The 72,089-nt window shown below is 42.6% G+C and overlaps 1 protein-coding gene across 1 annotated transcript; it reads right to left on the bottom strand.

Moving 5' to 3' along the window:
• Positions 1 to 14,144: 14,144 nt before the first annotated feature.
• Positions 14,145 to 70,923, bottom strand: LOC124002018 (leucine-rich repeat and fibronectin type-III domain-containing protein 5-like). Its single transcript, XM_046309231.1, has 3 exons — positions 70,765 to 70,923; positions 20,547 to 21,954; positions 14,145 to 15,777 (listed from the first exon to the last, which is right to left on the bottom strand). Exons 2-3 carry the CDS (start codon positions 21,932 to 21,934, stop codon positions 14,784 to 14,786), a joined length of 2,382 nt encoding a protein of 793 aa, XP_046165187.1. The 5' UTR covers positions 21,935 to 21,954; positions 70,765 to 70,923; the 3' UTR covers positions 14,145 to 14,783.
• Positions 70,924 to 72,089: the final 1,166 nt, after the last annotated feature.

The following is a 72,089-nucleotide window of genomic DNA, read 5'->3' as shown; positions in this document are numbered from 1 at the left end:
GAGTGCAAACCGCAGGGAACATAACGAAGGGGAGGGATGTTCAGAGATGGCGCTGGAGGAGATAGCTACTGCTTAACGGGCTCCTAACCAATTGTGCTATTGTGCGTGTTTTTCTGCGTTATTTGTAACATATTTTGTACGTAATGTTCTGTCACCGTCTCTTATGACTGAAAAGAGCTTCTGGATATTAGGACAGCGATTACTCACCTTGTACTGGACGAAGATTTTTCTTTAACGAGTAGGACGCGAAGACACCTGACAAGGCCCAAGTCCTGGTCATTCGCATAAAGAAGAGATGGCGATATCGAGGACGTAGGTTGTGATGTAAGGATCGGACGGTGAGTGCGTAATCCGCCTCTACCATCAGTCCTATTAGCCAACGTGCAATCATTGGATTAAAAATAAATGGATGAGCTCCGATCAAGACTATGTTACCAACGGGACATTAAAAACTGTAATATCTTATGTTTCACTGAGTCGTGGCTGAACGATGACATGGTTAACAAACAGCTGGGTGGGTTTTCCGTGCATTGGAAAGATAGAACAGCTGCCTTCGGTAAGACAAGGGGTGGTGGTCTGTGTCTATTTGTAAATAACAGCTGGTGCACAAAATCTAATATTAAGGAAGTCTTGAGGTTTTGCTCACCTGAGGTAGAGTATCTCATGATAAGCTGTAGACCCCACTATTTACCAACAGAGTTTTCATCTATGTTTTTCGTAGCTGTCTATTTACCACCACAACCCGATGCTGGCACTAAGACCACACTCACTCGTTTTCATCACATCATTTATTGTTTTGTATTTCAGTGTTCAGTTCGTTTTTAATAAATCGTCATGAACACTTACCACGCTGCATCTTGGTCCGATCCTTACTCCTTAACAAGAAATTTCTCATCCAGAGGCGGCCCTCCTCGTGGCCGGGGACTTTAATGCAGGTAAAGTTAAATCCGTTTTACAGGTCAAATATTTGGGGAAGCCTGGCTCCCCTTGGCATCCACGAATAAACGCCACAGTATATAACTTGAAACATTTAATAGGGAGACTAGTCAGGATCGAGGGAAAGATGAACGGAGCAAAGTACAGCAATATCCTTGATGAAAACCTGCTCCAGAGCACTCAGTACCTCAGACTGGGGTGAAGGTTTACCTTCCAACAGGACACAAACCCTAAGCAGACAGCCAAGACAAACCAGGAGTGGCTTCGGGAAAAGTCTCTTAATGTCCTTGACTGGCCTAGCCAGAGCCCGGACTTGAACCTGATAGAATATCTCTGGAGAGACCTGAAAATAGAGCTTGAGAGGATCTGCACAGATGAATGGGAGAAACTCCCCAAATACAGGTGTGCCAAGCTTGAGCTTCATACCCAAGACGACTGTAGGCTGTAATCGCTGCCAAAGGTGTTTCAACAAAGTACCTAAAGGGTCTGAATACTTTAGTAAATGTAATATTTGTTTTTTATTTGTAATTCATTTATTTTAAATTCTAACAACCTGGTTTTGCTTTATCATTATGGGTTATTGTGTGTAGAGTGGGTGGAAAACAACTATTGAGTCAATTTTATAATACTGCTGCAATGTAACAAAATGTGTAACAAGTCAAGGGATCTGAATACTTTCCTGAAGCACTATAAGTTGTGATATGGCTTTTTTACTGGCTTGGCTTTCCCACTGATTTTCCCCACATACTGCTACTGGTTCTGTATTGGTCTAGGAGAGTAGAATGAAAACGGACTTTGAATTCCACACCCCTGGTCTAGAGGGGCTGCTATAGCCCCCGTAGATCCATTAATCAACCATTGCTGTACTTTGTTGGAACACTAATTGCCTATGTATCAGAACTGCATTGACTGTTTTACTCAAAATAACAGTTATCATGAATTTGCTACACATTTGGCAGAAATTATGTTTCCTATTCTAGTCCATATGCCTGTAGCTTTGCACTGGCAGTATCACATGCAAAACATGTAGCATATATTTTTTTATTATATACTGAATAAAAATATAAATGCAACATGTAAAGTGTTGGTTCCATGTTTCATGAGCTGATATAAAAGTTCACATAATTATTATTTTTTTTCTTAAAAAGCATATTTCTCTCAAATTGTGTAAAGAAATGTGTTTATGTAACAGTCTTGAAATAGCTAGCTAGTTAGCGGTGGGGCGCGGCCCTTGTAGAGCAAGGGGAACCACTACTTCAAGGTCTCAGAGCAAGTGACGTCACCGATTGAAACGCCACTAGCGTGCCCCACCGCTAACTATCTAGCCATTTCACATCCGTTACACTCACCTTTTGACCTCCTCCTTTTCCGCAGCAACCAGTGATCCGGGTCAACAGCATCGATGTAACAGTATAGACTTTTACGTCCGTCCCCTCACCCCGACCTGGGCGCGAACCAGGGATGCTCTGCACACGTCAACAGTCACCCTCGAAGCATCGCTACCCATCGCTCCACAAAAGCCGTGGCCCTTGCAGAGCAAGGGGAACCACCTCTTCAAGGTCTTAGAGCAAGTGATGGTCCTTCTGTAGCTCAGTTGGTAGAGCATGGCGCTTGTAACGCCAGGGTAGTGGGTTCGATCCCCGGGACCACCCATACGTAGAATGTATGCACACATGACTGTAAGTCGCTTTGGATAAAAGTGTCTGCTAAATGGCATATATTATTATATATTATTATTATAAGTGATGTCACCGATTGAAACGCCACTAGCACGCACCATAAATATAAATATATATAAATAAATATATGCCATTTAGCAGACGCTTTTATCCAAAGCGTCTGCACCACCGCTAACTAGCTAGCCATTTCACATCGGCTACATTTACATCCCTGTTAGTGAGCATTTGCAAAGATAGTCCATCCACCTGACAGGTGTGGCAAAACAAGAAGCTGATTAAACAGCATAATCATTACAGGGGTGCACCTTGTACTCAAGACAATAAAAGGCCACCCTAAAGTGCTCAGTTTTATCACACAACACATTGCCACAGATGTCTCAAGTTTTGAGGGAGTGTGCAATTGGCATGGTGACTGCAGGAATGTCCACAGAGCTGTTGCCAGAGAATTACATGTTCATTTCTCTACCATAAGCCGCCTCCAATGTCATTTTAGAGATTTTGGCAGTACGTCTGAGACCAACCACCTTGACAGCTAATGAAACTGAGGGGTATTTGTGTCTGTAATAAACCCCTTTTGTGGGGAAAAACAAATTCTGATGGTCTTGACCTGGCTCACTTGTGGGTAGGCCAAGCTAGATGACTGCTGTCAGTACTGTGCTTGATTCTTTTAACAGATTTGTTTATCTTAGAATTTTTAATAGACTCGTATATATTCGTCAATATGCGATATGCACCCCCATCCCCCTTTAACACTAGAACCACTAATTATTTATTTATATTACTCCCCTTTCATCCTTAACTTTTCCGAAATAAGTCTATATATCACGCTGTCGATGTTAGAATCTTAATATCACACACAGAACTAGAGAGATAAAAATTGATAGAAAGAAATCCCCTGGCCCTGATGATCTAGACCCCCTCCTACACCTAGCTGCATACATCATTGCTCCCCCTTAACATGTATTTTTAACCTCACGCTTGATGTTAATTTAAAACTTCTTAGGAGTAGGCGTCCCGTCAGCGGGACAACTGTCAACAATTTCCGGGTGAAATTGGAGGGCGCGCAATTCAAATAAATAATGGTAAAAATTATGGATATTAACCATCGAGGTACATACATTAAATTAGTGTTAATCGAACTGCATTGTCCTATTTACAATAGGCTTTACAGCGAAAGCATGCCATGTGATTGTTTGAGGACGGCGCCCCACATCAACATATTTTTCAACCAGCACAGGCTTCATAAAATCACAAATAGCGATTAAATAATCACTTACTTTTTGAAAATCTCACTCTGATTTGCAATCCAAAGGGTCCCAGTGTAACGGATGTGAAACGGCTAGCTTAGTTAGCGGTGGTGCGCACTAAATAGCGTTTCAATCGGTGACGTCACTTGCTCTGAGACCTTGAAGTAGTAGTTCCCCTTGCTCTGCAAGGGCTGCGGCTTTTGTGGAGCGACGGGTAATGATGCTTCGTGGGTGACTGTTGTTGATGTGTGCAGAGGTTCCCTGGTTCGCGCCCGGGTATGGGCGAAGGGGCAGTCTAAAGTTATACTGTTACACCAGCTACAACATGCATGGTCGTTTTGTTAGATAAAATCCTTCTTTATATCCCAAAAAGTCAGTTTAGTTGGGACCACCGATTTGAGTTCAACATGCAGACAAAGGAATCCAAAAAGCTAAGGCTAAACCTTGTTAAAACAAGTCAAACTACGTTGCTATTTAATCTTCGGGTACCCTAAAATGTAATTAAACTATAATATTTCATACGGAAAGAAGTATGTTCAATAGAAAAGTTGACATCTAGTGGAAACCATAGGAATTGCATAGGACCTATAGCTTTCCATAGAGCATGGGGTCTCCAAAAAAAATTCTGGTTGCTTTTTCTTTGGATTATCTCCTACCATATCAATTGTGTTACAGTCTCATACATTATTTTAACATTTCTACAAACTTCAACGTGTTTTCTATCCAATGGCACCAATTATATACAAATCCTGGGTACCAATTATATGCATATCCTGGCTTCTGGTCCTGAGTAACAGGCAGTTTACTTTGGGCACGTATGTCAGGCGGAAATTCTGAAAAAAGTGCCCTAGCCCTAAGAAATTTTAAGGGAACCCCAACGTTTTGGAAATCTGCTTTTGTACTGCCTCTTGAAAGGATTGAGATCCTTCACTACTTGACAACTATCGACCCATATCAAAATTGTCTATACTGTCTAAGGTACTGGAGTCCTTAGTTAGTAGGCAGCTGATGGCTTACCTTAAAGAAAATATCTTAAATGGAACGCAATCAGGTTTTAGGTCTGGCCACAGCACTGTTTCAGCAACATTTAAGTTTTTAAATGACATCCACTGTGTTCTTGACAAGAAGTTACATTGCGTGTCTGTCTGTCGAAGGCATTTGACACCGTGGACCATGCTGTGTTGGTGCAAAGGTTAAAATGTTGTGGAATTACTGGTCATGCTATAGGTTGGTTTATAAATGACCTACCAAATCGTACTCAATGTGTAATGGCAGATAGTTGTAAATCGTAGTCCATAGAGGTGTGCTCAGGTGTTCCACAATGTTCTATTTTGGACCCACTGTTGTTCATTTTGTGTATCAACAACATTGGTGATCATATTGAATCAGCAGATGTTCATTTCTTTCAGATGATACTGTTCTTTATTCAAGTGCTTGTAGTTTATCTTGAGCTTTTGAAAATGCCCAAAGATCATTTAACACCATACAACAGAATCTGTATGATTTGAAGCTGGTTCTGAATTCGGGTTAAACTAAATGACTGGTATTTTCAAATGCCAGGCATGTAACTAATCATGTCATTGCTACATTGGATGGACATACTATAGAGCAAGCCAAAGTGTACAAATATTTGGGTGGATGACAATCTGAGCTTCACTGTTCATGTGGAGAACGTGATAAGGAAGCTCAAGCTAAAAATAGTTTTTCATTACCGGCATAAGGCTTGTTTTTCTCTGGAGGCCAGGAAGGAGCTGGTACGATGTACATTACTGGCGGCTTTAGATTTTAGTGATGTTATATATATATATATATATATATATATATATATATTCAGGTCTAAACCATTACCCTGAGAGCAATTGATTCAGTTTATCATGTGTCCCTCAGGTTCATTCCCAATCAAAAATGTCAAATACATCATTGCGATCTGTAAAGCGACATTGGCTGGTCAAATCAAATTTAATTGGCCACATACGTGTTTAGCAGATGTTATTGGGGCTGTAGAGAAATGCTTGTGCTTGTAACTTTGACAGTGTAGTAATATCTAACAAGTAATATCTAACAATTACACAACATATACCCAATACACACAAATCTAGTAAAGGAATGGAATTAAGAATATAAAAAGGTCATCAATGGTTGTCATTGACCTTGAGTCAGCTTAAACACTGGTATACACTGATTTATAAGATCATATTGGGTAAAATGCCACTATCTCTGTTCCTTTTTAATCAGGTCAGTGTAACGGTATTCGTTGTCTGAAGAAGAGGAATCATCGGACCAAAGCGCAGGGTGGTAAGTGTTCATTCTTGTTTTATTAAAACTGAACACTATAATGAAAATCAACAAGCTGTAACGGTTCTCTTCTATATCCTCCTCTGACGAAGAGGTGGAACAAGGATCGGACCAAAATGCAGCGTGATGATGATTCATGATATTTTAATGAAGGAAAACTATACATGAAGAAACTACAAAATAATGAAATGTGAAAACCGAAACAGCCCTATCTGGTGCAAACACAAAGACAGGAACAATCACCCACAAAACACTTAAAGAATATGGCTGCCTAAATATGGTTCCCAATCAGACACAACGATACACACCTGCCTCTGATTGAGAACCACTCCAGACAGCCATAGACTTTGCTAGATAACCCCACTAAGCCACACATCCAACACCCCACAAAACCCCTTGACAAAACACACCACAATAAACCCATGTCACACCCTGGCCTGACCAAATAAATGAAGACAAACACAATATATTACGACCAGGGCGTGACAGAAACCTCCCCCCCCCCCCTAAGGTGCGGACTCCCGGACGCACAGCAAAACAATAGGGGAGGGTCCGGGTGGGCGTCTGTCCATGGTGGCGGCTCCGGCGCGGGACGTGGACCCCACTCTATTAATGTCTTAATCCCTCCTCCTCGCGTCCTATGATAGTCCACCCTCGCCGCCGACCATGGCCTAGTAGTCCTCACCCAGAACCCCACTGGACTGAGGGGCAGCTCGGGACTGACGGGCAGCTCGGGATTGAGGGGAAGCTCGGGACTGAGGGGAAGCTCGGGACTGAGGGGAAGCTCGGGACTGAGGGGAAGCTCGGGACTGAGGGGAAGCTCGGCACTGAGAGGAAGCTCAGCACTGAGAGGAAGCTCAGGCAGGTAGTTGGATCTGGCAGATCCTGGCTGGCTGGCAGTTCTGGCAGATCCTGGCTAACTGGCGGATCTGGAAGAGTCTGGCTGACTGGCGGATCTGGAAGAGTCTGGCTGACTGGCGGATCTGGAAGAATCTGGCTGACTGGCGGATCTGGAAGAATCTGGCTGACTGGCGGATCTAGAAGAGTCTGGCTGACTGGCGGATCTAGAAGAGTCTGGCTGACTGGCGGATCTGGAAGAGTCTGGTTGACTGGAAGATCTGGAAGAGTCTGGCTGACTGGAAGATCTGGAAGAGTCTGGCTGACTGGCGGATCCTGGCAGACTGACGGATCTGGCTGCTCCATACTGACTGGCGGCTCTGGCTGCTCCATGCTGACTGGCGGCTCTGGCTGCTCCATGTAGGCTGACAGCTCTGGCGGCTTCTTACAGACTGGCAACTCTGGCGGCTCCGTGCAGACTGGCAGCTCCTTGTAGACTGGCAGCTCCTTGCAGACTGGCAGCTCCTTGCAGACTGGCAGCTCCGTGCAGACTGGCAGCTCCTTGCAGACTGGCAGCTCTGGCAGCTCCATGCAGACTAGCAGCTCTCGCTGCTCCATGCAGACTGGCAGCTCTGGCTGCTCCATTTAGACTGGCAGCTCTGGCTGCTCCATGCAGCCTGGCAGCTCTGGCTGCTTGGCAGCTCTGGCTGCTCCATGCAGACTGGCAGCTCTGGCTGCTCCATGCAGACTGGCAGCTCTGGCTGCTCCATGCAGACTGGCAGCTCTGGCTGCTCCATGCAGGCTGGCAGCTCTGGCTGCTCCATGCAGGCTGGCAGCTCTGGCTGCGCTGAACAGGCGGGAGACTCCAGCAGCGCTGTAGAGGAGGAAGGCTCTGGCAGCGCTGAACAGGCGGGAGACTCCAGCAGCGCTGTAGAGGAGGAAAGCTCTGGCTGCGCTGAACAGGCGGGAGACTCCGGCAGCGCTGGAGATGAGGAAAGCTCTGGCAGCACTAGATAGACGGGAGACTCCGGCAGCGCTGTAGAGGAGGAAGGCTCTGGCTGCGCTGAACAGGTGGGAGACTCCGGCAGCTCTGGAGAGGCGAGGCGCACTGTAGGCCTGATGCGTGGTGCTGGCACTGGTGGGACTGGACCAAGAACACGCACAGGAAGCCTGGTGCGGGGAGCTGCCACCGGAGGGCTGGTGTGTGAAGGTGGTACTGGATAGACCGGACCGTGCAGGCGCACTGGAGCTCTTGAGTACCGAGCCTGCCCTGGCTCGATGCCCACTCTAGCCCGGCCGATACGAGGAGCTGGAATGTACCGCACCGGGCTATGCACCCGCATTGGGGACACCGTATGCTCCAAAGCATAACACGGTGCCTGACCGGTCTCACTAGCCCCCCGGTAAGCACAGGGAGTTTGCGCAGGTCTCCTACCTGGCGTAGCCCTACTCCCTGTGAACCACCCCCCCAAGAAATGTTTGGGGCTGACTCTCGGGCTTCCGTCCGCGCCGCCGTGCTTGCTTTGCCAACTCCATTATCCGATAACCTTATGCGCACTGCTCCATCGAATCCCAGGCGGGCTCCGGCACTCTCCCTGGGTCGACCGCCCAACTGTCTATCTCCTCCCAAGAAGTATAGTCCATACTCTTGTAGTCCAACCCGTACTCCTCTTTGGGCTGCTCCTGTTGCCTCTTCTCCTGCTGCACCTTGGGGCGGCTACACTCCCCTGGTTTAGCCCAGGGTCCTCTCCCGTCGAGGATTTCCTCCCATGTCCAGAATTCCTTATTACGTATCTCCTGCTGCCGCTGTTGCTTCACCTGCTGCTCCTGCCTGTTGACACGCCGCTTGGTCCAGTAGTGGTGGGTGATTCTGTAACGGTTCTCTTCTATCTCCTCCTCTGACGAAGAGGTGGAACAAGGATCGGACCAAAATGCAGCGTGATGATGATTCATGATATTTTAATGAAGGAAAAAACTATACATGAAGAAACTACAAAATAATGAAACATGAAAACCGAAACAGCCCTATCTGGTGCAAACACAAAGATAGGAACAATCACCCACAAAACACTCAAAGAATATGGCTGCCTAATTATTGTTCCCAATCAGAGACAACGATACACACCTGCCTCTGATTGAGAACCACTCCAGACAGCCATAGACTTTGCTAGATAACCCCACTAAGCCACACACCCAACACCCCACAAAACCCCAAGACAAAACACACCACAATAAACCCATGTCACACCCTGGCCAGACCAAATAAATGAAGACAAACACAATATATTACGACCATGGCGTGACACAAGCGAATAACGAAACAGTCCTGTAAGGTGAAAACACTAAACAGAAATTAACTACACACAAAACCCTGTGGGAAAAAGCTACCTAAGTATGGTTCCCAATCAGAGACAACGATAGACAGCTGTCCCTGCTTGAGAACCATACCCGGCCAAAACAAAGAAATACAGAAACATAGAAAAGGGAACATAGAATGCCCACCCAAATCACACCTTGACCAAACCAAAATAGAGATATAAAAAGCTCTAAGGTCAGGGCGTGACAGTCAGTAAATAAATATAAATTATGGTCCTATTCTCATTTGCTTTTAACAGTACCTAGAATTAGAACAGGTCATGGTAGAAATAGTTTTAGTTACTCAGCTCCGTGGTCCTGGAATTCTCTTCTGAACATTTTAAAATGTGATGATCTATTCACATTGGTGGAGTTTAAACACTTGATTGATGTAAATATCATAGAAGAGTGTAATTGTCTTTAGGACAGCTGTTTTTTAGTTATGACATTTGTGTTTCTTTACATAATATATCATTGTTGTACTGTATGTGTGTCTATAGTTTTGTTCAATGTTGTGTTAGTGTATGTAAGTTGTTTTGTCTGAAACTTTGTTCCCCCTGCTGTCATATCAACACTTATATTTACTATAATGGCATTATTGCTTTTGAGTTTCACTATTAATCAAGGCCACTTGGCGCTTATAATGATATTTAGGCTACTGATGTTTTCATCATTTGACCGCGTATCTTGGTGGTTGTGGTATGTTTTATGTATTAAGTCCTTATAATATTTAGCTGTTATTGTGTTCCAAGACATACTGTATGCTTTCTGTTTCACAGTTGTAAAAAGTCACTCCACAAATAAAATGGATTGAACACTTGAAATGTTATGTTTTTAATTTTTATAGTTTTTACATATAGCCTACAGTTACAAGAACTAATGGAAATGCTATTGTTTTATTTAAAATAAAATAAAAAATAGGCCTTCGTGAACACAACCAAATTATACTTTGTTCTATATCATATATGAGATGAGTTAATTACGCTTTTAGGGGGGTCTGTCGAGGCCCAGTGGGTCTAGTGATAATAGCTGTGATAGGAGAAAAGTGAGGACAGATCAACAACATTGTAGTTACTCCACAATACAAACCTCATTGACAGAGGGAAAAGAAGGAAGCCTGTACATAATAAAAAAAGATTCCAAAACATGCATCCTGTTTGCAACAAGGAGTAGCTGAGTAGCTGAGTTACAGATGTGACTTGAAAATCTATTTGAAAATGTGTTTTTTGTATTTATCATGGATCCCCATTGGCTGCTGCAAAGGCAGCAGCTACTCTTCCTTGGGTCCAGCAAAATTAAGTCAGTTTATACAATTTTAAAAGATTACAATACATTCACAGATTGCACAACACACTGTGTGCCCTCAGCTTCCTACTCCACCACTGCCACAAAATATACAGTACTAAATCCATGTGTATGTGTGTGTATAGTGCATATGTTATTGTGTATGCATGTGTCTGTACCGATGTTTGTGTTGATTCACAGTCCCCGCTGTTCCATAAGGTGTCTTTTTATCTGTTTTTTTAAAGCTAATTGTATTGCTTGCATCAGTTACTTGATGTGGAATAGAGTTCCATGTAGTCTTGGCTCTATGTAGTACTGTGCGCCTCCCATAGTCTGTTCTGGACTTGGGGACCTGAAAATTGTTGTCTAGCAATGATCAACAACCAATTTGACAGAGCTTGAAGAATTTTGAAAAGAATAATGGGCAATTCAGGTAATGCACTATTCAGGTGTGGAAAGCTCTTAGAGACTTACCCAGTAAGACTCGTAGGTGTAATCGCTGCCAAAGGTGCTTCTACAAAGTATTGACTAAGGGGTGTGAATACGTATGTACAGTGCCTTGCGAAAGTATTCGGCCCCCTTGAACTTTGCGACCTTTTGCCACATTTCAGGCTGCAAACATAAAGATATACAACTGTATTTTTTTGTGAAGAATCAACAACAAGTGGGACACAGTCATGAAGTGGAACGACATTTATTGGATATTTCAAACTTTTTTAACAATTCAAAACCTGAAAAATTGGGCGTGCAAAATTATTCAGCCCCTTTACTTTCAGTGCAGCAAACTCTCTCCAGAAGTTCAGTGAGGATCTCTGAATGATCCAATGTTGACCTAAATGACTAATGATGATAAATACAATCCACCTGTGTGTAATCAAGTCTCCGTATTAATGCACCTGCACTGTGATAGTCTCAGAGGTCCGTTAAAAGCGCAGAGAGTATCATGAAGAACAAGGAACACACCAGGCAGGTCCGAGATATTGTTGTGAAGGAGTTTAAAGCCGGATTTGGATACAAAAAGATTTCCCAAGCTTTAAATATCCCAAGGAGCACTGTGCAAGAGATAATATTGAAATGGAAGGAGTATCAGACCACTGCAAATCTACCAAGACCTGGCCGTCCCACTAAACTTTCAGCTCATACAAGGAGAAGACTGATCAGAGATGCAGCCAAGAGGCCCATGATCACTCTGGATGAACTGCAGAGATCTACAGCTGAGGTGGGAGACTCTGTCCATAGGACAACAATCTGTCCTTTATGGAAGAGTGGCAAGAAGAAAGCCATTTCTTAAAGATATCCATAAAAAGTGTCGTTTAAAGTTTGCCACAAGCCACCTGGGAGACACACCAAACATGTGGAAGAAGGTGCTCTGGTCAGATGAAACCAAAATTGAACTTTTTGGCAACAATGCAAAACGTTATGTTTGGCGTAAAAGCAACACAGTGCATCACCCTGAACACACCATCCCCACTGTCAAACATGGTGGTGGCAGCATCATGGTTTGTGCCTGCTTTTCTTCAGCAGGGACAGGGAAGATGGTTAAAATTGATGGGAAGATGGATGGAGCCAAATACAGGACCATTCTGGAAGAAAACCTGATGGAGTCTGCAAAATACCTGAGACTGGGACGGAGATTTGTCTTCCAACAAGACAATGATCCAAAACATAAAGCAAAATCTACAATGGAATGGTTCAAAAATAAACATATCCAGGTGTTAGAATGGCCAAGTCAAAGTCCAGACCTGAATCCAATCGAGAATCTGTGGAAAGAACTGAAAACTGCTGTTCACAAATGCTCTCCATCCAACCTCACTGAGCTCGAGCTGTTTTGCAAGGAGGAATGGTAAAAAAATTCAGTCTCTCGATGTGCAAAACTGATAGAGACATACCCCAAGCGACTTACAGCTGGGGGGGGGGCTGAATAATTTTGCACGGCCAATTTTTCAGTTTTTGATTTGTCAAAAAAGTTTGAAATATCCAATAAATGACGTTCCACTTCATGATTGTGTCCCACTTGTTGTTGATTCTTCACAAAAAAAATACAGTTTTATATCTTTATGTTTGAAGCCTGAAATGTGGCAAAAGGTCGCAAAGTTCAAGGGGGCCGAATACTTTCGCAAGGAACTGTATAAGTGAGATATTTCTGTATTTAATTTTCAATAAATTTGTCAACATTTCTAAAAACATGTTTTCACTTTGTCAATATGGAATATTGTGTGTAGATCGATGTGAGAAAAAAAAACATTTAATCAATTTTGAATTCAGGCTGTAACACAACTAAATGTGGAACAAGTCAAGGGATATGAATACTTTCTGAAGGCACTTTATCTGTTGTTTTTCCCGTATACTATCACCTCACTTCTGTGTACCTGCTGACATTTATAGGCATGGTTTGCAATTGCATTATATAGCTATAGCCCAGTAGAATGAAATATTTAAAGATTTTGCAAAAAAATGTACCCAGAGTTCACTCACCTTTCAAGTCTTTGAGTCAACATACACTACTGCTTTGACGTAAGAAAGAGAAGACCAATGCAGAAAACGTAGTGAATTGATACACATGGGAGCATGTAAGAAACCTGACATTACACTCATCCCAGCAGGCAAATCTGGTTGAAATGAAATAATTAAAACAAATTGATTATTATATAGTTGTAATGACTTAATTTCATCAAGTATTCATTCAACAACACCAATAAGTATGACATAGGTAACATGCAATGTATGTATAATGTTGAGTGTGCAATGTGCTGTGCTTATTTTGTATACAACAGTACTGTGTCTAAGACAATTTCCCCTCGGGATATTAAAGTGATTTATATTCTTCCTATCCTATGTCACTGAGCACATTATGAGTTCAGTAGCATTGTGCACCCGGCCCAAGCTCAGGTATCTGGGTTTCGTGTGGAATCATTTATTAACCCCTTCCTGAATTGTACTAAAACATGTAAATCCTTTTTCTACTGGTACAGTACATGGCAGGCTTCATGTATCTGGCATCAGATTGATTAAAATCTCCTGAGGTGGAGTCCTTAGGTACCGTGAGTGAGAAACATCAACCTGCACGTCAGTTTCCATGCTACATGAATGTAAGCGGTATCTAATCAAATGGATTGGCTACTGAAACATTGACTTGAGTCCCCATACATCAGTAGGTATTTTCTATCAGCCTTCATAACTTCTGATACTGTAGTATCATGTTGCAATAAGTGCAATTGTCTTATCTTGGTATAGATAACTCTAGGGCTTTTAGGGCTGTGGCTAAAGACTACAGATTGAGTCTTAAGAAATTTGCTTGGTTTATCTGGTAGGTCAGAGGAACATTTTGACAAGCTTTGGGAACACAAAAAAGTTTGGGGTTGGTTAGGTTACATTGAACATTATTGAATTGTGTAGGTATGGTAGGGCTTGTCTAAAAATATACCAGTCTGGGATGAAGAGATTAGAAATGTATTTACCAACACAAAACCAACAAAACATACTTGTTTCATTTTTATTTTATTTTACACAACATAACAACACAGCAGATGTTGTTTCTCTGTACAGGGATTTTTTTGTGCCTTAAAACAAAGGCAATATCAATGTCACTGAAAAGAAAGCTTGAATTGTTCTTTAAAAAATATCAATTTATTAAGAGGTCCAGTAACAAGGCTTTTGATAGTTGTTTTTGTGTTGTCTCTATATGCAGGTAATTATTTCCCTGTAATAGAAAGGCTTTTTGTGAAATCCCTCATGTTCCTCTCGATCCCCAAATCCCCTATCAGGGACAACTGAAATCCTATTGGTGCTCCTTGCAAGAGGAAAACTGTAATGCAGAGGAAGGTACCAATGCTTTTCTCTTGCCACAACGACAACACTGGGTGTATGTACTGTATAACTGGGTGGGTGTGTTGGATTTATTTGTCTCAATTTTTTGTATGGGTATGAAAACACTGCATGGACTGCCGAGCACTGGGCTCCGAGCTGCTGGAGATTCTCCACATCAGAGGAGAACATTGATGAAATTCTGATTACTACAAGGCAAGCATCCGTTTTTACTATTGGTTTTAGAAAAAGAAAAGTAAACTGAAACGCAAAAAAAATCTAAAGAATCAAAAACAGATGTCCCCACACACACATTCAATCCCACACATACATACAAACAGAAAAGTCACACAGTACTTTCTAGAATCCACTCTGAACTGGAAATGGTGGCCTTGCCACTGTCTATATTTTCCTGTTGAAGTAGCATCCCATTCATGGACTTACTCCGCTTAGACCACATATTCCCAAGTTTTGTTACCCCAATGTAGCAGTGGTGCTTGGACGAGTCCTCGTTTAGAGAGTACCTACGTTTGGCCCTCACCCCTTCCACCGGTAAGGTCAGGTACTTGGAGATTGGTCTGGGGTGTGCGCGTCTTAATATGGGCGTGTCCTTGATGCGTGAGTAGGGCAGGGGGGAGTGAAATACCGGGGAAGGGGGATGCTGCAGAGCCGTGGAGTTGTTGCGGTTGGTGTTCTGGGTCTCAGCGTTGGGGAGGGCCTCTATCTTGGGCTCAGGGGTGACAGAAGCAGTAGCGGAGGGCTTTGGCGCAGGCTTGCGCTTTGGCTTCAGAGACCCTGAGGAGCCAGGCGTGTTCCAGCTCTGGCTCACCAGAGAAGTAGCAGTGGAGCAGTCTTGGAGAGAGGTCTCAGATGAGTCCGTCAGAGTGTCTGGCGCGTGCCCAGCGGCCTTTATAGACCCTCCTCCCCCTCCCTCTGACCCTGACCCTCCCATGGCCTGTTTGGACACAGAGGGATTGACGGTGCACCCTTGAGACTGCGCCCCATTGGTCTGGGAGTGGACGTTGGTGACCAATGTGCCTTTGCCCGAGTCACTGGTGTTGCAGACCTTATAGCGGATCATGAGGATGATGATGAAGACGAGGACGGAGGCCACGATGATGCCGCCGATGATGATGATCATGGTGCCTCCCAGGAACTGGGACTGCATGAAGTGACAGCGCAGGTACTCAGACTCGGTGGTGAACTGGACGCAGCCCACCACGCGGGTGGCGGTGAGTGAGGTGATACCGTCGTCGTATATGGCCAGAACACACAGGTCATACGACGTTCCAGCAGCCAGGTTATTGACTAGGAAGTTTTTGCTTGTGGGGGGAATCATTCTGAGAGGAGAGAAGGACAAAGGAAAGATATCAATGTGGATTAAAATAAAATTTGTTATAAGGACAGCTCATGTCATTCATGCATGATATTTTCTTACCAATTGTTCCAAATGTGCTTCTGCTGATGAGAAGCATTTTCCTATATTCTTAAAACAATCCTAGTTGCTGCATTTAAAATGACAATGCTGTGTTTCATGAAATTAATCTATTTTTGGAGAGTAATAAATCCTAAAATGAACAACGTAACTTGTTATACCATGTCTGTGTGCAATATGCCTGTATAACATTAGACAGCATACATTGACTGGGTGAATGCGAATGTCATTCATACTTCTGAACATCGTTTGGCTTCTAATGTACCAACCCCATGGTACTTGCCTACAGAGCAGCAAGAGGAACTGCCCTTCCCTACCTCCAGGCTATTTTCAAACCCTACACCCCAACCTGAATACCCCGTTCTGCGACCTCTGGTTTCTTGGCCCTCCCATGCCTATGGGAGGGCAGCTCCCACTCAGCCCAGTCAAAGCTCTTCTCTGTCATGGTCACCCCAATGGTGACCCGGATGCTGGTACAGCTGAGTCCCTGCCCATCTCCTGAAAACATCTGAAACCCTACCTCTTCAAAGAGAACACTACATGACCAAAAGTATGCATAAGGGAGGTCGGGCACTAATGTTGGGTGATTAGGCCTGGTTCGCAGTCAGCGTTCCAATTCATCCCAAAGTTGTTCGATGGAGTTGAGGTCAGGGTTCTGTGCAGGCTAGTCAAGTTCTTCCACACCGATCTCAACAAACCATTTCTATATGGACCTCGCTTTGTGCACTGGGGTGTTGTCAAACTGTTGCCACAAAGTTGGAAGCACAGAATCGTCTACAATGTCATTGTATACTGTAGTGTTAAGATTTCCCTTCACTGGAACAAAGAGGCCTAGCCCGAACCATGAAAAACAGCCCCAGACCATTATTCCTCCTCCACCAAACTTTAAATTTGGCACTATGCATTGGAGCAGGTAGCGTTCTCCTGGCATCCGCCAAATCCAGATTCACCCGTCAGACTGCCAGATAGTGAAGCGTGATTCATCACTCCAGACAATGCATTTCCACTGCTGCTGAGTCCAATGGCAGCAAGCTTTACACCACTCCAGCCGACACTTGCGTATGGTGATGTTAGGTTTGTGTCTGGCTGCTCGGCCACGGAAACTCATTTCATGAACTCCTGACGAACAGTTGTTGTGCTGACGTTGCTTCCAGAGGCAGTTTGGAACTCAGTAGTGAGTGCTCTACCTGATGACAGATTGTTTTTTTGCGTCATGTGCTTCTGCACTCGGTATTCCCATACTGTGAGCTTGTGTGGCCTACCACTTCGGGGCCGAGCTGTTGTTACTCCTAGATTTTTCCACTTCACAATAACAACACTTACAGTTGCCCGGGGCAGCTCTAGCAGGGCAGAAATTTAATGAACTGACTGGTTGGAAAGGTGGCATTCTATGACGGTGCCACGTTGAAAGTCACTGAGCTCTTCAGTAAGGCCATTCGATTTCTAATGTCTGTCTATGGAGATTGCATGGCTGTGTGCACTATGTTATACACCTGACAGCAACAGGTGTGGCTGAAACAGCCAAATCCACTCATTTGAAGGGGTGAATACCGGTAACTACTGTATCCTTTTTCTTTGTTGATTATGATTTTGCTACACTCAAACCCATGTGGAACTGATTGCATTGCCAAAGCAATGAAATTAATTGAATCATAGACCATAGCAGACACTGATTATACAAAACTTTAAGAACACCTGCTCTTTTCATGATATAGACTGACCAGGTGAATCCAGGTGAAAGCTATGATCCCTTATTGATGTCACTTATTAAATCCACTTCAATCAGTGTAGATGAAGCGGAGTAGACAGGTTAAATAAGGATTTTCAAGCTTTTATTTTTATTACCTTTATTAGGCAAGTCAGTTAAGAACAAATTCTTATTTTCAATGATGGCCTAGGAACAGTGGGTTAACTGCCTGTTCAGGGGCAGAACGACAGATTTGTATCTTGTCAGCGCAGTGGTTTGAACTTGCAACCTTCCACTTACTAGTACAACAACGCTCTAACCACTTGGCTACCCTGCCGCCCCATGGACATGGATTGTGTATGTGTGCCATTCAGAGGGTGAATGGGCAAGACAAAATATTTAAGTGCCTTTGAATGGGGTATGGTAGTAGGTGCAAGGCGCACAGTTTTGTGTCAAGAACTGCAATGCTGCTGGGTTTGTCACGCTCAACAGTTTCCTGTGTGTATCAAGATTGATCCACCACCCAAAGGACATCCAGACAACTTGACAAAACTGTGGGAAGCATTGGAGTCAACTTTGGCCAACATTCCTTTCGAATGCTTTCGCTACCTTGTAGAGCCCATGCCCCGACGAATTTAGTTTGTTCTGAGGGCAAAAGGGGAAGGGGGAGTATATATTAGGAATGCGTTCTTAATGTTTGGTATACTCAGTGTACATTGTCAAGAAAATGCGTTAAACTCTTAAAATGTAAAAGATAAAAACAACAGCACCCAAAAAGTAAACAACACTTCCACTGATGTATTTACCATTAACATGTACTGAGCTCAAACCAAGATAACTTCATGTAGGGTGACTTCACATGGAGGTTGACCTCCCTGACATTCACCAACAGGCAATAGTAAAGTGCCCTACTAATAGTTTTGAAAGCCATGGCACTGTGGAAAATAGCACAGCACAGCACAGTCATCGTAAATCCATCCCGCCATGTCATCGAAAAACTAATGGAATATCTGTATTCTTTTAGTTTGAACCCATTTACAATCACGTGAGAGACAGACAACGTAAAATGTCAACAATATTGTTATGTTACCCGGCGTGTGTTTATTAGATATGCAATGGAAATTGGAACCATATCATTTGAATAAAGTGGTTTATTTTATACCTTAAGCAGATCTGAGCCAGGTATTACCTGTTCCACAGGGCCTTTTGCTGGCACAAGTTGGAGTGCTTTAAAAGAGGCTCATTCTCCTGATTTGTTTGCACATAAAACTTGTCACACAATTTGTTTGATGCCCAGATTTTTTTTTTTATCACATCCTCTTTGAGTAATGCATAATGTTGAAAGGGAAATGAATGTGTGCAGGTGAAACAACAATGGAAAACACTACAATAAAAACGAAAAAGGTCTGTGCTTGTAGGATATATTGACAGGAGATATGCTATTCAAAAGGTCAAGGTACTCCAGAGACCTATGGTGATCCTCAATATCAACACAGTGTTTAGCTTATAAAAAAAAACATTTTTTATTGGACACCAGCAGCATATCCACCTGCATCCCACTGCTGGCTTAACTCTGAAGCTAAACAGGGTTGGTACTGGTTGGACCCTGCATGGGAAACCAGATTCTGCTGTAAGTTGTGTTGGAGGGCCAATAGGAGGCACGTTTTCCTCTGTTCTAAAAAATATCCCAATGCCCCAGGGCTGTGATTGGGAACATTGCTCTGTTTAGGGTGCTGCCTTTCCTGACTCTCTGTGGTCACTAAAGATCCCAAGACACTGATTGTAAGAGTCGGGGTGTCAACCCCGGTATCTTGGCTAAATTCCTCATCTGGCCCTCATACCATCATGGCCACCTAATCATTCTCAGCTTCCAATTGGCTCATTCATCCACCCTCCTCTCCAGTGAAACTATTCCCCAGGTCATTGCTGTAAATGATAGTGTTCTCAGTCAATTTACCTGTTAAAATAAGGGTAAACAATGTATTGTAATAGTGTTCAGATTAAGCAATGCACAACCTGAAGATGATGTTAGAAACTCCTTTAAAAGAAGCCTGGTGTTCAGCACTCTCTACTCTCTAAGGATAGATGCTGCTCAGTGACATAGGTTGATCCTTCTCTATTAGATCAACACAAAAAAGTGACAGATGTACAGTATTTGTTAATGAACCGAAGACCGTTTGCTCCTGCCCATTGGAGTTACAGCTAATTGTTTGTTATTGAGACCGAATCAATTTGTGTCCATTACAGTGCCAGTTAATTGTAGTTCAGACTGAATTAGATTGTGTTGAACTGACTAAAATGGGCCATTTCACTGACGACCTCGTTGAAATCTAATAACCTCCTATTCACATCACAGAGAATACATGGCAGTTATGTTCATCTCTGATGCTTTACAATGCAGAGTTCATCTCATCTTAATCAATATGAGATCATGATCCCTCTGTCACACGGCCCGCCCGAGTCCATTTGGGGGTTTTGCTTTGCGGGTGTTTTACTAATACATTTTCAAGGATTACAGATTATCTAAAAAAAAAAAACTAATGGAATACCATTGGGATTTTATATAAATTATCTTTTTGTTTTTTAAATACATTTATAAATGTATTTCGTTGTTTTTGTAAAACGCTCCACAATTAAGAATCAGCTACTAGCTAAACATCTTTTAAATCTCATATCGTGGCTACTGTAATTGCTTAGCAATTGAAACTTGTTTTGGTTGTTTAGTTTATAGCCTTGATTCGTTAGGATGGTTAGGATGATTTTACAAACAAGTGGCTGAAAGCCTATAAAACATACTTTTGTGTTTGCATAGTGTGTGAACGTAATTGAGATGAATCTCCATCTAAAAAATACAAAACATCTCTGAACCTATACTACAAGTGTACTTGATGATTGAAATTAAATCCATTAGGGCCATTACGCATTTCACCACACATTTCAAACACAAATCATGCACAAATCATTTGAAGGGATTGAATGGAACCTACCTGTACACAAGAGAGTCATCATAACTGCCATTGTACTGAATCTGGAACATGCGGATCCCAGGTATATTCCTCTGGAAGTTGAACTTGATGAGTGCTGTGGAGGATGTGGCCTCAGCGATGACCACTCTCTTATCCGGACTCGTTTTGGTGTCTCCAGTGTGGTTGCTGCCATTTGCCCCAGCCCTGGTGGACGTGGAGATGTCTGAAGAGCCAGGGTCAGGCTCCTGGATGTTGTTGGTGCTGTTGGAGATGTGTGGGAGTTTGATAATCAGCAGCTCAACAGTCTGATGTGCCTCACCAGCTGGGTTGGACGAGATGCAGGTGAAGGATCCTGTGTCCTTCACAGTGCTGATCAAAATGTCCAGGGTTCCATTCGTGTAGACCAACGTCCGGGAGGAGTTCGACACCAGCTTCCCCTCTGGAGAGATCCAGTGTATGGCAGGCTCAGGGTCCCCCCTGGCCTTGCACCTCAGGGCCACCCTCTGGCCCTCCAGCACCCTCATCTCATGGGAGTACCGGGTGATGAGAGGAGGTTCACACAGGAACTCCTCCTCTGGGATGGACCAGAAATAGCGTCCAGAGAGGTGCTGCGGCGATGCGCATGTCTCCAGATCATCCTCTCGACTCAGGCGCCTCAGCCACAGCAACTCACAGTTGCAGTGCAGTGGGTTCCCGCCGAAGCTCAGTGCGAACGAGGAAGGGTTCATGATCCCAGACGTGGCCAAAACCTGGGCCCGCTGGAACAGAGGATCTGGAGGAAGCTTCTGTAACTTATTTGAGGTTACGTCCAAGCGGTTGAGCTTTTGCAGAAGAGAAAAGGTCTCCTCAGGAATGTAGTCGATCATGTTGTGGTCCAGGCTAAGGGTGTGGAGGCTCGTCATCCTCTGGATAGCCTCCCAGGGGATGGACTCCAAGTTGTTGTAGGACAGGTCGAGCTCCTCCAGGGCCAGCAGATCATTGAAAGCCCCCAGGTGGATCAACATCAGCTGGTTGTTGTTGAGGATCAGGTGGTGCAGCTTGGACATGCCGCTAAAGGTGTCATTGGATATCCGGGTCAGTCGGTTGCTGTTCACGTGCAAGGCGCGGAGGTTCTCCAGGTCAGAAAACGCGTGTGGCGTGATGAAGCTAATGGTATTCCTTGACAGGGTGAGGTCCTGCAACCTGGTCATGTTGGCAAAGTCTTTCCTCTTGATGCTGGTGACGAAGTTGTCTGCCAGCCGTAGCTCCACGGTGTGCCTGTCAATGTTCGGGGGGACAAAGAGGAGACCTTTTTTGGCACAGAGGGTTGCAAGATTGGGAGATAGTATTTGACAGACACAGCGCTTCGGACAGATCTGGGCCTTCACTGCCATTCCAATAACCAACAGACAGACCAGCAGTTTTTCCATTGTAAGTCAGGTTCAAACACCTGCAACATAAGACAGAGAGGAGAGAAAAATAGATCATGAATCATTTGAACTGCATCATGACATTCACCACCAAAAACTACACCAGCAGTGACACTAACATCTTGAGTAAAGACGCTCGTTAAATTCCACCCCAGTCTTGAACACGTATCAGTTCCCAGTATAATGGGGCCATTTAGTAAGAAATACCCAGGGGTCAAAACTAGTTGAAATGATGTCAGTACAACTAGAAACTGGTTACAATAAAGTCTATATGACGTAATTTCATGTCCCTCTGTGACTTCTAGGAAGATTTTAACCCACTTAATTCCAAGTTTTCACCATCATTGCATAGCCCTAGTTATTTTGTTGCTATGACAAAGTAATTTCAGAAGATAATTGTTTATTTCATGTTATTAGTAATTAATTTTAAGGAGAAAAAGAACTCTTCCTCATTTTTGAGGTCAACCCTTTTATGTGATCTGAACTCTCATTTTAATATGGTGGGGATTTTCTTTTTTACAAAAGAAACATTGAATATCTAATAGTCAAATCATAGTGTAAAAGCAGGTGAGCTAGTTTTACTATTTTTGGCCATGTTCTGGTGTGTTGTGGTGGAAAACTGAGTGGGTCAATCATAACGTTTTGGTTATAATTTTTTTGTCCATTAAAATAACATCATAACAAAGAAATGTTTAAACTATCTCACATTTTTTGAGAAGCTTGCATTCAATTGCCCTTCCCTGTTGTACACAACAAGCTTCCATTCCCCCTGTCACAAGGGGATTTATGGATGATTTAAGATGAGGTTGTCAATCCTAATTTATTTGGCACTTAATAGTTCACTACTATTTTTTTATTTAACCTCTTGAAATGGGAAAAAGTGTTTTTCTTAAGTTGAACATGTGTGTGACAGAATGTTAAAATTAGATAAAACTTTTCTTTACCACGTTACACTACTCAAAAGGCACCTAATAGGTGGAACGACAGAGCTTTTTACTTTTAAACACATCCCTTGCTGTTCTCCTCTCCTCCATACCCAGAATGAGTCATGCCATCCCTGTGTTGGGTCACTTACTCCGCATTACAAGTGTGTGGGAGTGCAGAACAGAGGAGCTGTTTCATAATGCTTCAGCCTGTACTGCGGACTGCAGCGGACATATCTGACACGTGGGAAGATATCACCGCTGTAATTACACTGAGGAAAGTATGTAATGAGAAGATAAGTGTCTCGCTACTCACTCAGCCTGTCTGCCTGCCTGGCTTCACAGGAAGGATGATGGGCAAATTAAATAAAATCAATGTAATGAGGTTGAAAAACCTGACAGGGAAATTTTATTTTGTGCTGTAAATGGAATGTGATCATGTCGACATAACGGTCTATCATCATAGCCAGCCAGAGCATACATGACACGGAAACATGTAAAACCACAGGCTTGCCTAACATATACACGTGCTATATGATTACCTCCGTTTGACGGAAAAGGCCTCATTTAGCCTATAGGATGATCTGGCATAACATGTAATTTCGATGAAGGAGAATAGGTACTCGTCACATGACATGCTACTAATAACATGACAGGGGCCCTTGAAAGGTAGGTACAGAGTCAATATATGTATCCCAAATGGCACCCTATTCCATGTATAGTGCACTACTTTAAACCAGGGTCCATAGGGCTCTGGACAAAAGTAGTGCACTGCATAGGGAATATGGTGCCATTTGGAACACGATGAATCACATGACATGCAGCGCCAGAGAAAGTCTTGCATGGCATGGCAGCCTGTGTGATTTTCTAATCACGGGGGGTCGTGTCTCCAGAGCACACAGGAAGGTCATAGCACCACAGGGTAATGAAAGCAACACTGCTGCCCACTGACAAAGCAGACAGCAGGATCATGTTCATTACCACACTGTAATTTTTTAACATTGATTTCTCTTTCAGGCTGTACATACTGCTGTTTGTGTTTGTGTGGGGGGACCAGAAATAAAAAGGATGGAGGGAGGAACGAGGAGGAAATAAATATGATATTGTAATGGATTTATGTGCATTGGATTACAAACAAAGAATGTCACACCCATGCAAATATGCCCATGAATGTAAATTAGTAGCTATTTTTACTGAATCTAAAATCTCAGTGCAATCTTTAAGTGACAGCTACGTGTGATGGTTTATACACATGAAGACAGAGAACCTTCAAAAAACACTTTTTGATGATTCTCCAATTCCCTATTGAGTGCATTGCTTTTGAACAGGACCCATTGATTTCCATATACACTACCGTTCAAAGCCTTTGGATCACTTAGAAATGTCCTTGTTTTTGAAAGAAGATCACATTTTTTGTCCATTAAAATAACATCAAATTGATCAGATATACAGTGTTGACATTGTTAATGTTGTAAATGACTATCGTAGCTGGAAACGGATGATTTTTTATGAAATATCCGCATAGGCATACAGAGGTCTATTATCAGCAACCATCACTCCTGTGTTCCAATGGCACGTTGTGTTAGCTAATCCAAGTTTACCATTTTAAAAGGCTTATTGATCATTAGAAAACCCTTTTGCAATTATGTTAGCACAGCCGAAAACTGTTGTATTGATTAAAGAAGCAATGAAACGGGCCTTCTTTAGACTAGTTGAGTATCTGGAGCACCAGCATTTGTGGGTTCGATTACAAGCTCAAAATGGACAGAAACAAAGCGCTTTCTTCTGAAACTCATCAGTATATTTTTGTTCTGAGAAATTAAGGCTATTCCATGAGAGAGAAATTGCCAAGAAACTGAACATCTTGTACAACGCTGTGTACTACTCCCTTCACAGAACAGCGCAAACTGGCCCTAACCAGAATAAAAAGAGGAGTCAGAGGCCCCGGTGCACAAATGAGCAAGAGGACAAGTACATTAGAGTGTCTAGTTTGAGAAACAGATGCCTCACAAGTCATCAACTGGCAGCTTCATTAAATAGTACCGCAAAACACCAGTCTCGAAATCAACAGTGGAGAGGCGACTCCAGGATGCTGGCTTTTTAGGCAGAGTTCCTCTGTCCAGTGTCTGTGTTATTTTGCCCATCCTAATCTTTTCTTTTTATTGGTCAGTCTGAGGTATGGCTTTTTCTTTGCAACTCTGCCTAGAATGCCAGTTTTATTGCTTCTTTAATCAGTACAACAGTTTTCAGGCGTGCTACCATAATTGCAAAAGGGTTTTCTAATGATCATTTAGCCTTTTAAAATTATAAACTTGGATTAGCTAACACAACGTGCCATTGGAACACAGGAGTGACGGTTGCTGATAATGGGCCTCTGTACGCCTATGTAGATATTCCATTAAAAATCAACCGTTTCCTGTCATTTACAATATTAACAATGTCTACACTGTATTCCTAATCAATTTGATGTTATTTTAATTGGGACAAAATGTGCTTTTCTTAAAAAAATAAGGACATTTCTAAGTGACCCCAGACTTGAATGATAGTGTATGTAATATAGTTCCATACCTCTGGTATTACTTCCATTACTTGTTGTTTTTGACTTGACTCTATTATTCCTATTATTGACAATGATTACATTAATGTACTGCATTTGTGAGGGAGCTAGCACATAAGCATTTCGCTGCACCTTTTATGCCTGCTGTCAACTGTGTATGTGACGAATAAAATTTAATTCGGCTTGATTCAATTTAGTAAACATTATTTTATCAGTGCCACAAATCTCAGGAAGTGACTACTTTTCTGAAACTATTGGATTGACTGCCTTCAACTGGTGGCAGGGCTGTATCTGTAGCGGCATGTTGAAGATAGAAATAGAATGAATAGACACAAAATCTCCAATACTATTCCAGTCTATCTGACAGTCACATTTGACCTACACATTCTCTTCAATGTCCATTGCCCCAGGTGTACATAATCAAGTGAAACCAATTGACCAATTATATTTTGTATACATCCTCTAAGTATGAATATGTTGTGACGCTCAACTACTGTATGACTCTTTCAAGATATACTGAAAAGATCAAAATCTGCAATTAATTGAATTATACCTGAAAATACTGCAGAGGGGGCATCTGAGGGTAAGCGCTCTTGTTTCAAACACACACCCTGAAGAAGGCACAGTGATAACAAAACGTTGGTGATTTACCCAATAAATTACTGGGGAGATAATGTATAGAGTGTGCGACTCTCTTTATTTGTATATCTTATAGTTTATTCGCCATTCGTCAGCACCTACATATAATAATTTTCTCTGGGTGTCCGCCAGCTCAAGTTTTTATTCAAACAAACGCTATACCATCATTAAAGGGATAGTTTATTCAGAATACAAACAAACATGATTTCCCACCTAACTCGGCTTTAGTTGATTCAAGCAGGCATTTTTCGGATATTTAGTTTCCTTTCGACACTTAATAGCCATGTTTTGTTACTCTTAGCATTCTCAGTAACATGTAACATTAAACTGCTATTATGCCTGTGTAATAGAACAGTAATTACTTTTGGAGTGACATTTTATTAGCCTGTTGTTACCATAATAATTGATCATTTGTATAACACTGTACACAAGAGGAATTGTGACTGTTCCTTTTTCCACTTAATTCCATTATTATGTCGTTAAATAAAGCAATTTCCAAATCTAACAACAATGTTGCTATTGTAATAATCACAAAGTTACTATACATGTATAAGAACTTGATGTCAAGTGTTATTATATTATCTTATGTCTCATTCTTTATGAAAATATATTTGTTAGTCATTTTGAAGCTGCAAAAGTGACCTACTCTAATGTTCAGGTGATTCCATGTCCTTCATGTATTTAATTATAGGCTATAGGCTATATTAAGATTAATATCTAAGAGCACTCCAAACCTTCAAATACTTCAAGTAATTCAAAAGTAATTCAACCAAGTGCCAGTTATGCAGCCAGGAATGATTGTTGGTAAAGCAAGTGAGGTAGTTGGGGTAGTTAAGCTGTTCACACTCGATGATGCCCTGAACAACGTTGAGGTGTAGAGAAGTAAGCTAAGATCATACTTGGACGCACACAGACAGCATTTTCATAATATCTACTTGAAATTGATATTACAGTGAGAGTGAGACAGAGAGAGAGAGAGAACGAGAGTAAAAAGTAAGACGTTGTCAGTAGGATATGTCCTTGAGGCAAGTGGAGGCATGAGGTGTATGTATGTAGATGGATGTTCCTGCGCGTACCCCAACGCAGTGCTCTGCTCATAGGATGGTTGCTGCCTGTTTACGTGTAAGCAAATTATAGGGTGCTACAGAATACAAAATGGGAAGTGCACCAGCATTGAAAACAACATTTTATGCCTTCCTTTCATGATGGAACATGATTTGTATGTCCTGAATGTGTAATTGGCCACAAGAGTGGCAATACAACTACTGTCTTATTCCATTCAACCAAAGTTCAGGAAGTCCATGCTAATTTGAAAAGTCTGAAAGGGTCCTTTTATTTACCACACGAGTTTGAGGCAGGATTGAAAGGCTTCTTTTACCAGACTTTTCTCTCTTATTAAAAAAGGAAAACATCTGAACAAAAGTAGTACTCATATTGACCAAGTCTCACTTTATTACACAGCCAGAACAATAAACCTTCAAATCTCAGTAATATAAAAATGTTCTTCTGTCTCACAGCATACTTGCCTTCAGCCTTCTAACTATACTACAGTGTTCACATTGAGATAATTCTACATTGCTTGAGCTCAACAACAATGTGTTATGAAATTAACTATCACAGCACAGCGCTTGGACACATGGAACAACGGTAAATTACGAATAATCACACTCGTCAACACGGTCACATGTTTAGGACAAGGCAGAGTTGTGCAAGTGGTACTGTTCCATTTCTATATCCTGTTCATCAATAAAATATGGCTGAGTGACAGTGCAGTGGCATGCAAACAGGAGGAGTATTAGGGGAGCGATGTGCAGAAGACGCTCAAACCAATGAATAATGCACCCGGCCAAAACATGAACACTCCTCTATAATTAACACTGATCACATTTTACACACAATGCACATGTGCATTTTTAAATTGATGTAAAAGGAGACGTTACCATCGCACTCAAAATATTATCTTTTTTGTTTTATATGTCAATACACACACACCCGGCCGGCGGGTGTACACAGAAGAGGGGGATGAGGAGACGGATGAAAGAGCCATGTGGCTTGGCAGCAGGCCCTGAGAACAGTGAGAGCGTTGACATGAACGTCAACTGGAGTTAGGCTGGGATTGTGTCACGGTGCCTAGAATACCCATAGTAGAATCACATCAACGAGAGGACGTGTAAACTGTAATAACCTAGTCACATGTTGTTTTCATCACATCACCAACTTAGTATTTTTCAAAGTGTTACGGATCATATTTACTTCTAACCTTAGAACCCCTTAACCCCTAAACACTACCCTGTAACGTCGTTCGTCTATTGAATGAAGAAAGTCGGACCGAAATGCAGCGTGTAGGTTACTCATGACTTTAATGAACAGAATAGCGGTACATGAAATAACTGAAATACAAAAACAACAGAACTGAACGTGAAACTAATTACAGCCGATCTGGTGACTACAACACAGAGACAGGAACAAACACCCACAAAATACAAAGCGAAAGTCAGGCTGCCTAAATACGGTTCCCAATCAGAGACAACGATAAGCACCTGACTCCAATTGAGAATCGCCTCAGGCAGCCAAGCCTATACAACACCCCTAATTAGCCGCGATCCCAAATACTACAAACCCCAATATGAAAAACAACATATAAACCCATGTCACACCCTGGCCTACCCAAACATATAACAAAAACACAAAATACAATGACCAAGGCGTGACATACCCACTGGGTACAGACGTCAATTCAATGTGTATTCCACATTGGATCAACGTAATTTCATTGAAATGACATGGAAACAACACTGATTCAACCAGTGTCTGCCCAGTGGGTAACCACTTACCTCTAAACATTATCCTTATCTAGGGTAACTGCCGGGGTGGCAGGTACCCTAGTGGTTAGAGCGTTGGACTTGTAACCAGAAGGTTGCAAGATTGAATCCCCGAGCTGACAAGGTAAAAATCTGTCATTCTTCTCCTGAACAAGGCAGTTAACCCACTGTTACAAGGACCTCCTTGAAAATAAGAATTTGTTCTTAATTGACTTGCCTAGTTAAATAAGGATAAATCCTTAACCTGACACTTTTGCAGTTCTACCACGTGATATCTTTCAAAAAAATCCATGTTAGAAAGGATACTGACCAGCTCATGTTATAGACAGAAGCATGCTACATGGCTGACCAATCTGAACTCATGTCTCGGCATGTCCAGCCCTAATAACTAGTTTCAGGAAACTAAGGGTATGTCGCATGTCACTGCTTCACAGGAGAGGCATTTGAAAGTAAAACTTTTTTTCTCTCGCAGAAATGCCTTCTGGAACATGTGAACGTTCATGTGCCTTAATAACAAACTTGTACGCCATTTGTAAATACAAATAATAAAAAAATATTAAGAGCCTAGTTGGTTTAGCCTGGTAAAAAGACAGGAACCTTTCAATTAGACATGATTGGTTGAGATAATGGATGGGCTGGACATGCCGAGACATGAGTTCAGATTGGTCTGCCATGTAGCATGCTTCTGTCTATAACATGAGCTGATCAGTATACGTACAGTAGGTAATCCTTTCTAACAAGGATTTTTTTAAAGATATCACATAGTAGAACTGCAAATGTGTTGCTCTCCACTTTCTGGAGGACAAAATTTTGAAATCAGTGGAATGTCAGGTGGAATTAGACTATGATAGCTAAGGAGATGGAGAAAATTCTGGCATTTGTTTGCAAATATGCAGAGGGAGTCGAAAAGAGAACACACAGAAGGCTGTTGTATAAAACACCTCTCTCCGGATTACATCTTCAAACTAGGGGAAACCATGGCATCCTCGACAGAAAGGGAGAAGCGTCCTTTCATAAATACGAGTAAGAGAGTCTAGCTAGCTACATTTTCAGATATTAGACGTTTCTAATTTTGTCAAAAGTCATCTTAATTTCAAGATAAAGCATAGTGTTAGCTAGCTAAGTAACGTTACCTGGCTGGCTCACTAGCTAACGTAACCTGTATGATATGTGTAGTAATATTATTAGTATCTCAAAGCCATTTGTATTGCTAGTTATAGCCTAATGTTAGTTAGCTAGCCAACATTGAACCTGGTTGGTTAGCTACCTGCAGATTCATGCAGGGTATTAATGTTATGAGTTGGGATTGTGGTCAATTGTTTAGGTAGCTAGCTACATGTCTAAACAAAAGACTCCACTATGCAAGGTACCATTTCACTGTACCGTTTACACCTTCTGTTTCCTGTGCAACTGGCAAATAAACATTGATTTTATTTGATACCGTATGTGTTTACCAGAGACAGTAATGTAAAGACATGACCTGCACCAAAGTCAAATTAGTATATACTGTAACATTATGCCAATGAGACAGTGTCCAAGATCTAAAATTCTGCGGTAGAATGGCCTTCTTTTATTTCATCACACTCACAACCATAAGCAATTTTCTGTAATTGGCTCACCATTAACTTGTAAATAATGATCTTGTTGTCAGTTTATTTTCCTGTAATAATGAAGACAAATGAGCTAAAGTGAAGACGTTGTCAGCTATATGATATGGTCGTTATTTGAACTGGCTAGCCAGCTAACTTAACATTAGATAGCTAGCAAACAAGCTAAAAACGAACCAAAACATTGTTTACAAATGAGCTTTTAGTTGCCTGGTTTGCTATATTGACATATACTAAATTTGTTTTTAAATAGGTGGGTTTATGGTATTAAAATACACAAGTTATACTATTTTGGACCACCAGGCTGCTGATGTCATGCAACCTGGAGTTTGTGTTTATACTTATTCATAACGACAACGACAAGTTTGATGTAGGACGATAATAGAATGTTCATGATGTCACTGTGACAACTGTCGACAGACGTAGTATAAACCAGCCTTCAGTCTTGAAATCTTTGGTTGTTTAATAGATGTGAACCATTAAAGGAATGGGTGGAACTAAGGCTTGAGAGGGTGTGATCGATGCTGAATGGGTGTAAACGACGGAGAGCTCTCCAATAGGTTTAACAAAAGATTTAAGGGCCATTTTCTCAAAAGTGAGGTTACAAGTTTACCAAATATCAAAGCATAATTACTTTCCCGTTGTTCCTCAACTGTAGTGTATGATATACAATTTTATAGCTCTGGGTCTCTACTTTTATCCAATGCAAAAATCATAATTTCTACATAAGACTGAATCGAGCCAGTCGATCACATACAGTGGGGCAAAACAGTATTTAGTCAGCCACCAATTGTGCAAGTTCTCCCACTTAAAAAGAGGTACACTTCAACTATGACAGACAAAATGAGAACAGTCACACTCCAAACTCCACTATGGCCAAGACCAAAGAGCTGTCAAAGGACACCAGAAACAAAATTGTAGACCTGCACCAGGCTGGGAAGACTGAATCTGCAATATGTAAGCAGCTTGGTTTGAAGAAATCAACTGTGTGAGCAATTATTAGGAAATGGAAGACATACAAGACCACTGATAATCTCTCTCGATCTGGGGCTCCACGCAAGATCTCACCCTGTGGGGTCAAAATGATCACAAGAACGGTGAGCAAAAATCCCAGAACCACACGGGGGTCCTAGTGAATGACCTGCACCAAAGTAACATAGCCTACCATCAGCAAGGGCATTGAAGATGAAACGTGGCTGGGTCTTTCAGCATGACAATGATCCCAAACACACCGCCCGGGCAATGAAGGAGTGGCTTCGTAAGAAGCATTTCAAGGTCCTGGAGTGGCCTAGCCAGTCTCCAGATCTCAACCCCATAGAAAATCTTTGGAGGGAGTTGAAAGTCCGTGTTGCCCAGCAACAGCCCCCAAACATCACTGCTCTAGAGGAGATCTACATGGAGGAATGGGCCAAAATAACAGCAACAGTGTGTGAAAACCTTGTGAAGAGTCATTGCCAAAAAAGGGTATATAACAAAGTATTGAGATAAACTTTTGTTATTGACCAAATACTTATTTTACACCATAATTTGCAAATAAATTCATAAAAAATCCTACAATGTGATTTTCTGGATTTTTATCTCATTTTGTCTGTCATAGTTGAAGTGTACCTATGACGAAAATTACAGGCCTCTCTCTTCTTTTTAAGTGGGAGAACTTGCACAATTGGTGGCTGACTAAATACTTATAAAAGATTTGACAACATTGTCAATACTATATGGAATGTACTGAAATAAAGATACTGTACTGAAATAAAGAAAAAAAAGTGACCATATGTTGCTAAATATAGAACACCAGTGCAAATATAGTCACCATTCTGATTAATGTTTTTGGCAACTTTGGAGCAGCTTACATATATAGTAGAAGGGAATCATCTGGTGAAGGGGTGCTAAAGGGCTCTTATCTCAACTTGGCAGCCTTGCTGTTTAGCCTAGAGTCTCTCTCTCTCACTCTCTTTCTCTCACTCTGTGTGTGCAGTGGAGGGAAAATAGGTGGACAGTGTATGGATGCTTTCTTTATCGTAATAAGAGTGGTCAGCGTTAAAGCTGACCCCACACACACAGAAACACACTCATGCAGATGCAGATACACACACACACACACACACACACACACACACACACACACACACACACACACACACACACACACACACACACACACACACACACACACACACACACACACACACACACACACACACACACACACACACACACACACACACACACACACACACACACACACACACACACACACAAACACACACTAAGATAGCAGCTAGTGGCCATGTCTTCAATAAGAATATTTCTGTCAAAACCATGTCTTCTAAGTTATTTGTATGCATGACCTGTGGTAGCATGTTTTTTCACTATTCCTTTTGCTTTTGTTGTAGACAAAACAAGACATAATGAAGCTGTGGATTCATTCTCTCCATGAATAAGTGACATGGTATTTCTTTCAGTTTCCTTTGGAGGAACATTTGCGATTTTCTTTTGTCTCTGCAAGGCTTTGACACCCTTTTGCATTTTAAATTAGAATAGTTTGAGTTGCGAAAAACACATTTGACTATTCTATTCCCCCCTGAGTGAACGTAACTTCAAGCTGATTCAACAGAGCTAAGGGCTTCTAAAGATCTACAGTGTATGTATTTATCTATTTTCAAACAGCTGAAGACGTAGCTTTACAAAGGTGATGATTAACGGGATGAAAATGTCACATCTGCTCCTGTAACGCCCTTTACTGCTCCTCCTGTGTCTCCTTGACCTGCCGACACTCCCCCAGTACTCTCTCCCTCCCTCCCTCTCCTCTCTGTGTGTGTGATTGTGTGGCTGGAGTCAGAGCAGATCTCCACCAGCTGCAACCTGTTCCATAATTAAGACCTCTACAAACACTCAGCCCTGCCACTTCCACGCTGCCAGATCGTAATCTCTGCTCAGTCAGTCTACGTTTCTAGCCGTTTGTTACTATACCGATGCTGTTATCCTGTTTTGCCTGTTTTCCTTGCCTGACACTGTTTTCCTCTCCGCTACAGTTCTGCCCGCTCTGACTCTGGTCCTGCCCGCTCTGACTCTGGTCCCTGTCTCCAGTCCCAAGTCTCGTCATCGTGCTACTCTGTCCTGGATTCCCCACTCTACTACTCCCTTGGATTCCCCTCCGGACCTGCTTACCCTGTCTCAACCCCTCTCGCACCAGCCTCAGCCTCCGCACCTGGTTTCCAGCAACCCACCTGAGCTTCCCCTGACCTGCACTCCATCTCCCCCTGTGTTTCAATAAATTCTTGGTTACTTCATCACAGTCTTCTTGTCTGAGCCTGCTCTTGGGTTCCCCTGTTCCATAAAATAATTCATTTTTCCTCAGCGATAAATGGTGGTGGCAGCAGTTTCTGCGTAATATTTCACATAAATCAGCAACTTATAGGAAACATGAGATTAAATCCAGAACTGGAGGCTACAAAAGGCTGCTCCCCCCTAAGAGAGGCAGCAGCCGCCATTGTGCTGTATAAAGCAGGAAAGGCCTCTGCCTACTCTGGAGCATTCTGCAAGAAAGGTGCTCTGAGTCACAGACTCCCTTTTCCCTCTCCTAATTTGTCTTCCTTCCTCTCTCTCATGCTCTCACCATTCCATATCTCTCGCATATCTCTCGCATTCCATATCTGAAAGTCGAATATGCTACGGCTGTATTGTCAGCAATTTGTGATGCTAAGTTGGGAGGCCAAAATAAATCAAACACTTTAGTGAATGAGGGATACAAAATATATTGAATGCATGTGCTTCCACATAAGTGTGGTTCCTGAGTTAATTAAGCAATTAACATCCCATAATGCTTGGTCATGTATAAAAATGCACAGTTGCCCATTATTTCGGCTAGCAGACCTTGAAGAAAATGTTACTATGAAAAAGATGTCTCAAAGGAGCATAGGGATGTTAAAGGGTGTGTGGATGTGTCTCTCTCAGTCACCAGAGCGGCGCCTGAGACCGTATTTTCCACCACCATCAACAAAACAACCATTGATGGAATTTCCTGTGGAATAATGGTGTCGCATCCCTCCAATAGTTTCAGACACTTGTAGAATCTATGCCAAAGTGTAGTGGAAAAATGAAGAGAGTGAACAAATGTGAACGATGAAGACCAGTGATAAAGATAAATCTAGCAACTTGCTGGCGCCGGGGGCCCAGCGCGATGACACAATCATGATGCATGGCATTGGTAGAATGACAGACCATATGTGGGCTATCATAGGGGTCAAACACCTTATCTGTTTAAATTTCAATGAAGAGACATCCCACAGTAGTCCTAGGGTCACTGAAGCCAGGAGAGGTGTGATGACTGATGAAACTTGAATGGACGAAATTAATGTTAATGTGTGAAATAAATTGTCATGTTTTGATTGTTTCAAGAGTTTTTATTTTATTTTATTTATTTCACCTTTATTTAACCAGGTAGGCTAGTTGAGAACAAGTTCTCATTTGCAACTGCGACCTGGTCAAGATAAAGCATAGCAGTGTGAACAGACAACACAGAGTTACACATGGAGTAAACAATTAACAAGTCAATAACACAGTAGAAAAAAGGGGAGTCTATATACAATGTGTGCAAAAGGCATGAGGAGGTAGGCGAATAATTACAATTTTGCAGATTAACACTGGAGTGATAAATGATCAGATGGTCATGTACAGGTAGAGATATTGGTGTGCAAAAGAGCAGAAAAGTAAATAAATAAAAACAGTGTGTGGATGAGGTAGGTGAAAATGGGTGGGCTATTTACCAATAGACTATGTACAGCTGCAGTGATCGGTTAGCTGCTCAGATAGCTGATGTTTGAAGTTGGTGAGGGATGATCTATCAATTTTGATATGTTTCAATGTAGTGTAAGTGATATGGATTCAATGTTACATAGAAACTGTGTGATTCTGTTCGTCGGACAGCACGTAGTTCAAAGAGGAACGACACAGGGGTGCGCCCGTATAATTTAGATAAGAGTTGTGATGATTAGATCCAAGAATCTGTGTGTTTTCATGCCTTTGGTTTAATGTTTTCGACCATGCAAAGTGATGTTAATTAGATGATAGGAGACACTGGGAGTTATCGCTCTTGGTAGAATAAAAGCTGGGTTTAAACGTTGATCATTGAGACACTGGTAAACTGATATCCTGAAATATGCTTGTATGTCATAGTGGTGAATTTTCTATGATGCTAAAAACGTACAAGATTTTTTTATTGTGAAGATTTCTGGTACATACCATTTGTTAATTGTATTCTTATTGCGTAACTGTAATACATCTGATTAAATTGAAATGGATACGAACCGTAGTCCTCACATTTCAGAGTAATATTCTTTGAATTATTATTTGGTGAACTGTCTAATGGTAAATGTTATTCACAATATACATAGCATATATGCTCGGTCTCTAACTGTGCATCTCTGAGCTAAGGTTAACTCAATCATTAAATGCTAGGACATTGATTGCAAGATATCAGCTTTTTGTTCCATAGCCATTTAATAATTGCATAATGATAAACCTAGACACTTGCATCTTATAGTATTCCGAGTGGTGAAGCAAGGCTCACAAGCTTGGCTATACCCACTGGATACAATTATGGGCCTTCCAATAATAACGGAGTCAGATAATAGACTACCAATCATGTTTTAGAACACCTACTCATTCAAGGGTTTATTTTCTACATTGTAAAATCATAGTGAAGACATAAAAACTATGAAATAACACATGTGGAATCACATAGTAACCAAAAAAAGTATTAAACAAATCAAAATATATGTTACATTTGAGATTCGTCAAACAGCCACCCTTTCCTTTGATGACAGCATTGCACACTCTTGGCATTCCCCCAACCAGCTTCATGAGGTAGTCACCTGGAATGCATTTCAATTAACAGGTGTGCCTTGTTAAAAGTTCATTTGAGGAATTTATTTCCTTCTGAATGCGTTTCAGCCAATCAGTTGTGTTGTGACAAGGTAGGGAGTATACAGAAAATAGTCTTATTTGGTAAAAGACCAAGTCCATTTTATGGCAAGAACAGCTGAAATAAGCAAAGATAAATGACAGACTATCATTACTTTAAGACATGAAAGACAGTCAATAAGGAAAAATACAAGAACTTTGAAGATTTCATAAAGTGCAGTCGGAAAAACCATCAAGCGCTATGATGAAACTGTCTCTCATGAGGATAGCCACAGGAAAGGAAGACCAAGAGTTATTAGAGTTACCAGCCTCAGAAATGTAGCCCAAATAAATGCCTCACAGATTTCAAGTAACAGACACATCTCAACATCAACTGTTCAGCGGAGACTGTGTGAATCAGGCCTTCATGGTAGAATTGCTGCAAAGAAAACAGTACACCAATAATAAGAAGATAATTGCTTGGGCCAAGAAACACGAGCAATGGACATTAGACTGGTGGAAATCTGCCCTTTGGTCTGGAGTCCAAATTTGAGATTTAAGGTTCCAACGGCCATGTCTTTGTGCGATGCGTGTGGTGAACGGATGATCTTCTCAAGTGTATTTCCCACTGTAAAGCTGGTGACACTGTCTGTGATTTATTTAGAATTCAAGGCACACTTAACCAACATGGTACCACAGCATTCTGCAGCGATATGCCAACCCATCTGGTTTGGGTTTAGTGGGACTATCATTTGTTTTTCAACAGGACAATGATCAAACACACCTCCAGGCTGTGTATGGGTGAATTTACCAAGAATAGTGATGGAGTGCTGCATCAGATGACCTGGCCTCCACAATTCCCCGACCTCAACCAAATTGAGATGGTTTGGGATAAGTCAAACCGCAAATTGAAGGAAAAGCAGTCAACAAGTGCTCAGCATATGTGGGAACTCCTTTAAGACTGTTGGAAAAGCATTCCAGGTGAAGCTGGTTGAGAGAAGGCCAAGAGTGTGCAAAGCTGTCATGAAAGCAAAGGGTGTCTACTTTGAAGAATCTCAAATATAAAATATATTTTGATTTGTTAAACACTTTTTTGGTTACTACATTATTTCATAGTTTTGCTGTCTTCACAATTATTCTACCATGTAGAAAAAAGTAGAATGCCCTATTAAGACACTATGTTGGTGTTTCCTTTATTTTGGCTACCTATAGCTACCGTTACCTATAGCTGAATGTAGACCCATATTGTATTTCATGTGCACCACTTCCCCCTGTTCTGCAGCCATACCTGGGGAAAAGCATGGTGGGAAATGAGTAGCAGTAACAAGAGAGGAACGACACTGAGTAACACAAGACTACACCGTTTCAGTGTGTTTGTGTTTGCATATTACGTGTGTGTGCCTGTACGACTGTGTGTGTGTGTCTGCGTGTGAGTGTGTTCAGGAGTGCGTACGTGCATGTTTGCCTCTTCACTCAGGCCTTTTAATTGGAGAGGAACATGAATCCATCGCTGCATATAATGAGATGCATATTAATAAACTGGGTGAAGCAGCTCATGACACTATGAAATCAATGAGCTACCAATCTGATTTCCCCTGGTTCTTTAGACATGTTGTTTACTGGTCACTGAATCGCAGGTTGTCATCCAGAACAATTGAACCTGTACCCTTCCCCCTGCCTGTGTTTCACAGAGAAGAAAATGCTCCCATCTGTTGTGCACTGTGCTACTGTAGCAGCTGCTGTAGACAGGCCACTGGCTAGACAACCTGGGTTTGCTTATTTAATGCAGCTGAACTTTAGATAATTTCCTCTAGATGCACTATACTGTTTATGGGCTTGCTGGGAGCTGATGAAGAGTGGTGTGATGTGTGTGTCAAATTAAATCATCAAATCATATGTTATTTTATTTGCTTCCTAAAAAACAAGATTAGACTAAGAGTTGATGATTGATTTGATGATTACTTACGTCCTTTTCCAACAATACAGAGTTGTGTATAAAAATATAAATGTATTAAATATAAATAGTGACACGAGGAATAAATATACACGTGTGTGTGTGTGTGTCTCTGTGTGTGCATGCCTGTATGTGTGTGTGAGTGTGCATGGCGGCAGGTAGCCTAGTGGTTAGAGCGTTGGACTAGTAACCAAAAGATTGCAAAATCGAATCCCCGTGCTGACAAGGTAAAAGTATGTTGCTCTGCCCCTGAACAAGACAGTTAACCCACTGTTCCAAGGCCATCATTGAAAATAGGAATTTGTTCTTAACTGACTTGCCTACTTAAATAAAGGTAAAAAATAAAAGTGTGTGAGTGCTTGGGTATGTTTAGCTGTTGTGTGGTCCAGGGCATCCTGCAGTAGACGAGAGTCAGTGGAAATACTGGAGGCACAAGCAACTAGCGGGCCAACATACTAAGCTGCCGAGAGCCATGGAGAGAGCAGGGGGAGCAGGCTGCCTAGTGATCCATATATACACTGAACAAAAATATAAACACATTCAACAATTTCAAAGGTTTTACTGGCCCACAGTATTCAGAAACCTTCCCTTTTTACACATTTTGTTACGTTACAGCCATATTCTAAAATTGATCAAATAAAAAAAATCCTCATCAGTCTACACGCAATAACCCATAATGACAGAGCAAAAAACGTTTTTTAGAAATGTTTGCCAATTCATTTTTAAGAATTCAGACCCTTTGCTATGAGACTTGAAATTGAGCTCAGGTGCATCCTGTTTCCATTGATCATCCACCTGTCATAAATTAAATTAATTGGACACGATTTGGAAATGCACACAGCTTTAATAATAATTTAATTCACCTTTATTTAACCATGCAGGCCAGTTGAGAACAAGTTCTCATTTACAACTGAGACCTGGCCAAGATAAAGCAAAGCAGTGCAACACAAACAACAACACAGAGTTACACATGGAAACATACATAAACAAACATACGGACAATAACACAATGAAAACCTGTATACAGTGTGTGCAAATGAGGCAAGATAAGGGAGGTAAGGCATTAAATAGTGGCAAAATAATTACAATTTAGCAAGTAAACACTGGAGTGACAGATGTGCAGAAGATGAATGTGCAAGTAGAGATACTGGAGTACAAAGGAGCAAAATATATATATATATATATATATATATATATATATATATATATATATGGGGCGTGAGGTAGTTGGATCGGCTATTTACAGATGCATCTGATTCTGTCTGAGAAGTAGTTGGTGAACAAGGCGAGGCAGTCATTTGAGAAACCAAGCCTGTTGAGCCTGCCGATAAGAATGTGGTGATTGACAGAGTCGAAAGCCTTGGCCAGGTCGATGAATAAAGATGCACAGTATTGTCTCTTATCGATGTTATGATATCTTTTAGGACCTTGAACGTGGCTGAGGTGCACCCATGACCAACTCGGAAACCAGATTGCATAGCGTTGAAGGTACGGTGGGATTCGAAAAGAGTGATCTGTTTGTTAACTTGGCTTTCAAATACCTTAAACAGGCAAGGTAGGATACATATAGGTCTGTAACAGTTTGGGTCTAGAGTGTCTCCGCCTTTGAAGAGGGGGATGACCGCGGCAGCTTTCCAATCTTTGGAGATCTCAGACGATACGAAAGAGAGGTTGAACAGGCTAGTAATAGGGGTTGCAACAATTGCGGCGGATAATTTTAGAAAGAGAGTGTCCAGATTGTCTAGCCCGGCTGATTTGTAGGGGTCCAGATTTGGCAGCTCTTTCAGAACATCGGCTATCTGGTGAAGGAGAAATGGGGGTGGCTTGTGCGAGTTGCTGTGGGGGGTACAGGGCTGTTGACCAGGGTAGGGGTAGCCAGGTGGAAAGCATGGCCAGCTGTAGAAAAATGCTTCTTGAAATTCTCAATTATCGTGGCTTTATCGGTGGTGACAGTGTTTCCTAGCCTCCGTGCAGTGGGCAACTGGGAGGAGGTGCTCTTATTCTCCATGGACTTTACAGTGTCCAGGAACTGTTTGGAATGTGTGCTACAGGATGCAAAGATCTGTTTGAAAAAGCTAGCCTTTGCTTTCCTAACTGCCTGTGTATATTGGTTCCTACCTCCCCTTAAAGGTTGCATTTTGCGATGCTATTCGACGCTAATGCAGTATGCCACAGGATTTTTTTGTGTTGGTCAAGGGCAGTCAGGTCTGGAGTGAACAAAGGGCTATATCTTTTCCTGGTTCGACATTTTTGGAATGGGGCACGCTTATTTAAGATGGTGATGAAAGCACTTTGAAAGAATAACCAGGCATCCTCTACTGACGGAATGATGTCACTATCCTTCCAGGATACCCGGGCGAGGTCGATTAGAAAGGCCTGCTCGCTGAAGTGTTTTAGGGAGCGTTTGACAGTGATGAGGGGTGGTTGTTTGACCGCAGACCCATTACGGATGCAGGCAATGAGGCAGTGATCACTGAGATCGTGGTTAAAGACAGCAGAGGTTTATTTGGAGGGCAGGTTGGTTAGGATGATATCTATGAGCGTGCCCATGTTTACGGATTTGGGGTTGTACCTGGTAGGATCATTTGTGAGAGATTGAGGGCATCCAGCTTAGATTGTAGGACGGCCGGGAAGTTAAGCATGACCCAGTTTAGGTCAACTAACAGTATGAGCTCTGACGATAGATGGGGGGGTCAATCCATTCACATGGTGTCCAGGGCACAGTTGGGGGCAGAAGGTGGTCTATAGCAAGTGGCAACGGTGAGACTCTTGTTCCTGGAAAGGTGGATTTTTAAAAGTAGAAGCTCAAATTGTTTGGGCACAGACCTGGATAGTATGACAGAACTCTGCAGGCTATTTCTGCAGTAGATTGCAACTCCGCCTCCTTTGGCAGTTCTATCTCGTCGGAAAATGTCATAGTTAGGAATGGAATTTTCAGGGTTTTTGGTGGTCTTCCTAAGCCAGGATTCAGACATGGCTAGGACATCCGGGTTGGCAGAGTGTGCTAAAGCAGTGAATAAAACACACTTAGGAAGGAGGCTTCTAATATTAACCTGCATGAAACCAAGGCTTTTACAGTTACAGAAGTCAACAAAGGAGCGCACCTAGGGAATGGGAGTGGAGCTAGGCACTGCAGGGCATGGATTAACCTCTACATCACCAAAAGGTACAGAGGAGGAATAGGATAAGGGTACGGCTAAAGTTTATAAGAACTGGTCGTCCAGTGCATTCGGAACAGAGAGTAAAAGGAGAAGGTTACTGGGCAAGGAAGAATAGATTACATTTACATTTAAGTCATTTAGCAGACGCTCTTATCCAGAGCGACTTACAAATTGGTGCATTCACCTTATTACATCCAATGGAACAGCCACTTTACAATAGTGCATCTAAATCTTTTAAGGAGGGGGGGGTAGAAGGATTACTTTATCCTATCCTAGGTATTCCTTAAAGAGGTGGGGTTTCAGGTGTCTCCGGAAGGTGGTGATTGACTCCGCTGTCCTGGCGTCGTGAGGGAGTTTGTTCCACCATTGGGGGGCCAGAGCAGCGAACAGTTTTGACTGGGCTGAGCGGGAACTGTACTTCCTCAGTGGTAGGGAGGCGAGCAGGCCAGAGGTGGATGAACGCAGTGCCCTTGTTTGGGTGTAGGGCCTGATCAGAGCCTGGAGGTACTGAGGTGCCGTTCCCCTCACAGCTCCGTAGGCAAGCACCATGGTCTTGTAGCGGATGCGAGCTTCAACTGGAAGCCAGTGGAGAGAGCGGAGGAGCGGGGTGACGTGAGAGAACTTGGGAAGGTTGAACACCAGACGGGCTGCGGCGTTCTGGATGAGTTGTAGGGGTTTAATGGCACAGGCAGGGAGCCCAGCCAACAGCGAGTTGCAGTAATCCAGACGGGAGATGACAAGTGCCTGGATTAGGACCTGCGCCGCTTCCTGTGTGAGGCAGGGTCGTACTCTGCGGATGTTGTAGAGCATGAACCTACAGGAACGGGCCACCGCCTTGATGTTAGTTGAGAACGACAGGGTGTTGTCCAGGATCACGCCAAGGTTCTTAGCGCTCTGGGAGGAGGACACAATGGAGTTGTCAACTGTGATGGCGAGATCATGGAACGGGCAGTCCTTCCCCGGGAGGAAGAGCAGCTCCGTCTTGCCGAGGTTCAGCTTGAGGTGGTGATCCGTCATCCACACTGATATGTCTGCCAGACATGCAGAGATGCGATTCGCCACCTGGTCATCAGAAGGGGAAAGGAGAAGATTAATTGTGTGTCGTCTGCATAGCAATGATAGGAGAGACCATGTGAGGTTATGACGGAGCCAAGTGACTTGGTGTATAGCGAGAATAGGAGAGGGCCTAGAACAGAGCCCTGGGGGACACCAGTGGTGAGAGCGCGTGGTGAGGAGACAGATTCTCACCATGCCACCTGGTAGGAGCGACCTGTCAGGTAGGACGCAATCCAAGCGTGGGCCGCGCCGGAGATGCCCAACTCGGAGAGGGTGGAGAGGAGGATCTGATGGTTCACAGTATCGAAGGCAGCCGATAGGTCTAGAAGGATGAGAGCAGAGGAGAGAGAGTTAGCTTTAGCAGTGCGGAGCGCCTCCGTGATACAGAGAACAGCAGTCTCAGTTGAATGACTAGTCTTGAAACCTGACTGATTTGGATCAAGAAGGTCATTCTGAGAGAGATAGCGGGAGAGCTGGCCAAGGACGGCACGTTCAAGAGTTTGAGAGAAAAGAAAGAAGGGATACTGGTCTGTAGTTGACATCGGAGGGATCGAGTGTAGGTTTTTTCAGAAGGGGTGCAACTCTCGCTCTCTTGAAGACGGAAGGGACATAGCCAGCGGTCAGGGATGAGTTGATGAGCGAGGTGTTGTAAGGGAGAAGGTCTCCGGAAATGGTCTGGAGAAGAGAGGAGGGGATGGGGTCAAGCGGGCAGGTTGTTGGGCGGCCGGCCGTCACAAGACGCGAGATTTCATCTGGAGAGAGAGGGGAGAAAGAGGTCAGAGCACAGGGTAGGGCAGTGTCGGTGTCGTTTGACTTAGCAAACGAGGATCGGATGTCGTCGACCTTCTTTTCAAAATGGTTGACGAAGTCATCTGCAGAGAGGGAGGAGGGGGGGAGGGGGAGGAGGGCTCAGGAGGGAGGAGAAGGTGGCAAAGAGCTTCCTAGGGATAGAGGCAGATGCTTGGAATTTAGAGTGGTAGAAAGTGGCTTTAGCAGCAGAGACAGAAGAGGAAAATGTAGAGAGAAGGGAGTGAAAGGATGCCAGGTCCGCAGGGAGGCGAGTTTTACTCCATTTCCGCTCGGCTGCCCGGAGCCTTGTTCTGTGAGCTCGCAATGAGTCGTCGAGCCACGGAGCGGGAGGGGAGGACCGAGCCGGCCTGGAGGATAGGGGGCATAGAGAGTCAAAGGATGCAGAAAGGGAGGAGAGGAGGGTTGAGGAGGCAGAATCAGGAGATAGGTTGGAGAAGGTTTGCGCAGAGGGAAGAGATGATAGGATGGAAGAGGAGAGAGTAGCGGGGGAGAGAGAGCGAAGGTTGGGACGGCGCGATACCATCCGAGTAGGGGCAGTGTGGGAAGTGTTGGATGAGATCGAGAGGGAAAAGGATACAAGGTAGTGGTCGGAGACTTGGAGGGGAGTTGCAATGAGGTTAGTGGAAGAACAGCATCTAGTAAAGATGAGGTCGAGCGTATTGCCTACCTTGTGAGTAGGGGGGGAAGGTGAGAGGGTGAGGTCAAAAGAGGAGAGGAGTGGAAAGAAGGAGGCAGAGAGGAATGCGTCAAAGGTAGAGGTGGGGAGGTTAAAGTCGCCCAGAACTGTGAGAGGTGAGCCGTCCTCAAGAAAGGAGCTTATCAAGGCATCAAGCTCATTGATGAACTCTCCGAGGGAACCTGGAGGGCGATAAATGATAAGGATGTTAAGCTTGAAAGGGCTGGTAACTGTGATAGCATGGAATTCAAAGGAGGCGATAGACAGATGGGTAAGGGGAGAAAGAGAGAATGACCACTTGGGAGAGATGAGGATCCCGGTGCCACCACCCCGCTGACCAGAAGCTCTCGGGGTGTGCGAGAACACGTGGGCGGACGAAGAGAGAGCAGTGGGAGTAGCAGTGTTATCTGTGGTGATCCATGTTTCCGTCAGTGCCAAGAAGTCGAGGGACTGGAGGGAGGCATAGGCTGAGATGAACTCTGCCTTGTTGGCCGCAGATCGGCAGTCCAGAGGCTACCGGAGACCTGGAACTCCACGTGGGTCGTGCGCGCTGGGACCACCAGATTAGGGTGGCCGCGGCCACGCGGTGTGGAGCGTATGGTAGGATATGAATACAGTGGAGGTAAATCTAGGCATTGAGTGACAATGAGAGAGGTATTGTCTCTAGAGACACCATTTAAACCAGGTGAGGTCACCGCATGTGTGGGAGGTGGAACAAAAGTGTTAGCTGAGGCATATTGAGCAAGGCTGGAGAATCTACAGTGAAATAAGACAATAATCACTAACCAAAACAGCAATGGACAAGGCATATTGACATTAGGGAGAGGCATGCGTAGCCGAGTGATCAAAGGGTCTAGTGAGTAGCTAGGCAGGCTGGAGACACAGCGATTCAGACAGCTAGCGTGCCGGGGATAGCAGGCTAGCAGAAGGGCCTTAGGGGGATTTGTAGCCCCCTCGGGGGGTTACGTCGGCAGACCAGTCATGATGGATCGACACGTTTAGTATAAGGGTCCAGGCCAATTGGCAAAATAGGTATTGTAGCCCAAGAAAATTGGCTGATGGACCTCTTCAGCTAACAGTCCGATATGCTCTAGGCAGCTAGCGGGCCACGTCTAGCAGGCTATCAGATGGGTATTCAGGGGATGTCATGAAGGAGAAGCCTGTTGAAAACCCCCTCGGCGGATTACGTCGGTAGACCAGCCATGAAGGATCGACGATGCTTCGTATCAGCAGTAAAAGGGGTCCAGGTCAATTTGCAAAATAGGTATTGTAGCCCAAGGAGTGGCTGATGGACCTCTTCAGCTAGCCGGGAGATGGGCCTAGCATAGGCTAACTCCAGGCTAATTGGTGCATGCTTTGGGACATAGACGTTAGCCAGGAGTAGCCACTTGGATAGCAGCTAGCTAGCTGCGATGATCCAGGTGAAAAGGTTCAGAGGTTGCGGTAGGAATCCGGAGATGTGGGGTAAAAGAGTCCAGTACGCTCTGGGATGAATTGTGCTGTTCATACTGGCAGGAGTTGTCCGGGCTAAAGGTTAGCTGATGACCGCTAGCAGTGGCTAGCTTCTGTTGGGGGATCCGGTTCTAAAGTAAAGAAAATAGCAGATCCATACCACATTGGGAGAGGCGGGTTGCGGGAGAGTATGTTTTAGTTGAGGTTAAAAATGATTTAAAAATACATATGAAATATATGCGAGGAAAATGCGAAGAAAAAATATATATACACGGGATACGACAACACGAAGACAAAGATGCCTGACTGCCATGCAATCTTGTATTTGCAATATAAGGTCCCACAGTTGACAGTGCATGTCAGAGCAAAAACCAAGCCATGAGGTCGAAGGAGGAAACCTGGCATCATCCCTACGGTGAAGCATGGGGGTTGAAGTATCATGCTGTGGGGATGTTTTTCAGTGGCAAGGACTGGGAGACTAGTCAGGATTGAGCCAAAGACGAACGGAGCAAAGTATAGAGAGATCCTTGATCAAAACCTGCTACAGAGCACTAAGGACCTCAGATTGGGGGGAAGGTTTTACCATCCAACAGGACAACGACCTGAAGCACACAGCCAAGACAACGCAAGAGTGGCTTCGGGACAAGTCTCTGAATGTCCTTGAGTGGCCCAGCCAGAGCCCGGACTTGAACCCAATTTAAAATAGCTGTGCAGCGACACTCCCCATCCACCTTGACAGAGATTGAGAGGATCTGCTGAGAAGAATCGGAGAAACTCCCCAAATGCCAAGCTTGTAGAGTAATTCTCAAGATGAATCGCTGTCAAAGGTGTTTCAAAAAATTACTGAACAAAGGGTCTGAAAACTTACTATATGTAAATGTGATATTTCCGGGGTTATGTATTTATAAATTTGCTAAAATTACTAAAACTATTTTGCTTTGTCATTATTGGGTATTGTGTGTAGATTGATGAGGGAAAAACAGAATTTAATCGATTTTAGAATAAGTCTGTAATGTAACAAAATGTGGAAAAAGTGAAGGGGTCTGAATACTTTCCGAATGTACTGTATAAGGAAATCAATTGAAATGAACAAATATGGCCCTAATCGCTAGATTTCACTTGACTGGGAATACAGATATGCATCTCTCGGTCACAGATACCTTAAAAAAAAGGTAGAGGCGAGGATCAGAAAACCAGTCAGTATCTGGTGTGACCACGCATTCAGCACAACACATCTCCTTTGCATAGAGTTGATTAGGCTGTTGATTGTCAGCATGACAATTGCACACTTCCTCAAAACTTGAGACATCTGTGGATTTGTGTTTTGTGACAAAACTTCACATTTTAGAGTGGCCTTTTATTGTCCCCAGCACAAGGAACACCTGTGTAATGAGCATGCTGTTTAATCAGCTTCTTGATATGCCACAACTCTCAGGTGGGTGGACTATATTTGCAAAGGAAAAATGCTCACTAACAGGGATGTAAACAAATTTGTGCGCAAAAGGCTGGGGATATTTTATTTCAGCTCATGAAACATGGGACCAACTCTTTACATGTTGCATTTATTTTTTATATACAGTTGAAGTGCGAAGTTTACATGCACCTTAGCCAAATACATCTAAACTCAGTTTTTCAACATTCCTGACATTTAATCATTTTAAAAAGACCCTGTCTTAGGTCAGTTAGGATCACCACTTAATTTTAAGAAGGTGAAATGTCAGAATAATAGAAGAGAGAATGATTTACTTCAGTTTTTATTTCTTTCATCACATTCCCAGTGGGTCAGAAGTTTACGTACACCCAATTATTATTTGGTAGCATTGCCTTTAAATTGTTTAACTTGGGTCAAACGTTTTGGGTAGCCTTCCACAAGCTTCCCACAATAAGTTGGGTGAATTTTGGCCCATTCCTCCTGACAGAGCTGGTGTAACTGAGTCAAGTTTGTAGACCTCCTTGCTCGCACACACTTTTTCAGTTTTGCCCACAAATTTTCTATAGGCTTGAGGTCAGGGCATTGTGATGGCCACTCCAAAACATTGACTTTTTGCCACAACTTTGGAAGTATGCTTGGGGTCATTGTCCATTTGGAAGACCCATTTGCGACCAAGTTTTAACTTCCTGACTGATATCTTGAGATGTTGCTTCAATATATCATCATACTTTTCCCACCTCATGATGCCATCTATTTTATGAAGTGCACAAAGTACGTTCATCTCTAGGAGACAGAACGCGTCTCCTTCCTGAGCGGTATGACGACTGCGTGGTCCCATGGTGTTTATACTTGCATACTATTGTTTGTACAGATGAATGTGGCACCTTCAGACATTTGGAAATTGCTCCAAAGGATGAACCAGATTTCTGGAGGTCTAAAAAAAATTCTGAGGTCTTTTGATTTCTTTTGATTATCCCATGATGTCAAGCAAAGAGGCACTGAGTTTGAAGGTAGGCCTTGAAATACATCCACAGGTACACCTCCAATTGACTCAAATGATGCCAATTAGCCTATCAGAAGCTTCTAAAGCCATGACATCATTTTCTGGAATTTTCCAAACTGTTTAAAGGCACAGCCAATTTAGTGTATGTAATCTTCTGACCCACTGGAATTATGAAAATAATCTCTCTGTAAACAATTGTTGAAAAAATGACTTGTGTCATGCACAAAGTAGATGTACTAACCGACTTTCCAAAACTACAGTTTGTTAACAAGACATTTCTGGAGTGGTTGAAAAACGAGTTTTAATGACTCCAACATAATTGTATGTTAACTTCCGACTTCAACTGTTTACACTGAGTATATAAATATTAGGAACACCTTCTCTTTCCATGAGATAGGCTGACTAGGTGAATCCAGGTGAAAGCTATGATCCCTTATTAATGTCAATTGTTAAATCCACTTCAATCAGTGTAGATTTTTAAGCCTTGAGAAAATGGAGAAAACGATTGAGACATGGGACCAACAGTTTATATGGTGCATTTATATTTTCGTTCAGTGTAGCTGTCCTCCTTCAGGCTCAACGAGCGGCCAGGCCTCCCTAAGCCCATCTTTCATCTCCCCAGGAGAGCACAGCCACACTGCTGCCAACCTCAGTCTGGTGGGTCTGATCAGAACAGTCTGACACCACACTGCCAGTGTTCTGTGCCCGGGAGGAAGGAGATCTCAGTGGGTGATGAAGATGAGGTGAGGGGTTTCCAAAATCTGCTAACCCAATCACTACTAACCGCAAAGACCCCGGTACATTGAACAGCGCAGTGGGGAACGGGGCTCAACAGCTGCATTGAACAGAATCGCAGGCAGAGGACAGAACACCCCAGCAGAGAGGCAGGTGGTGCAAAGATGGTTACCGCAAGGGTGATGGGTTAAAATACCCTGCCTTCACACTCTCTCTCTTTTTACTCTGTCCATGAACTGCTTGTGTGAAGTTGCAATAATGGCACCAAGTTGAGCTGATCAGCCTGCAGACAACATCCATGAATTGGATGATCTGATTTGTGAATCTGGATGAGGACCCAGATGAGAGGACGAGAGGATGGAGATGGATGGCAGCCTCCAGCTACGTTGTTATCATGGCAGCCATGATGATTCCCAGGCAGGCAGACCTCTTAGATGGACCGATAATGGGCTGAGTAGCTTCCCACTGCCCACAGGCCTGCTTATCACCAATTACACAACCCCATCCCCTGAGATAGAACAATTAAACAAGACAGCATCCATGTCAATAGCCTGGGTCTGAGCTGGGACTGACTGGCTGAAGAGGATTTGAGAAGTAGCCTGCAGTACGGTAGGCCCACATTATGCTCTTTTGGCAAATTCTGCTTTGGTTGCACGTATTAATGCTATTCACTGTGAGATTAGGGGCTCTATTCAATCTGTATCACTGAATAGTTACATATTGGACTCTAAAAATGTAAAGGTAATTTCCCGGTTGAGCCGACACGTGCAGAGTTTACCGTGAATGCAGTCTCTGGTAACGCAGGAACATTGCCTTTACATTTAATTCATGCTGAATAGAGCCCTAGGTTTAAGGCTGTCTCTTCCCCACTGACAGACACCATGAGTCTGACGGCAAAGGAATCCATTTGATTGTGTGACAGCGTTTAGCAGCTTTTTCAAATATCCCTCTTTCAGAGAGCTTAAATTTCCCAGGATATGTAATGACTAGCATGGAAAACAGCTTAGCTCACCATTACCATAACAAATCCATAAGCAGTTTGTATGATGGAGACAATTACCCATTTGTAAAGTAGATATGCCTTGTTACTAAAGGGTAAATCAATAAGAAAGTATCATTATATACATTTACATTTTGCACATCATTTTACTTTTCCCTGCAGTTATTTTCTACTCATGCAGTTAATGCGACGCCATACTTTCTAAACATCATCTTATTACTTTTCTAAACATCGTCCAAAGTCAACATTTGTGTTCACTATCTGTTGGTTTTCAATATCTTAAAAGAAAATCGGCATTTTGTGCTACACTAACTTCATTTTCAATAAATGTTTTAAAACATTTTCACTTTGTTATTATTGGGTATTGTGTGTAGATGGGTGAGGAAAGTAAATATTTCATCCATTTTTAATTCAGGCTGTAACACATCAAAATGTTGAATATGTCAAGGGGGTATGAATACTTTCTGAAGGCACTGTATATAATACACTGTATTCTAGTCAAGGCTCATCCTATAAAACTACTGCTGTACACACCTTTTCTATTCATATACTGTCCATACTGTCTATACACACCATTATACAGTATACTTATATTCCGGACTCGGACGTTGCTTGTTCTGATATTTCTTACATTTTAGCGGATTTGTGTGTATTGTTTTGCATTGTTTGGTATTACTGCACTGCTGGAGCTAAAAAGAGAAGCATTTCGCTGCACCTGCATGTGAGCAATACAATTTCATTTTTTAATTGGAATTTGTAACACATCATAGGAAATGGATGACACATTGTACACAATTGTGCAACATTTTTGGGGACCTGTTTTGGCTCGAGTGTTACTTTCAAACCTACTGGCTAAAAAGTATACAAAAACTCTGTAACACATCTTTAAACATGCATATATCGTTATAAGAAACTATGGCATTCCGATTTATATACAGTACTGTAAGGAGCTGCCTCTGTTTGCAAATGACACCGTATTATTATGTCTAGCCCTATCAGCAGCAGCTCAGACAGAAACAACGGAGTTGACCTGAAATCATTGAGATTGATATTGAACCAAAACAATATCAGCTGGAAAGAACAGCTATAAAGACAATACAGAATGATTGTATGTGATTGCCTTGAATCGGTAGTCCCAGGAACAGCCATAGACTGATTATAGGTGTGATCGCCTTGTATTAGCAGGTCCGGGGACATCTATAGACTAATAATAGGTGTGATGTGTGAATGCTATATATGCCTGCTGCCGCTAGGTAACGGGCACACATATGGAGGAGAAATATTAGAAATGGTTGCCCATTAGGCCCTGCATTAATCCTTAAATGAGAAATCAATACAGGAAGTGAAATGAGAGTGGAATGAGAAATCAGGTAAAGGCCATACAGTATGCTTGTCATTGGATCAAATAGAAATCAATGTAAAATAGACCCGTAATCGTTGCAGCGGCATATAATTGTTGTATTATAAAACATGCTTGTTGATGTTGAAAAGAAGCATTTCTGAAAGCCAAATGCATAGTTTAGTAACAACATACCCATGCATGTGTTTTGATTTAATCTCATTCCCAAAGAATGTGAAGTCAAAAAGCAGTAGTATACGTTTTGTCAGTCAATGCCATGTAATTGTTTGTAGCTGCCTGATACTGTAAATGCATTACGCATATTAGGTATACTGTAGTGTAGATCATTCTATCATCCAAATCCATGTCGCTAAGCGACATGTGCAAGCTGCAGTGTACCTGATATAGGCATATTGTTGTAGGCCGATGCAAAAGTATAATCCTGGCATCCTATAGTGCAGTACAAATGATTAAACCAGGGCTGTTCGGAAAGAGCTGCCCTTGTTGCTTGCTACAGTACCAAAGAGAGATCCAACACATCTTGGAATAAGTCTTGGAAAAACAAACACAAAACACATTCAATAGACAACATGGTCTACCACCTAGCTATAATATTCTATAATCACGCAAAAATCAGTCTGCTTTGTCTCGTCTCGTAATGAGGCCACAGGAATTGGGTCATTTGTCTCTTTCTGGATCCCATACAAGTTTCACGAGAGCAGCAGAATACCAGAGCAGCAGCCACTATATATGTATATGCTGCTGCCAGTCCAACTGTAGAAATAGCTCTGAACTCTGGACCTGTCCATCTGTTGCACGTTTTATGTTCCTATCCCTGGCATCATGGCAGACACAGGCCAGGCAGGGAGGCAGCCAGTGTTTTAGAGGGAGAGCCACAAGCACTACAAACAGACAGATGGCCTCTGTAGATGGTCTGCTCCATTTGGACATTTGGGGTTAACTCCAAAGTTATCCTCCATGCACGGCATAGTGAACACACATTGTTACATAAGCAGAACGTTCTGTCTGCTGCGTCTGTTGAGGGTCGTAAGCCAGCCCACCTCATCGATAACAAAAACAAAATGATTGGACAGATTAAATTACCTCACGATCCCCAAGACCCTCCCATTAAAAAGTGCTTATTTGTTTTTTGCATTATTCAGGTCTCTTTAATAGCACAGGCCTCCTGATCTAATATAGCTACTGTCCAGTTTATTCCACTGTTTGAATTATTCACTGGTTGCAACTGTCTGGCCTTTTTTCTCTTTGAGTTTAACCAGGCAATACACAGAGAGAGAGGTCATACAGGTGTACTGCAGCTGTGTGTTATTTTACATACCGTACTTCTGGGGCAAATTGAAGATGTATATGCTGGTTGAAGGCACAGCTCTTCACAGTTTCAGGCGCGAAGGCTTCATGTTGGAATTCACACTTCAATCGCTACACTTACAGTACACTACAGACAAAGGCAGAGACACATGCACACAGAGATACTCATTATGAGGTTCCCCAAGGGGACTCCTGCCTGTCGCATGCACTAGGAAGTTTCCCCCAATGTAGCAAGATATGACAAGGAGGAAAATAATAGCCACAAACAGACGGCACTTCCGTTGTGGAGAAATTATTATCGTGCTAGCATTGGCAGGTGTTGAGATCAAGTTTATTGATCACAACAGAGAGCGCTTAAGCTCAGCTGGGAATCCACACAGGGAAAATGTAACAGACCACAATGTCAGTGAACATTTACCTGGCAGGGTTTACTCATGTATCATTTATCCTCCGATGGGCTTTACTCAGTAAAAGACAGCGGCACTGGACCGGTGCAGCAGTCATTGTTGTTTCTTCAAAGTTGCTGAGGCAAGGAATTAAAGCCCTTCTTGACAAAGCTCATTTCAGGTCATAATGAAAGTGTACGATTTTACAACATCAGGAAAAAGTCCCGCCATATCTTGAAGCTTTGGGGAGATTCCATTTCATTGTGGCACATTAGTTTGAATTGATTATTAGATCTTGAGGTAAACAAAAAGATTCAGGCAAAGTCATTTTTCTCATGCGATAACATAACCCCATACTTGTCCTGATATGTGATGTTGTTTAAGCTCAATTTAAGAGTTCAAATGTTCAAATATTATCTTGTATTTTTCTCTAGTGATTGTTTTATAATCCCATAATTCTTTGCAGGGCTCTCGGTAGAGTTGTCTGCATGAGGTTATCTGCTCTGGTTGATGGTGGGTGGTGTGCTGCCACCTTCTCCCCAGTCTTATAAATATCAGAGCCATTCTGCAAAGTTGAAGCGATTGATCATACACTCCTCACACTCTCATCTCTATGTCAGCTCGAAACGTGTACTTTGCTCTGCTCTCTACTGTATATATTCAACAGGCGAGTTTCCTTTACAGGGCACTAAAGATACTGTAAATTACTGTAGCATACATCAAATATTTGGTTGTTGATAATAAGGTTGTATAAAACTGCACAGAGGCTCTGTTGTGCCTTCTTCACCACACTGTATGTGTGGGTGGTCCATTTCAGTTTGTCAGTGATGTGTACGCCAAGAAACTTGAAGCTTTCTACCTTCTCCACTGCGGTCCCATCGATATAGATAGGGGGGTGCACCCATGGATTTTGTATTGTAAATATGTGATAGGAGTAGGGCCTGAGGGAACACATTAAATGTATTGGGTAAAGTGTTATAAAATGTCATGTCATGTAATATTTTAAACAGTATATAACTGCCGTAATGTTTCTGGACCCCATGAAGAGTAGCTGCTGCCTTGGCTAATGGGGATCCTTAGTAAATACAAATATAAATAACTTTATACATGCCTCGAGCAAACAGAGCTGCTGATTCTACAGCCTGGGTCTGTGCTATCTCTAGCAACCATCTTAAAAACTCCCATTCGTGAGCTGAATTCAAAGTGTCCCCCCGTACGACAGCCTCTGCTACATAGGCCTTCAACGGACTGAGGTAGCAAGATACCATGCTCTCACAGATAAGATAGTGATAGATAACGACAGCCATGCACAGACTCTGGCACAGCTACAGTATTATATCATTAGAATCATAACGATGCAATGCTATAGTGAGGTTCTGTATCATACGTGAGAGAGATTCAAAAAGACACTCGCACATTTTAGCTATTTTGTTGCAGGTGCATGGTAACAGTGAGATAGCTTGAAAGTAAAAATAAAGTGTGCACGTTTCTCTTTTCTTTCAAAACGATAAGATCGAGAAAACATTCTTGATCTTATCAACCACAGAGCAAAACGCACACAGCGAAAAACAATAGTCCTGGGGTTGATTGGATCTGTGTGTAATCCAATTCCACCATATCACCCTATTTGACTTTGTACTGCAGCTGAGGTTCATGGCCGAGCAAGGAAAGCATTGTGATCTAAGATCGAATAATAAACGCAAACTACGCAGAATTCACAACCTGTATTGATCTTCATATAGGAGCACATTAATTCAAGCTCAGAGTTAAGTTCCCACCAAATATTTGACCTTTCTGAGACATTTTTGGCCGCCTTGTTGGGTTGTCTGTGCGTGAAGGAGAGAGGTGTGATGATTAATAAGGATCCTGTCTTTAATGGCCCTCTGGTCAGCTATGGATGTACATCCTGTTCAGGTTACATGACCTGAACATGTATAAAAAGCCATAACATTTGATGACAGGTTACATATTCCACCGGCAGTGTGTTGTGCCTCCGCGTCGATCACTGAGAATACGATGTGCCGTTTTGTAACTACGGCACATATCAAACTGTGTATGCTGAGAAAGAAAGATAAAAGGTGTAGGATTTGTCCAACCTTGCGTGAAAATGCCGCTAGGTCTGTCCATTTATCTGTGAAAACAATATGGAAGCATTTTTTTTCTTTTACAAAATACTATTCCCATGTTTGTGCCCTTAAGTGTGGTTTTCCTAGCACTATGGTTTGATAGTTTGCTACTGTTCATGCAATGTCTAAAGGCACTACAATATTATTTTTGTTCATTCCGATGCTAAAGGATTAGCAATGTCATGAGCTGCTGAGACATTTTTGTAATTAACTGTGTTTGGTAGAGTTTGTGACTGACTACTCAGATCTAAGAAGTGTCATCCTTGCGTTTCACACTCTTGGGCCTGAGCAGTGCTAAATGTGCTAAAAGGTTTCTCTGTCGTCCTGGTGAGTACAGGCAGTGACTACTCTCTCCCTCCGTGCCTGGCGCACAGACACAGCACACCATGCAATGCTGATGTCTCATCCCAGCATGCAATGTGTCATTAAGATTCCCCTCTCGAGTCATCACACACGCCCCAAACCAGCACCAACACACTAACCAACCAACCCAGCTCAATCATCTGCCAGTCTCACCACCCATCTCACCAAGCCTCGATCAAGCTCAAAAATCATACTCCCGTCTGTACTGCAAACCTATTTCTCAGAAAAGCCCACTCTCTCTCTTAATCAATAAAACTGGTGCATGCTAATGATTTCCTTCCTCTGAAGGTCAAGCAGACAACCTGCAAATGGCTGGCGACGGAAAGCAATAGAAACCAGTGAAGGAGGAGAACAGAGATGGATGCACTGTGGGCTTATCCAATACATGCAGGGCCTCATTAAAGGGTCATTATAGGCATAATCTCTCTCTCTCTATCTATATATATATATATATATATATATATATATATATATATATATATATATATATATATATATATATATATATATATATATATATATATATACAGTATATATATATATATATATATATATATATGTTTGTCATTCATTGACATATTTCATCACTATCTCCCCGGGAGGTAATTAGAGAGTGGATGAATATTGTTACTGTGAGAAAACAGAGGAGGAAGGAAGGAGTGGCAGTCCGGAGCTTCTGAAACAATGCATATGATATGTGGCACTGCACTGAGCCTGTGGGATCACTTACATCAAAGCAATGTTAATTCACAATAAGTAAGAATCGACTCAAAGCTTTCTATTTCATTCCTGTCAGCACAGTGTGTCACGCAGCCTGTCAACATTTAAACTCAGCTGCTGCAACGGGACAATGCAATGGGTTTTGCAAAAAACATTTGCCTTTTTGATACGACATAATGATCTCTAACATTAAACACAAGCTGGTTACATACATTTAAGGGAGTAGTCGTAAGTGGAGCATTCACAGTAAGCATAGTGTGCTATGTACTGAGCAGACAAATAGCACTACCGTGGATAAAGCCATGGCAGCAGAAGCTAAAATGGAGTGGGTTTAGCATTATTAGCCCACTATGCATAGATACAATGATATAAAGGTATGGCAGCATTGCAGATTAAGCCAATCTCACATAGTTCTAGTCCAAGGACCCAGCCAGGCAATTCAGCAATGGAATAATCCAAAGTAGTGTAAAGAAGAATGATAATATCTCTCCCTTTCCCTCTCTCACAACGATTCTCTTCCTACCTCTCCCGCTTCCCATTGGGGTACTTACCCAATTTAGGAGCTCCACAATAACACATTGACAATAGGTTTGATAAAAGCCCAATCTAACTTCATGTGCTTTATAGAGTTTCAGTCATGCACTGCTTTTAACTTTGTTCACACTCAGACAGAGCAAATACTGTGGCGTGGAGACTGTCCTATCATCCTTTCACCTGTGCTCGTGGGTTTATTCAACTCAATGCCCTAACTTGCTCGGCTCCTCCAGACACTTTCCTCTAATGCAAGAAATACTTCAAATATCCCCACCACAACCACCACCATGGCATTAAGCATCGAGAGGGAGAGAGAGAGAGAGAGAGAGAGAGAGAGATATTTGGCTACCTCAATTATTCATCTCTTAATCTTCTGGCTACTTTTTTTTGGTATGTGTTTATCTTTAAGTGCATCGGGGAGAAATAATACATTATATACAGTACTTAGTATTCAAACTGTTACTCGGGTCACAGAAATATAATATTAACCTGTTTCCATAAGAGTGCATGCTCAAAGGACCTAAAACTAGTTGGTGTTTGATCAATCGTTTTCACATTGTTTTTTATTTTTTATTTTATTTTCTCAACAACAACCATACATAAACAAAATACAATCAACAGAGGAACACACATTTCAACAAACATCAATGACATCATACACATCATGTCACATCATGTCTCACAACCACACTCCCCCTCATCCTTCATCCCCCGGAACATTCCATCAACCATTTTCAAATGAGAGAGATATTGCAGGGGCCTACATTTGTACTCAGCACTACTGTCTGCAGGCGTATGGTACAATACATTAACAGAAATATGTGGACACCTGCTCGTCGAACATCTCATTCCAAAATCATGGGCATTAATATGTAGTTGGTTCCCACTTTGCAGCTATAACAGCCTCCAGCACTCGGCGATCCCATTCTGTGAGCTTGTGTTGGCTTCCGCTTCGCGGCTGAGCCGTTGTTGCTCTTAGACGTTTCCACTTCAAAATAACAGCACTTACAGTTGAGCGGGGCATCTCTAGCATGGCAGAAGTGTAACGAACTTTCTTGTTGGAAAGGTGACATCCTTTGGTGGTGCCATGTTAAAAGTCATTGAGCTCTTCAGTAAGGCCATTCTACTGCCACTATTTGTCTATGGAGATTGCATGGTAGTGTGTTCGATTTTATACACCTGTCAGCAACGGGTGTGGCTAAAATTGCCAAATCAACTCATTTGCAGGGGTGTCCATATACTTTTGTATATACAGTGTATGATCCTCATTGAAGAAATAGACACCATTATAGTATTATACTGTGGATTCTATATTGAATACAGATGTGCACAAAGCATTTCCAATTCATTACTGTGTGTGCAGAAATACAGGGGCTGGCTCCCAGAGAGCACTCAGATGCACCATAAAACCAAAAACCCAACCTTCGTTATCACAACGCATCAGGAATAGTTGTTATCAGATCTCATCTCTGATAAATACACTGCATGTCTGCATTGTGACAATTCCCAACAATAATCAAACAATGAGTATGGTACAGGCCACATCGCCACAGAATGAGATAGCCATTCTGTCAATCGACAACAGGCATGAATAATAGAAGATGAGCCAACCAGGGCAGATGGCTGCCACCTCATAGGAGTTGGGGATTAGGGTTGCATGCTCCATCACACTAAACATGATATATGACAGACATACAAACTGTACACTGTACGAGGCTGGCTACCTGCTCAATGTGCATCATTAACAGTGTCCTAAGTACAGTTCCAAGGAACACCACTATTCATGCATGTATTCATATCCATCAGGCAAACTCAATCAAGCCCAGCTGAAGTGTTTGAAATAAACTCATTTGAAGGTCCAGTACAGTGCAGGTCTGAACTGTACCTGGTTAATCACTAGCAGTGTCTTGAGTATGTTTCCAAATGATCATCACTAATGACACTGATATACACACACAGCTATATAAAGCAATATATCAGCTGTGCTAATCAAACCAAACTGTTCTGGGAACAGACACCAGGTGGTCCAACCAGCTCAAAGCACCATCAATGATCCATATGGTTTCAACCACGGATCTCTTTGTTGGTTGTTTGGAAAATGCAATACATACAGTACATTTGTGGTTTTGCTAAGTCAAAGGTTTGGACACACCTACTCATTCCAGGGTTTTACTTTATTTGTACTATTTTCTACATTGTAGAATAATTGTGAAGACATCAAAATTATGAAATAACACATTTGTAATCATGTTGTAACCTAAAAAGTATTCAACAAATTAAAATATACTTTATATTTGAGATTCTTCAAAGTAACTACCCTTTGCCTTGATGACAGCTTTGCACACTCTTGGCATTCTCTCAACCAGCTTCATGGGGTAGTCACCTGGAAGGCATTTCAATTAACAGGTGTGCCCTGTTAAAAGTTCATTTGTGGAATTTATTTCCTTCTTAATGCATTTGAGCCAATCAGTTGTGTTGTGACAAGGTAAGGGTGGTGTACAGAAGATAGCACTATTTGGTAAACGACCAAGTCCATATTACGGCAAGAACAGATCAAATAAGGTAAACGACAGTCCATCATTTCTTTAAGACATGAAGGTTAGTCAATATGGAAAATGTCAAGAACTTTGAAAGTTTCTTCAAGCGCAGTAGCAAACACCATCAAGCGCTATGATGAGCCTGGCTGTCATTAGGACCACCACAGGAAAGGAAGACCCAGAGTTAACACTGCTGCAGAGGATAAGTTCAGAGTTACCAGCCTCAAAAATGTAGCCCAAATAATTACTTCAGAGTTCAAGTAACAGAAACATCTCAACATCAACTGTTCAGAGGAGACTGCATGAATCAGGCCTTCGTGGTGGAATTGCTACAAAGAAACCACTACTAAAGGACACCAATAAAAAGAAGAGACTTTCTTAGGCCAAGAAACACAAGCAATGGACATTAGACCGGTGGAAATCTGTCCTTTGGTCTGAGGAGTCCAAATTTGAGATTTCTGGTTCCAACTGTCGAGTCTTGTGAGACGCAGAGCAGGTGAACGGATGGTCTCCTCATGTGTGGTTCCCACAGTGAAGCATGGAGGAGGAGGTGTGATGTGGAGATGCTTTGCTGGTGACACTGTCTGTGATTTATTTAGAATTCAAGGCACACTTAATCAGCATGGCTACCACAGCATTCTGCAGCGATACGCCATCCCATCTGGTATGGTATTCTTTTTTCAACAGGACAATGACCCAAAACACACCTCCAAGATGTGTAAGTAAGGGCTATTTGACCATGAAGGTGAGTGATGGAGCTGCACCAAATGACCGATTTCAACCCACCAGGTCACAGTTGTAAATGAGAACTTGTTCTCAACTAGCCTACCTGGTTAAAAAAAGGTAAATAAAAAAAATTAAAAAATTGAGATCGTTTGGGATGAGTTGGAATGCAGAGTGAAGGAAAAGCAACAAACAAGTCTTCAGAATATGTGGGATTTCCAAGACTTTTGGAAAAGCATTCCATGCAAAGTTGTCATAAAGGCATAGGGTGGCTACTTTGAAGAATCTCAAATATAAAGTAAATTTGAATTTGTTGAATACTTTTTTGGTTACTACATGATTCCATATGTGTTATTTCGTAGTTTTGATGTCTTCACTATTATTCTACAATGTAGAAAATAGTCAAACTAAAGAAAAACCCTGGAATGAGTAGGTATGTCCAAGCTTTTGACTAGTACTGTATAATCAGCCCTTTAGAGTAATATAGTTTAGAAGATGAGGTGGCGTCAGCTGGGAACACTGTGTGACGGTGCTGTAGTGAGCCAGAACGGCTCTGTACAGTAGTTTCATATAGCTCTGCCTCTATTACAACCAAAGCCTTGTAGCTGTACAGAACAGCTCTGCCTATTCTGATGACCAGGTGGCGAATCGCATCTCTGCATGTCTGGCAGACATATCAGTGTGGATGACGGATCACCACCTCAAGCTGAACTTCGGCAAGACGGAGCTGCTCTTCCTCCCGGGGAAGGACTGCCCGTTCCATGATCTCGCCATCACGGTTGACAACTCCATTGTGTCCTCCTCCCAGAGCGCTAAGAACCTTGGCGTGATCCTGGACAACAAACTGTCGTTCTCAACTAATATCAAGGCGGTGGCCCGTTCCTGTAGGTTCATGCTCTACAACATCCGCAGAGTACGACCCTGCCTCACACAGGAAGCGGCGCAGGTCCTAATCCAGGCACTTGTCATCTCCCGTCTGGATTACTGCAACTCGCTGTTGGCTGGGCTCCCTGCCTGTGCCATTAAACCCCTACAACTCATCCAGAACGCCGCAGCCCGTCTAGTGTTCAACCTTCCCAAGTTCTCTCACGTCACCCCGCTCCTCCGCTCTCTCCACTGGCTTCCAGTTGAAGCTCGCATCCGCTACAAGACCATGGTGCTTGCCTACGGAGCTGTGAGGGAACGGCACCTCAGTACCTCCAGGCTCTGATCAGGCCCTACACCCAAATAAGGGCACTGCGTTCATCCACCTCTGGCCTGCTGCCTCCCTACCACTGAGGAAGTACAGTTCCCGCTCAGCTCAGTCAAAACTGTTCGCTGCTCTGGCTCCCCAATGGTGGAACAAACTCCCTCACGACGCCAGGACAGCGGAGTCAATCACCACCTTCCGGAGACACCTGAAACCCCACCTCTTTAAGGAATACCTAGGATAGGATAAAGTAATCCTTCTCACCCCCCTTAAAATATTTAGATGCACTATTGTAAAGTGGTTGTTCCACTGGATGTCATAAGGTGAATGCACCAATTTGTAAGTCGCTCTGGATAAGAGCGTCTGCTAAATGACTTAAATGTAAATGTAAATGTATTCAGTTTTTGTAGCTCTGCATCTATCTGTCACAGCAAAAGCCTTGTAAAGGGCTTATCCCATAAGTGGTGTGTATAGTCTTCTCAAATGTGTCACGGCAGGGTCCATGTGTGTCCCTGGGCAGATTAAGGCCAGGCAGAAGAGACCATATCCCCACCTATTCACTCTAATCTCGTCATACTACAGGAAGTCAGCCCAGGGCCTTACAAACTACAATTTACACAGAGACACAAGAAGCTGTTAGCTACCTACAGTACAATGAGATTATATAGATATTATTATGATATGTTTGTATTTACAAACACCAAATAGTCAGAGAATATTGTGAATATTGATATATTTTAACTAAAAGTGGCTAGACCACAAATCATGAAAGATTCTTCATTACCTTGAAATATTGTAATTTTTGGTTGTTAAACCTTCCAGATCTTCTTTAGGAATATTCACTTTTTAAAACAGGAACTAACATGTTATTGTCATTTCATTTAACACCGTGCATATCAATATTTGAGAAACTAGGGATCAGTGCCTCGTCAGTCAAATATGTAATAGCATTACAGACTCACTGGCCTTCACCACAGAAACTAAACTATTACCATTCCAGACTGCAACTTTTCTCCTGTTTAAACCAGCGGGTTGTTGCGGGATCAAAACAATTTGCCGCTGTCCCCTTGACAGCTCATTATCACAGACAAACATCCCTCAAAGTACCTCCCACTCACAGTCAGCGAGAGGAATTCATTCTAGTCACCCCATCACACTGACAAAGATCTCACCCTGCATCAACAACTTGAGGGACACCAAATGAAAGAAAATAAAACATTGAAATACCTTGTGGTTTTAATTAGTTGTTACCAGATGAGGTTTTCTCCTGCACTAGTAAACAGTAAATCCTCATTTGGTTTGGGATCCTCCACAAGCCTTAGGACTCCAAAGCTTCCTACGGTTCTATCTACAGTATGCCTGTCTGATTCGATGCGGTCTTTAAAATAAGATCAATTGGGTATCAGTGTTTTGTCTATACTATATATACAAAAACTCTCCCAAATACTTGCTTCCATTATATATCACAAACCAATATTGAAAGGACAACATGTATTCCTTTTTTCAAATCCCAAACAACAAATGATAATATAAATCCATGTGGTGCTTCTTATCAGTCAAATAAAGGTATTGTATCACCTTTCTAGGTGATCCTGGAACATGGGTTTAGACTAAAAGGATCAGTAGAGCAGTCTTCAGTCTTCAGTCCAGCCAGTGTGTCATGGGTTAAACAGGACCACCAGGGTCTATCTACATCTCATCTGAATCATTCTCATAGAGAGATCATTATTAACTGACCTCAACATATCATCAGACCCCCAGTGTAGACCAAACTAAATAAACTAAAATAAACAAATCATCAGACCACCAAAAAACTAGCCATCCTGCAGCTTCTACAGGACCCTGTGGCAGGGTCTACAGTCAATCACGGACTACAAGATGAAATCCAGCCCAGTCACGGACCAGGATGTCTTGCTCCCAGGCAGACTAAATAACTTTTTTGCCCGCTTTGAGGACAATACAGTGCCACTGACACGGCCTGCAACGGAAACATGCGGTCTCTCCTTCACTGCAGCCGAGGTGAGTAAGACATTTAAACGTGTTAACCCTCGCAAGGCTGCTGGCCCAGACGGCATCCCCAGCCGCGCCCTCAGAGCATGCGCAGACCAGCTGGCCGGTGTGTTTACGGACATATTCAATCAATCCCTATACCAGTCTGCTGTTCCCACATGCTTCAAGAGGGCCACCATTGTTCCTGTTCCCAAGAAAGCTAAGGTAACTGAGCTAAACGACTACCGCCCCGTAGCACTCACTTCCGTCATCATGAAGTGCTTTGAGAGACTAGTCAAGGACCATATCACCTCCACCCTACCTGACACCCTAGACCCACTCCAATTTGCTTACCGCCCAAATAGGTCCACAGACGATGCAATCTCAACCACACTGCACACTGCCCTAACCCACCTGGACAAGAGGAATACCTATGTGATAATGCTGTTCATCGACTACAGCTCGGCATTCAACACCATAGTACCCTCCAAGCTCGTCATCAAGCTCGAGACCCTGGGTCTCGACCCGCCCTGTGCAACTGGGTACTGGACTTCCTGACGGGCCCCCAGGTGGTGAGGGTAGGCAACAACATCTCCTCCCCGCTGATCCTCAACACGGGGCCCCACAAGGGTGCGTTCTGAGCCCTCTCCTGTACTCCCTGTTCACCCACGACTGCGTGGCCACGCACGCCTCCAACTCAATCATCAAGTTTGCGGACGACACAACAGTGGTAGGCTTGATTACCAACAACGACGAGACGGCCTACAGGGAGGAGGTGAGGGCCCTCGGAGTGTGGTGTCAGGAAAATAACCTCACTCAACGTCAACAAAACTAAGGAGATGATTGTGGACTTCAGGAAACAGCAGAGGGAACACCCCCCTATCCACATCGATGGAACAGTAGTGGAGAGGGTAGCTAGTTTTAAGTTCCTCGGCATACACATCACAGACAAACTGAATTGGTCCACTCACACTGACAGCGTCGTGAAGAAGGCGCAGCAGCGCCTATTCAACCTCAGGAGGCTGAAGAAATTCGGCTTGTCACCAAAAGCACTCACAAACTTCTACAGATGCACAATCGAGAGCATCCTGGCGGGCTGTATCACCGCCTGGTACGGCAACTGCTCCGCCCTCAACCGTAAGGCTCTCCAGAGGGTAGTGAGGACTGCACAACGCATCACCGGGGGCAAACTACCTGCCCTCCAGGACACCTACACCACCCGTTGTTACAGGAAGGCCATAAAGATCATCAAGGACATCAACCACCCGAACCACTGCCTGTTCACCCCGCTATCATCCAGAAGGCGAGGTCAGTACAGGTGCATCAAAGCTGGGACCGAGAGACTGAAAAACAGCTTCTATCTCAAGGCCATCAGACTGTTAAACAGCCACCACTAACACTGAGTGGCTGCTGCCAACACACTGTCATTGACACTGACCCAACTCCAGCCATTTTAATAATGGGAATTGATGGGAAATGATGTAAATATATCACTAGCCACTTTAAACAATGCTACCTTATATAATGTTACTTACCCTACATTATTCATCTCATATGCATATGTATATACTGTACTCTACATCATCGACTGCATCCTTATGTAACACATGTATCACTAGCCACTTTAACTATGCCACTTTGTTTACTTTGTCTACACACTCATCTCATATGTATATACTGTACTCGATACCATCTACTGTATGCTGCTCTGTACCATCACTCATTCATATATCCTTATGTACATGTTCCTTATCCCCTTACACTGTGTATAAGACAGTAGTTTTGGAATTGTTAGTTAGATTACTTGTTGGTTATCACTGCATTGTCGGAACTAGAAGCACAAGCATTTCGCTACACTCGCATTAACATCTGCTAACCATGTGTATGTGACAAATAAAATTTGATTTGATTTGATTTAGTAGACCTGATCCACTGATTGGTTTTGAACATTTTTGGGATAGGGGGCAGCATTTCACATTTGGATGAATAGCGTGCCCAGAGTGAACTGCCTCCTACTCTGTCCTAGATGCTAATATATGCATATTATTATTAGTATTGGATAGAAAACACTCTGAAGTTTCTAAAACTGTCTGAATTATGTCTGTGAGTATAACAGAACTCATATGGCACGTGAAAACATGAGAAAAATCCAGCTAGGAAGTGGGACATCTGAGGTTTGTAGTTTTTCAAAGCCTGGCCTACCGAATACACATTGAGATATGGATGAGGTTGCACTTCCTAGGGCTTCCACTAGATTTCAACCATCTTTAGAAACTGGTTTGAGGATTCTACTATAAAGGAGGGGCTCATAAGACCTCTTTGAGTCAGTGGCCTGGCAGAGTGCCTTGGTCTCATGACGCACGCTCCCGACAGAGTTACTTCTCGTTCCAGTGCTTTTCTGAAGACAAAGGAATTCTCCGGTTGGAACGTTATTGATGTTTTATGTTAAAAACATCCTAAAGATTGATTCCATACATTGTTTGACATGTTTCTAAAGGACTGTAACGGAACTTTTTGAGTTTTTGGCTGGACGAAATGCTTGCGCCTCATGAAGATGGATTACTAGGCTGAACATGCTGACAAAAAGTGGCTATTGGGACATAAATGGAACTTTATGGAAAAAAATCTGTCATTTATTGTCGACCTAAGATTCCTGTGAGTGCCTTCTGATGAAGATCATCAAAGGTAAGTGAATATTTATGGTGTTGTTTCTAACTTTGTTGATTCCAAAATGGCGGATAGTCCTCTGGCTGTCCTGGGTTCTGAGCGCTGTTCTCAGATAATGCTTTTTCCGTAAAGTTTTTAAAAAATCTGACACAGCGGTCGCATTAAGGAGAAGTCTATCTTTAATTCTGTGAATAACACTTGTATCGTTTATCAATGTTTATTATGCGTATTTCTGAAAACTCACTGGATGTTTTTTTGGAATCAAAACATTAGTGCACGTAATGCGCCAATGTAAACTGAGATTTTTGGATATAAATATGCACATTATCGAACAAAACATACATGTATTGTGTAACATGTGTCCTATGAGTGTTAGTGATTAATTTTAGGGGTATCTCTGCTTTTTGTGACTCCTATCTTTGGCTGGAAAAAGGCTGTGTGTTTTTTCGACTTGGCTCTGAACTAACATAATCATATGTTGTGCTTTAGCTGTAAAGCATTTTTCAAATCTGACACAATGGATAGATGAACAAGATGTTCATCTTTCATTTGCTGTATTGGACTTGTTAATGTGTGAAAGTTACATATTTCTAAAAAATATATTTTTATTTTGTGCGCTGCCTTTTCAGCGGAATTTTGTCTAGCGGAAGCCCTGCGCTAGAAAGGTTAAACAATTTATAATTAAATGTACACATACAGTAATCCATCCTGGCCCAATCTCTATTAACCTAGAGGGGGGAATTCCGACCAGAGTTAAGAGTAAATGGAATGTAATTCGCTCTTTACGTTTGGGGTGGAGATCAAAGAAATTAAGGTGTAGCAGAAGTGTGTCTACAGATTATGTATTCTGACCCCAGAGGGGGGGACAGAGTTAGGATGTGTGGTATGCCAGTGCTTCTGTGTGGTTGTTCCTGAGGATTGCTAATAATAGTGGATCATAGTAGGATAACGTATTACAAGTAAATAATTTGGAAGACGTAGCCTATTTCAATCATTATGGAATGCATACCATACATAGCAGTTTTAACCTGGAGCCTGGTGCACGGTTCACGACAACTGGACCGCTGTCATCACAGTTCCATCATTAGTGAGAATTATTAGGGTAGATTTACAGGACTACTCTTCAACCCCTGTTGTACACTTTTATCACCATCCAATATTTAATGGTTTGAACAATTGAATATGGAAACTTTCAGGATGATTCCAACAACTATATTTTTGATTCATCAATATATTTAGTGTGTAAAGGCTCTCCAAACAGTTTTTTGCATTATTATTCATAAATACTTTTCTAACCCTAAATAATATACAAGATCAGAGTATTTTGTTTATCTACCAATTGGTGCTGAAAAGGAGATGAATATGTATCTATTGACATGGCTTCTTTCATTGATCCCTAATATTCTGAACTGTTCTCCATATATTCTAGTGAGTCTGTCACGAAAATTCAAATGAAACAAATATAAAGGGATGGCTTTCGATAAATGTACTGAAAACCCTATTGAATGAAAACTCCCAGAGAAAATATATTGGCCAGTAAGTGGGAGGGTTTTTAGCGGTTGAATTAAATCTATTCAATGTGCAAGGTAACCACTCCTGCAAAGCCTGTTACCACCTGCATAAGGTAAGTCTGAATACCAAATACTGAGACATACGTAGGAAAGGTGTTCATATGAAAGGTGTACATTTCCTAAGTCTGGATTGGGCCCCTAGTGCTTAAATTCAATGTGGCCTGGTGTCTTTTAGAATTAACTCAACAATCAACTCCTTGCTGAGCAATTAACAGATCATACAAACTGAGACATCCTTAAACTCAGTAAACACAGTATGCTAACAGATCAATTATTACCAAAAAACCAATGAGAACATCACATAAAGGTCACATACATTACAAATTCACCTCTTGCTCAAGATTAGCAAAGCTGTTTTGGGAGCAGCAAAACCTTCAGTAGATTCAAGCAAACAGAGAAAATGGTTGCTGTCCACGGTGCTGATCTTTGAGTTTGTAAACACTGTTGTGTGTACTCTAACATGCGGAACACAGATCAAGAGTGAGGGGCTGTCCATGGTCCTGACTCCACAATAACACTTCTAGCTTTGCAAGCTTCTGACACAATCTCACTTGTAACTGTTCATGGAGCTGGACTCTTGGCCAAACTACAACAGTCACCACATTACCAGTTTCTTTGACACCATATGATGACTGCATAACAGAGCGTAGAGCATATACCACATCATGGTAAAAAATACTATGCTAACGCCTCTAGAAAGAATACACAGGCATATTGGGTTACATTAACTCACCATTCATGGGTCACATGATTTTTAGCTGAGTCCTATGTCTAGTCTAAATTTCAAACCTGTCCAGGTTTCATCCCACCAGAGCTGTCAAGTATCTGTGTCATGCCCTTGGTCTTAGTATTTTTGTGTTTTCTTTAATTATTTGTTCAGGCCAGGGTGTGACATGGGTTTATTGTATTGTCGTATTGGGGTTTTTGTAGGCATTGGGATTGTGGTTGATTAGGGGTGTGTCTAGTATAGGCTTGGCTGCCTGAGGCGGTTCTCAATCAGAGTCAGGTGATTCTTGTTGTCTCTGATGGGGAACCGTATTTAGGTAGCCTGGGTTTCACTGTGTATTTCGTGGGTGATTGTTCCTGTCTCTGTGTAGTGTTCACCAGATAGGCTGTAATAGATTTCACGTTTCGTTTGTTATTTTGTATTTTGTATAGTTATTTCATGTGTCACTTTTTCCATTAAAGTCATGAGTAACCACCACGCTGCATTTCGGTCCGACTCTCTTTCGACAAACGAAGAACGACGTTACAATCTGCTGACACTTATCAGGCTCCGACATACATGTCTTGTCTCAGGTATCAATAAATGTGTTCAAACCTGCCATGGTACGTCCTCACAGACTCACAGGGAAAAAGCACACAAGTATCAAAGACGTAAAGACAGTGTAGTAGAGGACTGTAAGTACTTGCTGATCGTATGCTCTCTGTATGAAGTAATATTGGGCACCAGTGCTCTGCCTGTAAATGTAATACAATATGTCATGGTAACTCCTCACACATGCACCCAGAGGGAATATCAAAGGCAAGATGTTATAGTAGACTATTTACTTGTTGAGCACCCAGGTATGTGATGCTAATCCTACCTGGAGGAGGATGTTGTTTTGCAGCGTTTGATTCCCTCAGTCCCCATATCATACTAACAGCAGGATCCTCATACCGGGCTCTTTGATTCCTTGGCTCGGGCTCACATCATCACAGGGTCTTAATCTCTACTAGCTTAATTAAAACAAGTCTCCGAGCTACAGGGATCGCTGCCACACCATCTCCAACGTGCCAAATCCCACCCTGATTTTCAAAAGATGGAACTTTCAAATTATATCACAACGAATGAAGAGGTCCCTGGGTCTAAAAATGAATACCTAATGCACTAGACATAATATTTGAATACATGCTACTTTGATAACCAAAGGTGTATTCCATTGTCCACCCCACCCTAATAGGTGTATGGTAAAGCTGCGGTTGGGCAGTCTCGCCGCCCCCGTCCTCAGTGTTACCCAGCCCTTCAGAGCTGCAGCAGGCAGCAGTATGGAGGGAGAATAAATTGAATTATAGCACCACCAGCCACTGAAAGTGGAGCTGCAGCTCAGTTTGCCTATATGGTTTCTTGCTCATAGGGTAAGCAATACAGAATACCCTTACATACAGTACTAGTGAAAAGTTTGGACACACCTACTCATTCCAGGGGTTTTCTTGATTTTTTTTACTATTGCCTACATTGTAGAATAATAGTGAAGACATCACAACTATGAAATAACACATGGAATCATGTAGTAACCAAAAGTGTTAAACAAATCAAAGAGATTATTCAAAGTAGTCACTCTTTGCCTTGATGACAGCTTTGCACAGTCTTGGCAGCTACCCTGCCCTATTAAGGATGAAGTGTCATGGGGTCTGAAGAATTGAAATATGACTTGTTTATCAGATTACATTTATAGAAGTGTCCGTGACAACCAACATTGCTGAAATCAAAGAAACGCCTTGTTAGAATAATATGGAATTTAAATGGTCATTGCTGTAGTCTATTGTACTCACTGGATCCAATAGTTCTTATGTGAAAATTGTACCATAAATACATAAAGATTGTACAAACATAAATAGGCACCATGACCACTGAGCTGAAGTGAATTTCGACACTGCCATTCTAAATCATATCCATACATTGCCTTTACCTATACAATGGAAATATACACTTCAGTTCATTTGGATCACCACGTGGTTATTATAGCATCATTTTTTAGTCATTTACATATGATCTCTATATATATCATTCCAGTGCATCAAGAATATGTGGGTATGGTTATAATTATATCATAGCGCGTCTGTAGCAGCCATTGGTGCCATGGTAGTGAGCATGATATATCGCTTAGGACGGGGCAAGATGACGACGACGCCTGAACTCCTCTATCATCATCTGAGCATATGCCAAGGTTGAGGACTCTTGTAACCTGTCTGGGTAGCCTATATTGATAAGGCTATACACACTTCATGGAGGGCTGAAGTGGCATGAGAGCTCAGCTTCCATATAAGTAGAGGTGATTTTAATCTAGCCCCTTATGACCGGGTGAGGCAGTGAAAGAGGGTGTCTACGTTAACAACCACCCCTCCCCCTTTCCACACACACACACACACACACACACACACACACACACACACACACACACACACACACACACACACACACACACACACACACACACACACACACACACACACACACACACACACACACACACACACAATCATTACCACCACCCAAGTATACCACCACATTCACCCAAATCAATTAGAGCAAGATCAGGTCTATGGATAGCAGTGACCTGGCCAAATAAATGATCCCACTGCGTAATTTTTAATATACGCCCAGACACTCAAATTGAAATGCAGTCAGACAGCTAGCATTCGTTCAAACTAAGCATTATTTAAGTCTCGTTTTTTTACCCTCTGTTGTTCCTGAATAAGCGGTAATACTGAACACACCTGGTTTTCAACAACGTCCTGCAGGTTATCTGGCTATAGAGCCCAATGGGTTCAGCCTTGAAATTCGGTCAATGAACGATGAACGAAAACAAAAAAGGACTGATGAAAATGTACAGACACGTACAAACATTTAAACAGTAAAAGTTTACCTTAAAAAGGAACGCCAGCCCTGCTCTGAGCACCGACGATCAGGGGTATCGAATTTTCTCACATTTCATATTTTCCCATGTTCCAATTTTGTTTTGCCCCATTGGATTTAGGCTACATTAGGCTATATCAATACAAGGTGCGCTGGATTTCAAAGCCCACAACTCCTCCGAACCCAATCCACGTGTGTTCCTTTTCTTTTCAGTTTAAAATAAAGATCCAAGAACACCAACACGAAGAGACAGTCAAAATCCAACGCGCTTCGACAGAATCCTTTGGTGAAAAACGGGCGTTTGCTTTCCCCTCAGACTCGCCGAAGATCTTGCCATTCTCCTGCCGCTCGTCGACGCGCCTCACAACAGTAGAGGCTTTCCTCCGCAGTAATACTGGCTTGCTCTATTTAGCTGAGTGTACGTCTCTAGAGCCGAGTGCTATAAAGTGGCTGCTATGGGGAACTCAGATCAAATCTCAGCAGGGAGACCGTTGCACCGCTGCACCTTTACGCGCACTTCCCCCGTTCTGCCTCCACCACGTAATCCACAGAGTGACAGTGCCTGTAGCACGCTTGCCCTCCATCCAAGTTATTAAAAGGCTAGGTCTTTCCGTCCCTCATCTCCAGTTTATTCTCAGCTATTCAGCCCCGGAAAAAGCGCGTAATTATCTAAATATATGCTGCTATTAGTTATTACATTTAAAACCTCGACCAAAAATAAACGTCTATTATGATGCATAATTAACGGTTCCCCCCATTGCCATCACTGTGCTTTTTCCCAATGCTCAGTTCTACCATTCCAGATGATTTAACAAACTAAAAGCTGCAGTTACTGGGACATGTGATGGTAGCTATTTTCCCTCTCCTTTCGATTGGAAAAAATTAAGGAAGTCACCACGGATTGGCTCAGAATCATGTTCGTACTCCTTGATTCAGCCTGTCTCTCAGTGGGACCTGCTAAGAAATGCTGGCGGTAGAACCTTTGCAGGGCAGACAGAATTTCATTGCAATGAACAAAAGATGGAAAGAACGACGCCTGACGGGCAATAGGACAGTCGCTGATGAAAATAATAGGATCCAGCGCGTAGGGCCTAATATTGTAGAAAACCAACTACATGCACCCGACTTTTTTGTTGCATAACTTTTACAATTGAGTGTGAATAATAAAGTGTCGTGTTTTTGCACTAAAAATGCAGTGTATACTGACTAGAATATAGGCTTATAGTCTTCATAGACTCTATGCCTTTACATAGATGATCAACAGTAACGATGGAAACTGAAGTCTATTGGGTAACTGCACTGAACATTGCAAGAGTAGGATATTGGCTCCATTAA

Source organism: Oncorhynchus gorbuscha, linkage group LG17 (genome assembly GCF_021184085.1).
Source record: "Oncorhynchus gorbuscha isolate QuinsamMale2020 ecotype Even-year linkage group LG17, OgorEven_v1.0, whole genome shotgun sequence".
Classification (NCBI taxonomy): Eukaryota; Metazoa; Chordata; class Actinopteri; order Salmoniformes; family Salmonidae; genus Oncorhynchus; species Oncorhynchus gorbuscha.
This window is presented reverse-complemented; position numbering and strand designations above follow the sequence as displayed.

Coding starts and splice junctions, on each gene's coding strand:
- LOC124002018 (XM_046309231.1), bottom strand. CDS start 21,934: ATGGAAAAACTGCTGGTCTGTCTGTTGGTTATTGGAATGGCAGTGAAG. Junction 15,778..20,546: donor GATGACTCTCTTGTGTACAG/GTAGGTTCCATT, acceptor CTCTCCTCTCAG/AATGATTCCCCCCACAAGCA.